Source organism: Heterocephalus glaber, unplaced genomic scaffold (genome assembly GCF_053883595.1).
Source record: "Heterocephalus glaber isolate CG9 unplaced genomic scaffold, H.glaber_assembly_v1.0 deba00000281, whole genome shotgun sequence".
NCBI classification, from domain to species: Eukaryota; Metazoa; Chordata; class Mammalia; order Rodentia; family Bathyergidae; genus Heterocephalus; species Heterocephalus glaber.
Window position 1 is genome coordinate 36,769,161 of NW_028258139.1, and position 72,089 is coordinate 36,841,249.

General features: G+C 34.2%; 1 protein-coding gene and 1 pseudogene across 1 annotated transcript; both read right to left on the reverse strand.

The window, feature by feature from the left end:
• Window positions 1-5,381: 5,381 nt before the first annotated feature.
• On the reverse strand, window positions 5,382-33,204 carry LOC147830282 (alpha-S2-casein-like). Its single transcript, XM_087185345.1, has 10 exons — window positions 33,110-33,204; window positions 31,625-31,651; window positions 31,013-31,036; window positions 26,472-26,603; window positions 25,953-25,979; window positions 21,251-21,277; window positions 20,289-20,312; window positions 20,158-20,202; window positions 19,104-19,232; window positions 5,382-5,543 (listed from the first exon to the last, which is right to left on the reverse strand). Exons 1-10 carry the CDS (start codon window positions 33,158-33,160, stop codon window positions 5,382-5,384), a joined length of 648 nt encoding a protein of 215 aa, XP_087041471.1. The 5' UTR covers window positions 33,161-33,204.
• A 29,880-nt stretch (window positions 33,205-63,084) lies between these two features.
• On the reverse strand, window positions 63,085-63,732 carry LOC101716397 (eukaryotic translation initiation factor 4E pseudogene; annotated as a pseudogene).
• Window positions 63,733-72,089: the final 8,357 nt, after the last annotated feature.

Below are 72,089 nucleotides of genomic sequence, written 5' to 3' on the forward strand. Positions count from 1 at the left end.
TTCCTTTCATTCCATGAAAAACTAACCAGAAGACCATGTTCTAAATGTAGTACTATTAAATATTGTTCCATTAGCAATTAGGATTTAACAAAACTTTATAACTGTGTGGTATTTATATATTGGTTCATTTCTTCATCTTCTTATTTCTTATCCACTTTCATTTATTTATCCTTTCATAATGCATTAATTTATACCAAAAAAATCCCAGCTGGGACCTTAACAATGCAATCATTAAAATGGATAAAATGGGTGATCATAAATTTATCATCAAGTATTTAGAGGTGCATACTAACTATATGTGACAGAGGTAATATTATCGGTCTCTTTTCCAATTCCTGACTAAATCAAATTAAAATTAGTCCCTTTTTGACTCAACAGGAAGGAAATAAACTCATCTCAAATTACAAATTTTATTATTAAAGGAAGTTTCTTGATGTTTTGATATCTACTTTCTTATGGCTACACAAAACAGCAATATTCTGGTTAAAGGTAGGCTAACAGAAAAATTACGTACATAAAAGATGTTCCCAAAAGATTATTTCACACTAAATGTGCTAAATGTTTATAAAAATTTTTTCCTCCATTCCTTAATTCTTTTATGTACTGTATTTTATTCTTTCTTCCTCTTATGCTCTGAAAAATATTTACTGATAACACAATCATTGTCATAATTCTGGTGATAAAGTGGTAGATAAGAAACAAACAATTTTGACTTTATGAAGCTTATATTTTTGTGGATATTAGATGGATACAACCATAAAGACAAATACATGAATAAGTAGAAACATGAGAAAGGAGGTAGTTATAATTGCTGTGGATAAAAGAGGCAAGTAAGAACAGAAAATAACTGTGCTGAGTTCAGAAGGCACTCATTTAGATAAAGTAATTAAAGAAGACTAGTCTAAATAGGAAACTTATGCAAGACCCCCAAATAGAAAAAGCATATCATTTATAAATCAAGGTAAAGGTTTCTAGGTAAAATCAAATACAACACCTTTGAAAATTGAAAGAAGGCACTGTGCCTGGAGCCTGAGCAAGATCGAGAGTGTGGAAGGAAGTGAAGTAGAAACATTGTAATTAGACAAGGAATGTCTAGCACCTATCGTGAGAAAAGAGCTGAAATGTGATTGAACAGCTTTTGGTTTAACATCTGGTGATGTGGTTTAACATCTATGATGCTTACTGGACACTGCACAGTGCATCTGGTTGCCAGGGGAGGCAGGCAGACCAGACAAGAGGTGACTCCATCATTGGTGAGAGAAACCAGAGTAGCTGGAGCTAAGCTCCAAGCAGAGGAAGAGGTCAGAAGTTTCAGGAGTTGGGGGCATATTTGGAAGATAACTCAAACTGGATTTCCTGATGACTGACTGATTGTATGCTAGGGTCAAAGATGAAACACAATGGAGTTCACATTTGAACTGTATTAAATTCTAGGTAGCACAATGTGTGGTTATAGACATTGCTTTGTGGCAAAATGAGCCTGGCCTACAAATGATGACTGTTTAATAAAAATCCATTACACTAAGGCCCTCACTAAAATAATACTAAAGCAGTTGTGTTATCAGACAAGACAAGGGTGAGTGAGTGGCATTTTGAGCTCTCCTATCATAGTTTCTTCCCCCCTCTTTCAGGCTACATCAGCATTTGCCTAAGTTATTAAAAGTACCCTAACTTTTAGTTAACTTTTTAGTTAACTTTAGTTAATTTTAGTTAGTAACCCTAATATGAGTTTATTTTCCCCTTTCAGTCTGCCCTCCACATTTCTATCAGTTACATATGCTGTACTGCTAGGACCATATACGATCACCTTGCTTTTCTGCTCATCACGTGATTGTTGATAATTCTCTAACACAATGCAACAAACTCTTAGAAATGAGTCTTTCGGTTTCTGTATATCAGATATTTAATAAGCAGTATATATTTAATCATCATACCCTGGCTACTTAAAATGAAAGCTTTTTTGTCTTAATAATATTTAAACTGGCAGTTGAAATAGTTTTTTTTTTTTTTACGATTTTCTGGATAATATTCCCTTGAATTCTAATGTCACCTCTAATGTGATGATAGGAGGTGTTGGACATATATTGCATGAAGGATATATCAAATCTGTGTCTGTAGTTTTCAATCATCAGATGAGATTTTATTCTGCATCTTTTTCTACCAGGTATTTGTAATTGAATGTTCCTCTATTTTGTCTCATTAGCTACTGATGTCATCTCTGGAGAAATTTGGCTGTCTTGGTTGACAGTTATAATTTTGCCATTTTTCTGTTTACTGAATATTTATAATAGTAAATTGGTAACAGTTTTAGGAGGGGACAAAGGAATGTGAGCTTGGAATTAAATATCTAAATTTCTTACTTATTTCCTGATTAAATGACTAAGATGGAATGAATACAATTGAGCTTTTAGGCCAGAGTCTTTCTTCCCAAGAAAATGTGTATTGTGGAGTGTGGTGGGATGTATGTAAGGGGTAGAAGGTGGGGACTCAGATACTTCAGTTGTCAACTGTTTGTTTCCTAAGATGGTGTCTGTCCACGTGGAGGAAGAATGGTGGCCGGGCACAGAGCATACAGAATGACTTGTGAGAATTTAACAAACAGTTCCTCTGCCAGACCACATTCAATCCTCCTAATCCCTATGGAAGTGTCTTCCTATAGTGATCACTATTATTTTACAATATTCTAGTCGTATTCAAACTTTCCAGCTGTCTCCAAGTAGCCTGAGTTCTTTACATGGGACATGAGTTCACAATTTCTGAGTTTCTGGGCACAGATGCCAATTTCTTATTTTCATGTAGTAAAAATATACTCAAAGCTTGTTTGAGAAGAAAGACTTGGTCTATTCCCTAATTTCTAAGTCTCATTATTTATATATCACTTACAGCAACAAATGCATGGTGCTCTTCTCCAGACTATTTTATTTCTTTACCTAAAAAAGAAAAATATCTTTTCATATGTGATAAAGTATACTGCATTACCTAGTATTGGGCCTATTTTGTCTCAATATCTATCTTTAAAAATTTATTTATTATTAGTGCATAAAGTTTAAGGGATGGTGGGTTTCATTTTGGCACATTTGTGCATGCATATGGTACACTTTCATAATGTCACTTTCACTACTCCCTTTACTTTTTGTCCCCCTCCCCTGAATCTCTTTATATCCCACATATGAGAGGAAAATGCAATATTTAACTTTCTGAGTGTTATGGCTTATATCTAGTTGTCCCTCTAAAGCCTCATGCACTCATAGATGGGGCTTTTCAGAGTTGGATGGGATTAGAGCGTGTGATACTGAGAGTAAGGATGTGTGGTACTAAATTAGACCACTGATTGGAATTAACATAGTTCTGGGTGGCACCACCCAAAAGGCTGAGAGCCTGGATGGTATAAAAGGGAAAGGTAAATTGGCTGCTTGCTGTTCACTGACTTCTACCTGCCACACCACGAACTGTTTCTCCTCTGTGAAGTCCCTCTGCCATGACACCCTACCTTGGAGCTAGTCAACTACGAACTGAAACCTCCGCGACCTGTGAGCTGAAATAAATCTTTTCTCATTTAACTTTGAGTGTTTGGTATTTGTCTCAGCAACAAGAAAAAGTAACTAAGACACTGAGTCTGGCTTATTTTGCTTACATGAAGATTTCTAGTTTCATCCAATTTCCTGCAAATGACATGGTTTCATTCTTCCTCATGGCTGAATAATGTTCCACTGTGTACACAAAACATCTTCTTTATCTGTCCATCTGCCAACAGGCACTTAGGCTATTTCCATAGTTTAGCTGTGAATTTTGTTGTAGTAAATATGAGTGTGTAGTATCTTAGTATGTTGAAGTTATTTTATTGCAGTTACTTTTACAAATATACTGAAAACAGGTATAGATAGATCAAATGGAGCTCCATTTTTGGCTTTTGAGGGGAACTGCCATAATGATCTGAATAATTTTTCTGGTCTAAAAACTTGTCTCATACTGATCTTTTCATAAATTATATTTAAAATACTTTGTACAAGATTAGCTTTGGGTCATTCAGTCCCATCACTCCCCCAATGAAGGTCCTCAGTGAGTTGCTTGGGTCTCAGCTTGAAGTTCAAGATGTTTAGCAGTGTTTTCAAGGCCCCTTCTCAACAGGACCTTTTTAATTCTTGCTTTCTCACAAGTCTTTTCTGCTCTCAAAGGGACCATGAGCCACTGTTACATAATGGAAGATAGAAAGTGGTTGTATGTGAGAAAGGCACCTTATGAGGATGTTAATGTATGGAGCAGTGGAGAGCAAGCCTGGTCTTTATCCTTCTCTGGAGCAGCTGCAAACAAATGGTGAACTTTATCCCTTGATGACCTTGAAAGAAGAAAAGTGCATGTCTTCTAGGAAACAACTACTAGAGGCATTCAAGCAGTGATGATTGTACTATATAACATTAACTGACTAATTTAAGGGGCTGAGTGGTTCTGTAATATTTAATACAATGATTGTTTAATAAAAGGTTTACATTAGGTCAAGGTGAGTAACAGAAACTATATTCTTGTCTGGAGCAACAATAATAAAATTGTACAACAAATAAGAAGAGAAAGAATTTTTCGAGAACTGAGCATCAGGTTATGAAGGACAGTGGTTACTGAGAGACAAGAAGCAACTGCTGGTCTCTGTCCCTCTTCAGGGGCCACACTCTGTTTTGTGTGCACTTTTAAAATCCTGCCTGATAAACCTTTTTACACCTTTTCCAAATGCGTTGTGGAAACTCTTTCTCTGTGATGGAAGTCAGAAGTCCTGCAGCTGGCCCATGGGAGAGGCAAAGTGCTCAACACTGTGGGCCAAGAAGTATGGCTCTTAGCAATAGGATTTTTCCTCCTATGCTTTTGCCTCCTCTTTTCTATTACCCAGGGAATATCACTCTAAAGATCCTGGGCATCTGAGCACTTAAACCAAGGCTGTCTCCATATCCCTGGATTCTTCCTGAAGCTGGAATTCCCTGTGTGTACCCAGTCCCAGGTTATTCCTCACTTACTTCACTGACTGCTCCTGATCCTCTTCCTTTGTGTTCTCTTTCCCTTCCTTTGAGTATTCCTGCAGCACCTGCTGCCCTATTTATTTCTACGTGCTATAGCTGAGCCTGCTGTAGCCCAATCTGCACCAATGAACTTTCTGCCCCAGTCCCCTGCAACTGAGCCTGAGAGAATTTAAGCTGCAGTAGCACACTATCCTGCAGCTGTGCCTGCTGACTTGAGTCTACTGCAGATGAATCTTTTGCAGCTGAGCCCCTGCCCCTGAGGCCCCCATATATACACTGCTGCATCCAAACTCACTGCTGCCTAACCTACTGCACCCAAATCTGCAGATACTGAAGGTGCTGCAGCTGAGCCAGATTCAGCCAAACCTGGTGCAGCTATGCAAGCTGCCCTGGAGCTTCTGCTGTCTCCTGCTGATCAGGTGAGTTGCGTGTCCCTTCTCGCTGTAGTGCATGGGATCTGTAGAACAGAAGATGCCGAAGCTTTTGCACAGCAGCTTGCATCACCTTAACATGCTGAGTGGCTTGATTGCGATGCAACTGACATACAGCAAAGGACAAGTACTGCAAGTATACATCTTGAGACCTTTGACATGAGTCTACACACACAAAGAGAATGATCAGAATAATGAATGCATCCAGCAAAGCCCCAGTTTTTTTATTTATGATCCTTTATAATCCCACCTTTCCCTTGTTCTCACCACTAATCTACTTGTATATCATATGCATTACCATACAGGACTCCGGAAAAATGATCAATGGGAAAATTTTGAACTTAGTCATTCAGGAAACCAACCTAAAGTTGGAAAAAATATTAATTTTAATTAAGGAGCTGGTCTGGCTGGAGAAGTAGCATCCCAGACATTTGACAAAGAAATCTTTGTCTGTTTTTTCTAGTGTTAGGCTTCCTGTACTTTGCACAGGGGCAGCACAAAGCAGCAACTCATTTTATTTTATTTTTTAAAGATAAAACAGAATTAAAGAAAAGGCTTAAAATATCCCAAAGCCCCTGAGCACCAGTCTACATTTATTGAGACCTATACTGCAAAGTCCCAATTATTTACTGGTGACTTTTGTAGTCAACACAAATGATGATGTAATGTTAATGTGTGGTGTAAGTGAGCAACCAAACACACAGTAGAATCTAGACATCTGGCTCCTGTGTCTGAGAGACTCTAAATAGACATGAATAAGAAATTTCTTTCTTTTGTATATCCTTTTATTGGTACATTTTAGGTATACAATATAATGACATTCATCATTGGAAATTTGCACCTTTACATACTCTCTTGGTTCTTATTTTTCCCCCTTCCTCTACCCTCTCTTCAACCCCTCCATCCCTCCCTATTTACAAAGACTTTGTTTCCTTTTTTTATTTTCTCATATTAATTCCATTCCCCTCTTTCCTTTCCCCTACCCCTCCCACTTCCCCCTCCCCTTTGCCCCTTTTCTTCCTATTTCACATTATCTATTATACCTTTTAGTCCTTATTTACACTTTCAGTTTCTCACACTAGAGAAACTATTTGGTATTTACACATGTGTGTCCTGTTTATTTCACTTAAAGAGTATCATCTCAATGTGCATCCATTTAGCAATAAATGTCTCTAATTTCTCTTTTTTGATGGCTGAGTAGTATTCCATTTTATAAAAAACCCACATTTTCTTGATCCAGTCTCCAGTTGATGGGCATTTGCGCTGTTTCCAAGTTTTAGCTATTACAAATTGTGCTGCTATGAACATGGGTGCACATATATCACTGTGGTATGATTCTATGAATAAGAAATTTCAATAGAGCACAGGAACACTGGAACTGATAGACACTGTAATCAATCCTTGTATATCCACTTTGTAAGAATGTACATGTAGGATAACAGGACTAAGGGGCTATAGTTACAAGAAACACGGAGTACAAGACAAATAAATAGATCTCCTTTGAAAGAAAATTCCAGTTTACCCTGAGCTTTGTCAGTTATAGTCATTCTGAATGTAGTTGAGACCTAAAGAAAATGTCTTTCAGTGGGGTCAAATTTTAAATATTGTATTTTTGGTTACAGACATATTTCTCATCCAGTGATGAGGTAAGATATATTTGTTTTTATTTAGATTTCAAGACACTGAAATCCATTTTACATTATTCATTTTTCTTTAAAATAACATTTTCTAACAAATAGTGTTAAATGATTCAGGATTATTGTGATTCTCCTTGAAAAAGGATTTTGATTCCCTATAAGTCTTTTCTCCTCCAGCACACTGTATTTCTGAACTCAGGTTTTTCCTTGCTGTTGATTCTTTTTTTGTAATTTTATTATTTTGCTTTTAAAAATTTCCTTTGAAGAGTCTGACACAACAACTTTCATGCCCATCAATATTTTTCTGTGCTGCATTTTTAATAAATAGTGTAGTAACTTTACCTTAGCATGACACCCTGTCAAAAATTATTTGATAGTTATAACATTGTTAGGATTTTTAAAATTTATTTTAATATTTACTAGTACATGTTTGCAGGTCATAGTGTTGGCATTCTTTGTGTGGAGTAGATACATGTACATAACACATCCCAATTCCTCTTTTGATCCCCTTCCCATTTGAGAAAGATCCTATTATCTAACTTTTGTTTTGTCTTTTATTTATAATTTGAGTTTCTCATATAAGAGAAGTATTGCTATGATTTGATTTTGAAAGTCTATTTACTTACCTCCCTTACAAAAGTGACATACAAGATGCAAGATCAAAGAAGGAGCTTCATTTTTATGGATGCTAAGAATATGAATATTATAAATGGATTATTTTGTAAAATATTCAATATATTTCTTAACAAAAGAATACATGATTTTAATAGTCTGACTAAGAAGACCCTGAACAGAAATTTGCTCCTGTTTTTTAACTACTGCCAGTATTAACAGGAATGACATGCAAATCAAAGTTAATTTTTTGTTAAAATACCCTTCAACAATTAATTGAATTATTAATAACCTGGCTTCAGTGGAGGTCAACTCATCTAGTTGCCCATGTACACATTTTGCAAATAATTTGTCATGGAGGACTTTCCATGAAGTACATTTTCCATGAAAGATGATTGCTTAAAGTATCCATTCTATGGATGTCTTTTTCAGATTTTGTTTTTATGGATCCAGTGGGAAATTGGTATCCCCCTACTTGGAAAGACTTCAGTCCTGAATTTTTTGACAGCATTCCTTGAGGTATGCATCTTTAGGTCTTTAGTGTCTAGAACTTTTCCTCTGTTTTGAGTTTAGAGGGACGTGTAGAGGGGAGTAGTTTGAAGTGTAGAGGGGAGGCCACCTGCTCAGGTGTGTGCCTGGTTGTGCTCCGTCTTCTCCAGAGGACACAAAACCAATCTCCAGGTGGGTGATTATTAAAGTTTACCAAGGTTTTATAGCTTCTCCTTTCTTCAAAAACATAAAATATTTCTATTCTTACAGAAAATATATGTGAGGACAAGTTAAATGGTGGCATTTAGAACCTCAAAATGTAAAAAAGATAAGTGCCTAAGAAATGTTTTTTAATAATATATTTCACTCAATTTATTGCTAAATTAATATTTAAGTGTTAAACATTGCTAAAGTATTTCATGGATTATTTTAAATTAGATGATGACTCTATATATGTTCCCGAAATTTTTTAATTGTCTATGGCCTGTATATTTTGGTTCACTCAGGATGCATTATTTTTATATTACATATATTCTAATAATATGATAACTTTGAGTTTTGTGGGTGAGGACTGTGAATACTTTTCTTCCTAATTCCAAAACCCATGGAAAGACTGTGTTTATGGAAGAAGTCCTGAAAGAGACATGTACCATCCATTTCTTGTTTTTTATTTTGGCTCAGCTGCTTCTCTGTTCAAGATAGTTTGGACCACAGGCTGAGTGTTTTATTGTTATGATGTTCTTTGATATTGTCTGCCAGATTTACAGGAAAAAAATCCATTAATAAGCCTCCCCCATGCAGTATTGAAGTGGGAATGGATATATATATTATTTATAAGATAATAAAAATATATATAATATATATTATATATATATATTAGACTTACACAATACCCTGTGGTACTAACCTCTCCAGACCAGAAGAGAATATAAAACACCATACAAGCTGAGATCAAAGGGAGAATCTTAAAAGTACAAGGAAGATCTTTATATGAACAAAGAACAAAGAATTATCTATTCCCAGGGTATTGAAGGCTGATCAGACCCTCAATCACCTGACTAAGGGTATGACAGAGGATAACAAAAGACAAGACAAGATCTTTACTGCATAAGGGGGGCCCAGGATGTTTAAAGCTCTTGCCAAGCTAAGACATTGTCTTCTGGACACTTCTGCCACTACTTATTGAACACACAGCTTATTGAGGGGGTGAGGGCCAGTGCAGGAAACAGTGGAGTGCAGAGGATTGATGTGATTAGGGTTCTATAAGCAGAGGAACAAAACATTCTAGCAGGAACAGATCATTGATTAGTGGGAAATTTGTTTTTTCCTGTAGATTAATTTTTGCTTCTATGAAGTTCTGTGTATGAGTCATGCTGCCCTAAGGTGCAATATTGTCTTGCCAACCGAGATGTCACAATGTCACGGATCATTAAGGCCACCACTGTGACTAATGGTGTGGGGAGTTGTTCCTTTCCCACACACCAACTGCTGGCTCTTCAGGCAAGCCATTGTGGGCTAATAGGCAAACTCAGACTTTAATATGAAAAGCCAATTCATGAATTTGTAGTCTCCATTACCAGGGTAGAAGGCAAGGGCTGGAGATCCTGGTCTTGATCTGGACAAAGTGCCTCACTCCCTTTCCTGCGGGGATATTTATAAGAAGTCCTTAATTCTATGTTTATTCTCCTGTTTTTAAAATAAGTCAGCATTAAACAGGAAAAATGTAAAAAGGTATCAATTTAGTTGTGAATTACTTCTCTTGTTTCAGAGAACTTTACAACTAGGGAAGTTAATCCCACACATGACAATAAAAGACTAATTTAGAAACTATTTTAACTTAATTCCTAAACACACCTTGCAAATTTTCATTACCTGACTGTATTTCCACATCATTTAGTGCAATAAAGGAACTTTATGTTTTATTTCACCTTATGTTAAGTGTGCAACTAAGTAGAATAATATTTTTTAACAACAATGAAATTTCTTTTCATATATATGATTTTGTTATGTGAATTACCTACTACAAATATTAAAAGCTGAAAGAACCCTTTCATCTGAGAGTTTATTATTGACAGTTTAATATCTCTCATGATAGGTAATATCAAATAAGAAATGATGACAAAATATAGTACTGGCTGGCAGTGTCAGATTCTCATATCAAAGTAGTGTGAAGTGATTTCATTTATACCCTCTTGGATTGTAACAGTGAGTATAGGGTTTGTCAGGAGGAGAGACCCTCATTTCCTGTCTGCATTTTTTATATTTTTTCTTGTGGACTACAGCAGCACAACTTTTCACACTAAAAGCCTTATACCAGAAAAAGTGTGCTTATGTCCAAGCATAAACATACTTACCTTACTATGTACTGAACTATAGCATATATGTGGCATGCAGTAAAATTATAAGAAATAAGGAATGGCAAGAAGTCTGAATACTGAAAAAGCAATAGTTAGAACCAGAGTCAGTTGTTATCACAGAGGTTGGAACTCTCAAAGAGCATATTTAAACAGCTTTGATGAACATATGAAAAATTCCTATGGTGAAGGTAGACAAGAGGAAAGATCATGGGGTAATTTGAGCAGAGATGAAAAATGTAAGAAAGAACCAAATGGAAATGCTAGAAGTCAAAAGTTTAGACTTAAAATGGCTCAGGATAGAATCAGACAGTCTAAAGATATGTCATAGAAATTACCAATTTGAAACACAAATTTAAAATAACAATTTATCATATGTGACATTGTAATCCTAGGAGAAAAAAAGAGACAATGGGGTAAATAAATATTTAAAGATATAACAGCCAAGAAATTTCCAAACTTAATGACAGAAACCAAAAACACAGATACAAAATGCTCAGAGAACACTAAGAAGGACTAATTCTACACACACACTCACACACACACACACACCACCTGTGATAGTTAATCATAATAAGTCAACTTCACTGGATTAAGAAACACTTGGGAGATTAGAAAAGCATACTGTGGGTGTATCTGGGTAGGTCTTGGAGGCATGGCCTTAGGTACTGTGTATAGTCCCTGGCATCTTCCTCTTTGGTAATGCTCCTGTGTTCTGCTTCCAAACCTCCATAACTAAACAGCTTTGATTATCAGGCCCTCACACCATGATGTTTCTGCCTTAGAGCCAGGTGACCATGGACTGAATCGCCTGAAACACTGAGCTGAATTAAACGTTACTCCTTTAAGTTGTATTGGGTCTTAGCAACAGAAAAGCTGTCTAACACACACGTATACACTGATGTATTATGAAAACTTCCTGGAAACGAAGACAAAGAGAAACTCTTGAAAATAGTAAATTAAAAAAGGCAAATTACCTACAGAAAAATAAAGATCATTATCACAGCAAATTTATTAAAGCCTACTCAAGCAAGAAGAATGATATCTTAACAGGGATGAAGGAAGAATACTGTCAACACATAATTTTATATCCAGGAAAAGTATCCTTCAAAAATGAAGGAGAAATATTTTCTGAAACAAAAACTGAGGAAATAAATTAGCAGGAAAAAATGATTTGACCTGCACTTTCAAACTTGATGTGGTTGACATTCATCTAACACTCTACTGAACAACAGTGGAAAGTACAGTCTTCTCAGGATCACACGAACCAAACCACAACATAGAACATATTTATCATCATAAGTCAAACCTAAACACATCTGAAATAATAAAATTATAAGAAGCATGATGTCAGCCTAATACAATTAATCTAGTATCATTGAGGAAAAACCTATAAAAATTAGTAAATATTTGGATTTTAAGCTTCATACTTTTAAATAATTTACAGGTCAAAGAGGCTATCTGAAGATAAATTAGTAAATATTCTTTTTATTGTCTCAACCCCACAGCATCCTATCAAGGCATTGTTTTTTAAAGTTTCTTAGGTGACCTGCTTTCCTTCCAAACTTTTTGATGAAGCTACACCCTTTATAAGTAATGTTGTGCAACTTGGCTGCAGTTAGATATACTCACTCTTAATGGTTAAGTATTCCATCTTGACAAATGCTTAGTCATGTGTCCATCCACCACCTCACTGTACATAAGAATTCTACCACCCCCAAATTTCCATGTTTGACCCCTCTATAATCAACTGTTTCCTTTGTCCTCAACCTCTAGCAACTAACTGGTAGTTTTTCATTTCCATAGTTTTGCATTTTCCCTTCCATTTTTCCTCGTATTCTTCTTCCCTTCCTGCGCCTTTTTCTTCCTTTCCTGCACCTTTTTCTTCCTTTCTGCTACTCTCCTCTTCTTTTTTCTACCTTTTCTTCTTCCTGCTCTTCCTTCATTTCTTCCTGTATACTTCCTTCCTCCCTCCCTCCCTCCCTTCCTTCCCTTAGTCATTTAGACTACTGTTACTGAGTTTTATTATAGGCCCTGAGTATATGAGAAATGTAATCCAGTGGAGAAGAAGAATCTAGGGTCAAAATTGTTATGAGTATTTGAAATGTAAAGTTCCAAGCCATTACCTTTTTGATAATGAGGAAATTGAAAACCTGCATTCAAGTTGGTTGACATCTTATTTCAGAATAGAATACTAAAGAAAAATAAAGGTTACTAAATTCATTATTTTGTGGTTGACAAGACAGAAAAGTCTGTGGATTATGTTTAACAGTTGGAAAAAATAACGGTTGATAAGCACATAAGTAACCTCTTTTGTTGAGTACAAATGGCTCAGAATGAATCCTGCTGTTTAGTAGTAATGGAAATAAGGTAATTTTCATTCACAAATGGTTGCTATGCACTTTAAAATGTCAAGGTATTTAATTTACGAGATAAATATTCCACAAAGATACACTTCTAAATATGTTGCCATAAATATAAAATATAAAGCCCCTGGCTGGGCTTTTATATGTTTTGTGTTTTAATATTTTCTAAATATCCTACAATTACAGGAAAAATCTTTAGCAATCTATTCATACCAATGAGATAATCTTTAATTTGACAGTCTTTGACAAATCCCTGATGCTTATTTATTGATAGCAAGAAAGAGCTAGACAAATGCTATATTCCAGTTAGTAACACCTATTTTTTAGTATTCCATTCTAAAATAAGGTGTTAACCACACTGAATGCAATTTTCACCATCTTCATTAACAAAAACGTAATGATCTGGAGTTTTATATTTCAAATGGTTTAATATAATTTTTCCCTAGATTCCTTTTATCCACTAGGTTCACTTCTCATATACTTCAGGGCCTATAATAAAACTTAATAAAATAATAAAATATTACTTACAAAAAAAAGGAATAACCTGAGAATTCTTCTGAGTGTTAGAAAATGTTTTGAGTAATGGGGTTTTAAGTGAAATAACGCTTATACTTACTTCTCATGTTACACTTCAAACTGAGAAACCAACCAATAATGAAAGGTTTTCAAGAGACAATATAGTATATGTGTCTAATTTTGGGAAGGGGGAAAGAGGCAGCAAGTTAGAGATAAATCTAGAGAATTAGGGACTGATTTTGATCAGCTGATTAAGTGTGTCAATTATAAGGATTAAATGGATGTAATCGTATAGAAACCGTGTAAAGTTAGAAAAGAAATGGCTTAGTCAGAGCCTTAGAGAGCACCAATGTTTGTGTAAAGAAGAGGAATCTATGAAAACTATCTTACAGAATTAGAAAAATTATAAGAATTAATTCTTCACACATTATAATCAAAAGGACCAAATAGAATAGCATACCTGGAAGAAACATTTTGTTTCTGCTTCAATTTCCTCAACTACAAGATATAATACTAATAGTTTTACTAGAAATCTACTGTAGTAGTAATTTTAATAATAGTAAGTTTGAGATAAATACATAAAATTACTTCATTTTGCTACTGGGTTAATTTTAAGTATTATAGTCATCATTGCTACTTTTGCCAAAAGGAAAATGACTAAAAATGACAGATTACAAAGGAAACATTTAAAAAAGACATTAGAGGAGGTTCCATACCCTTTGGATCTTGGAGAGAGCTACAGTTATTTTCAGATTCAGGTCAAGTTATTGATGTGTTACACCAGGAGCTTTGTTTGGGCAATGTGTGTGGTAAGCCTACTTCATGATTCGGCTGCTTAGGTGGAGTGGCAGTGGAAAGCAAATCAGAATTTAACATGGTTAAGTGTTTTGCAGGTTGGGTTGGGTTTGTTATAGAGGGGCAGAGGAATTACATGAACTATCAAAGTGACACAACAAGTGCTCAGGAATTAGGGTTTCTATGAAGAGAAAGGAAAGTTCTCTTAGCTTCTGCCTGTTCCATTTTTTCAAAATATGTCACATGTCACCTTCTGAAAAACTCTTTAGAGTCCAGCCTATATAGGAAAGGAAGTGACACTAAGAGGAAATAAATAGAAGGGAATACATTAGAAGGAGTAAAGACTGAAGTGTTTTGTGGAGTCAGAGATAAAACCATCGAACATAGTCTTTTTATCCCTCTAATATCTTCCCATCACAACCAAATGCTTAACACAAATTCCTAAGTTCAAATAACCTTTATCTTTATTCATGCCTCCTTGCTCTTATTTTCTGTAACTTTTCCTGTCTCTTTGTCTTTATGCTTAATCCTTATATTTTCCTTTATAACCCATATGTGCGCTGAACTATCTGCTTATTCTTCATTTGGTGACACTATTCATGGGAAAGATCAGAGCTCACAAGGCCTATGTTCTCAGTGCCCGACTCCCTACTTCAAAGTGGCAATGTGGAGCAAGAAAGAAGGATTAAGGCCTGTGGGGAAGGTGTGGGATTAATGCTGCGGCAAACTGAAAGTATGAATAAATGAGAGACATGGTGGAAAACTGGCTGAATGGTACCAGGAGCCCTACTGTTACTGGAGAGTTTAACTTGTTGTGTTCAATTTTATTAACTATGACAAGTAAACTTGAGGTTCCCTGCCCCAACATGTACAAAATTATTTTTCTAGTAGCTAAGTGTTATGGTTAAATGTGAAATATTCCCCCAAAGTTTCATGAGTGGAAGGTGATTGGGTCCTGGGGCATCACATGCATCAGTGGATCCATCCATTAATGAATTCAGTAGCTGAATATCCTGTTAAGAGATGGGGCCTGGTTGGAGGTGGGTCATACAAGAAGTGACCTGGAAGAGTGTATTCCTGTCCCTGGCTCCTCCCTTCTCTCTCTGCATCTTGGCTGCCATGGGATAAGCAGTCTTTCTCCACCATAGGTTTCTGCCTTGGGCCCAGCCAACTTTGGATAGAACCCACTGGAAACTATGAGCCAAATAAACCTCTCCTCCTCTAGGTTGGGGTGTCAGGTATTATATCCCAATGATGGAAAAGTGACCAATATACCAAGATGATGAAAGTTAATTGTGAAAAGATTTTATATTAGCATCAGTAGCCTCATAGGTAAATGTAAGGTTTGCAAATGACAACCACACACGCTAAAGAATGCACTTAAAATTTTATTTTGTGAGGAAAAGTAATGTGGTTTTATGGAAAAAGAAAAAGTGGTGAAAACATATTAAATAGTCAACAACCCAGCTCATAAGCAGCAATATGGACTTAACATATTTGACATGGACTAACAAAAAGACTGCATGGAATTTCTGAAGGTATCCTACGGTTTTCTTTGGTTCAATATTTCTGTCTTGTCAATAAGTCTCTCCAAATATGCTGGTAGCAGGAAGTAAAATGGCAGAAAAAAGAAACTCCAGAAGATAGATTGTCCAGTTAAACCTAAAAAAGCATAAGGCAATAGTGAGTTTATGTTTCAGAAGATAACATTTGCTTGTATGCAGGATACACATACTTATCCAGCCAAGTCTGCCATAGTGTTTTTATTTATAATTACTATTAGTTAATATTTTCTGATGCCTAAAATGTTTTATGGCACCTAAGATTTTAGTAGTTCTTTGTGGTTCTTCTTGGTAGACTCAATGAAATCTATGAAGTAAAAAGGGAAATTGTTTTATGGTACGGTAAATTTGAACAAATTAATAATGGTTAATAGCTTATTCAGTCTACCATATAAAAATAATATTTCTATGCATTTAATAAATGACAGGTCCATTTTCAATCTTGAAAGAGTATTTTAACTATTCTTATTTTCCAAATAGCTTAATAGGGATACAAAATATTACTGCTCCATGTATTTTAAGACTTTTGAACAAATTAGAATCTAGGTTTTAGTAAAATAATTTTATAATGCAAAATGACTTGGCGAGGGATGGGGGATTCAGCTCAGTGGTTTCACCGCCTGCTGCGCAAGCACAAGGACCTGAGTTCGATCCCCGGTACCAAAAAAAAAAAAAAAATGACAGCAATGATATTTCAATAAATCATTTTAAAGAGAATTCTTCAAAATTAGTTGTATACTTTTGGGGTTTTTCTGTTTCTTTTGTATTTTTTTCTGTCAGTTCAATACCTTTTGCCTTATTTTTTTCTCTATACATCACTCAACCTTCTGCTAATGTAATCTCCTACCTCTATATGAGCTTTTAACACAAGATAGTGCCCGTTCTGTGTGATTATCTAAACAGGGCTTACAGGGTGCGTTTGGTATATTTATTCCTCATCCGTAAGTTACTCACATCCTGGGGCACATCATAAGCTTTAAAACAATGTAGTATAAATTATAGATAATGAGAGCAAAGGGAATATTGTTATTTATATAAAATACAACTATATTTTCAGCTTTTAGTCATAATTGTTATGTTATTATTTTTCTCACTTGAGAATAGGTCATCTGATCCTTCTCCATCATTAAGAGGGCCAGAGTGACAGCACAAAGCAAATAAGTTTGTAACAATTTGTCCAAATTGAAAAACAAAATCAAAAGCAAAAAAACAAAGCCTCTCCAACACCCCCAGGCTGGCCTTTGGGTATGGTTTGCATAAATAGTGGAGCGCTTGACCCTAGTGTGGAAACCTGTATTCAGGTTTTGGATCTTCCACTTACTGAATTATTTTGAATAATTTATTTAATCCCAATTGGGCCCCAGCTTCCTTATCTCAAATTAGTTGATAATATTAGCTTTGTCATAGGTTTTGTGAGCATTAAATTAGTTAATATAGGCAAAGGGCTAGTGCCTGGTAAATTATAAGCCTTCAATAAGTCATCGTTATTGCTGTTTTTGTGTGGGCTTGTGTGTGTGTGTGTGTGTGTGTGTGTGTGTGTGTGTGTGTGCTAGGGCTCAAACTCAGGGCTATGTACATGCTAGGCACATATTTTACTACTGAACTAGAACCACGATGTTTTTTTGAAAGCTCCTCTGTCCTTTTTAAAATGTATATTTAAGACAAATGTGTATTTTTAGAAATAACAAAGAAAATAAATTGAGTGACACAGCTTTAGGCTAGGAAGGAGCCTGCATCTGCAAGGGGAGTGCAGGAAAAAGAGGTGACTTGCTAAGAGCAGCATTTATGTGCTCCCAGTTCACCCATCTGTTCCAGTGTCAGAGAAGGGACAGGAAGGGAAGCAGGAGATTTATTTTGAAGTGCTTTAGATTGTATATGACATACTTCATGTTGTATACCTGGTGTGTCCACCAGTGGCTTCTGGGGCTACCTGGGCTGTATTTTGTGAAGAAGAATTATCTTGGGACTCATATAAGGTATATAATGAAGATAATGTATATACGTAGCAAGACTCTCTTTTAAAAATATTTTACTATAACATTAAAGAAAAAGAGGGCAAGCAGCCTGTAGTCCACAGGTGGACAGGCCTGGTACATATCTTCCTGCAAGTGAAAATGACTGCAAAATGACGGGACAGCTTATTGTGAAGATTTTACCTAAGACTATTCCTCTAGAGCTATGGCTTCTGGCTAAATGGATCATTAGCTACAGAGAAGCTCTCTTTCAATTATTTAAAAAATATTTATAAATCACACGTGCATTCATACTTCACTGGTAGCTTGCCTTTTGTTCGAAAAGGTATGATCAAAATGTAAAATAGTTCATGAGCTAAAATGAAGTTGGAAATATAATGCTTAACATTAGATTTAAGGTTGGATCCTTCACATAAAAATCCCGTTTCAATTATTGCTTACATTTTAGGCACAGAGGCGTACTTACCAAAACAAAGCAGAAACAGTTGATCCAAGAATCAAACTAATATCTCTTTAAAGGAAAAGAAATAACACGTTTCATTTAAAAATATTTATGATAAAGAATGCACAGAAATGTTTATTTTTTCCACGGGAATAGTTAGGACATTCTTTTGTCATCTCGTGTAGTGACAACAGGGACTAAATTCTTATCATCCCTATAATATGAATATATTCTTAAATACTACATGGATATCTAAAATTAAATTGTAAAATTATTCTGGGAAATGATCACTTGTCTAAAATGAAAAGTATATTTATATCAAGTCTTCTGGTTTTAACTCCCATGTGGTCGATATTAAGTTGTCAGTTCTCTGGGTTCAATCTCCTGATCTTTTCTCATTCACTTCTCATGTTTGAGAAAACTCTTTCTGAAGTCATACATTTTTTTTAATAAAACAGAAAAGAATTGTAAATACAGCTTGTTCCAGGAACTTTTATAATTTCCTTTACTTGTTTTTTTTTTTTCCTTTGGGTGCTGGGGATCGAGCTCGGATCCTTCTGCTTGCGCAGCAGGTGGTGAAACCACTGAGCTAAATCCCCAGCCCTAATTTCCTTTACTTTTATAAAATGGAAATAATATTCTCTATTTTGATCTATCTTTAAGAATTGTTATAGGAAAGAACTGAAATGTTGTAAGTGGATATTTAAATTTTAATGCAGTGTAAATGCAATTTATAATTTTTATTTTCATTATAGCTATATTTGCACTATGATTTATAATTTAATTTTCAGCATAGAAATTTTTATTTATTTTTATTTCAGTTTCTACTTGATAACTTGTTGAAATTTTCTTTCATTTTTTTAGCTTTTACTACAAAATATAATTAATTTTTAAATTAAAAATAAAAAGAGAGGACTCACCAGAGGGACATTAACTTGGTCAGCATTTGGTTTAATGTAATTCCATGGGATTATAACTTTCAGATTCTGATCAACATTTTCTGGATACTGGGGCCGGAAGACCTTCTGATAATATTCATGAATTTTGTTCTACAAAAAAAGTAATTATCTCTATATTCTGTGTGCCAGGATAGACTTCGGTATAATCAAGTGAAGTGAAACTTCATTTGGGTAAACTTTTTTTATTTTTTTTGGTACCGGGTATCGAACTCGGGTCTTTGCGCTTACAAGGCAGGCAGCGGAACCACTGAGCTAAATCCCCGGCCCTATTTGGGTAAATTTTAAATGATACCAAATGGGTCTAACCAAAAAGGAAGATTATTCATATAGAATTAAGTCTACATCTACATTTACCAAATGAACTGTAGCACTGAAAGAATCATTATGTTAATTCAGACTCTAAGACCAAAATGCTTAAGTGAAACAAACAAAAAAGAAAAAAAGGGAAATGATAAAATAGCGCTAAGAAAATTTATTGATTTACTAAGATGAATGTCTGTGATTTTTTTCTATGTCTAGTAGAATCAGACAGAATGTGGGTTTAGTAGACTCTGTGACCTTGAGCCATCTCTCTCAGTGTTATTTACCTTGCAGAAGTAAATGAATTAATATATAGACAGCTTTTGCCGAGTTCCTGTCACAATTTCTGATTAAAAATACTCCTCTCCTCCAGGTTCTGTTTTGAACCATCCAAATGGATTGGGTCATAGGTTATTGTAGGGATTCAAATTAGAATTAAACAGTGGCATCCTCCTTTGGGATAAATTTCCATTTTTATGAAGTGGAAAATTAATGTATTTTAGAATTACCAGAGAATAACTGTTGGGCAAACATTTGCCTGTGATATAATTGGTACTGTGGTTAAATAATTCTGTAATAGTTTTCACAGGCATAAGAAAGACTTCTATGGAAATTAGAATTTACTTAAAATAGTTCTTTTTGTCATAAAGATAGCAAATTGGCAATGTTCAAGTACAGTTAAATTGTGTTATGAATATTTGTAATGAAAGCTTACCAGGATGTTTTGGAAAATCTTTTGTACTTCATTCATCTTAGTTTTCTGCAAATAACCAAAAATATTATAAGGTGCAAAAGAAAATGTTCTGGAAATATATTAGTTAATTTCAATGAATGAAAATGACTCACCTCAGTAAATATTTCAGTGGATTCCTTAGGGAAAGAAAATGAAAATCAGCTTTATAGTCCACCAGTAATTTGTTTATAGGACTAGAATGTTAGGACTAATATTTCAAGGTCCTGCCATTGTTACTAAAAAACAAAGCCCTACTTCATAGTAACTTAATATGAATTAAATGAGTGTAAATATTCATCGCCAGAGAAAGTGGTTTATTACCATAATGGCACTTGATTGATTATATTTTATTTCACATTTTTCATTTATCTACACTGTTCATATAATGTCATACTCCATAAACTATGGGGGGGGGAGGGAGGGAGAGAGAGCGAGTGCTAATTGCTGAGGAGTTTGGCAAAGTGTGTATGTCCTTTCTTGGGAAACCACTGTGCTTCTTCAGTGGCTCTTATTCACAGAGATGGAGAGCAAAGCTGAGTGGAAGGCCTTGGGCTGTGCCTTAGGCTGCAAGCCCCAGGTCCCATCCACCCACACCCACAGCAACCATCCCCAGGACACTCCCACATTGTGCTGGCAAGCCTGGCCCTCTATGCAGCAGGTGCCTCTTAAAGCTGTGATTTATGCAACTCACAACCAGTCCAATATTCAGGGTGATCACCACAGAGAGAAAGTCTTGGATAAAACTGTGGCAAAGGCAGTCGAACTGGTCCTGATTTAGCTTTGGTTTGTTTTAAAAATGCACATTACCAGGGCACCAAAATTTGGTTGTGCATCATCTAAGGGGACAGAACAGAGCAACTACTCTTGGCTGTGCAGATGATTCATTTCAGTCCTCTTGAGTTTGAGTTTGGGCGTATTTCTCACAAGGGTTTCCTTCATTTCTGTGTTATATTTTGCTCTGGCACTGCTAAAAATTAGCAACATCTAATTTACTTATAATTACCCAACAGAAAAATAGCAATATTTCTCAGTGAATTGGGTGGTTACTTTATATGATTTTAAAAGTGTCATTTACCTCTCTGGATGAACTACTAGAAGATTCCTTGAGAAAATAATAATAATAAAATAACAACAACAATAAAGCCTAGGGATAATGGTAATTGAGTCTTTAGCAGCATGCTTTTAATAGATGTGGAATTAAAGATCTTTCTCATATTACAAGGAACTAGTATGGTGAGTGAGAAAGACTAACTACAATTAAATTCTTAGCTTAAAAAGCAGTAAAAATTTGATTTTGTAAAAAAAGAAAGCACCACGTAGGTGCCACAGAAGGATATTGCTTACATGACAGGTCTTAACCTAAAGAATTCAGGTGAGTTGAGAAAATCACAGGTAAAAGAGAGAAATTGTATTTTTAAGTAACTCAAAATATTAATACCAAATTATCCTGATTTGCTCATTACACATTTTATGGACAGATTAAAATGTCACCTTATAGTCGATAACTATGTATAATTATGTGTCAAGTAAAAATAAAATATTTTAAAAGTTGATATTCTATACTGTTAGGAGAAGGATATTTAAAAAGTATGAATAATTTAATGTTAGAATTTAGAAAATGAATCAAATATAGCTCCACAAAGAAATAATACTTTACATATCACTAGTTTTCTTTAGGAGATCCTTAAATAATAAAAGAATTATATACATTATTTTTACTCTGTAGGTTACATATCATTTCCTCTTGGATAAACAGAGGAACATCCTTCATTTATAAAGAAAATAAAGGAAATATAAATCCATTTGTGTTGCTTCTTCTAATCACTTCTATATCCCCAAGGTATGAAAGTAGATAAGGAACATAGTATTTGTTAAATTTACCTTTTTAAAAATGAGTAATAAATGAGTGAATGAGTTCAAAAAATTGTTAGCAAATAATTTAAATTGATACATTTTAATAATTTAAAAATTATATGTTTATTTTTAAAAAGCTATATAATCAAATTATGAGTTGAGTGAAATAAATAATATTTCTATGATTAAATGTAATTAATTTTCAAATGGAGCAATTTCAAGAAAATATTAAGTAAAAATTACAGTTTAGGTAGATAAAAGGGAAAAATCACATTGTAAGGTTAGAAATTTAGAAGAATGAAAACAAAGGAAAAAGTAACTAGTTCAGGGCCTTCTCTAGCAGAGTGACCTGAATTCTGAGAAGCTGCCCTTTCAAGCAAAGAGAGCACAAGCATGGATGCTGGGCTCTCTCTTCCCTGCCATTTCTATGTGAAATCCCTGCCTGGTGGAGGGCATGGGGCCCAGATGCTGTGGTGACCACAGGCAAAATTTCTTCTTCGACCTGACCTCCTCCTTGCTGTTAATCTCTCTTTCACCATCTGTGCCATCAATCCGTTCTTTCAGAAGTAAGAAGATCTTTTTCTCTTTGCACCTCTAACAAATTCAGAAAACCATCCAAGGTGGAAAACCACACTCTGCACATGTTGTGAGGTTAGAAAGCACATTTTTCACATGTCGGTAAACCTCCTAGTTTGTTCTTCTTGATGAAGTGAGCTTGGGCTACTCACTGCCATATTGAGACCTGCTGGAGCAGAGGTCGTCCTAATAATAGCCATTCAGAGTTTCTAGAACTGCTCTGAAATCTAAGTATTGTTGCAGAAGTGCCATCCAAACTCAGTGAAAAGCTGCCATGAATTCTCATGTATTAAAGGTTGGAAAAAAATGAGTCCACCCTCTAGGACAATTTAGAAATATATATCAAAATTAGAAACAAGTATTTCCAAACCCAAAATAATCCAAATAGCTTTCAGTAACAAGGAGCTAGAAAAATAAACTGTAGAATGTACTCAACACTGTGAAAGGAGGGATTATACCTGCAGGTATCAATATCAACAAGTGTGCTAGAAACTTTTTAGTGGAAATAGCCATGAAGACTGCATAAAGTTTTATCGACTTATAATTTGCAAAACCAAAAAAAACTACATAGGCTGAGAAAGAGAGAAAATATTTTGAAACTTAAAGTACATTTTAAAAAAACAGAAATGAAGTATATTTGTTACTTGTTACTTAGGAGATCTTAAACAGAAAATTAAGCCCTTCGGATATCTCTGGTGTTACATAATTTTGTTGTATTTAGAGCCCGCAGTGAACCAAGAGAATTTAATATTTTGTAAAAGTGATTCATTACTTTAGAGATATAATCTGCATTTACTGTACTACTGATTATGTTAATGGCTAAACCACATGTTGTAAAGGGAAGTAAATACATGCAACACTAAGCAATATGTTGTGTTTGAGACCATACAAATATATGAAAATGTTATGAAGATCTAAAATCCAGGAGTATTCATTGAGATACTATTATTATTTAGAGCTTACTTATGTATTACATATACTCATTTGTGCTATCAAAGTTTGTTACAAGACATGTACATATTGTAACCTCAGTAATTCCACAATAATTTCACTTTTAGGAATTTATCCTATTGACATACTCAGATATTATTTATGAAATAAAATACATACAAGGATATTCATCTGAGATTACTTGTAATTGGAAAAAATGGAAAGAGCATTTATCAATATGAAAGTAAATAAATGGAAGTGTATAGCATGGAATTTTGTTTGTTTATTTTTTGTTTGTTTTGAGCTAAGGTGTCACTAAGTAATTCAGGTTGGCTAGAACTCACTAAGTAGTCCAGGCTAGCCTTGAACTCGCTGTAATCCTCCTGCCTCAGCTTCTCAAGTGCTGGGAGTACAGGTATCTGCCACCATGCCACACTCTAGTGTGAAATTAACTAAGAAATTTTTTAAAAATGAAAGAATAAAAACCACTGAATGATTAGGTTTCTCTTATGGGAACTGACCAATTAAGTTTGATTAATTGATTCATGTAAGATTAAAACTTCTTTAATTGAGTATTTATCAAATTATTACAAAGTTGTTTTCATTATTACTGAGTACCCTATCTGAAAGTTTCAGTGGTCATCAGTAAGGGGAAACCCAGTTTAAAAGAAAAAATATATTATAAGAAAAATATATGCATATATTTGTATATATACTCATATGCATATCACCCTTGTCTACATTTAAAAGGGTAAAATAGGTTAGTTCTTTCTGATAGCAAGGATATGTGACATAGAAGTGGTTTTAAATTTTTATGTGTCCTTATATCCTTGATAGACTCAGATTAATTCAATAATCCTTTACAGAAAAATACAGATATGCACAAAATGGTGAAATTCCCTTACCTAGCAAACAGTTAATTGATTTCAAATTAAAATGCACCGTATCCTTTAGAAATGACAAGCTAGAGGGAAACAGCAACTAGCTTTCCCACATCAGTGGGGCACCTGGGTGAGGGGCGCAGGGTGATCTGAGGCTCCCAGTGCCTTATGGAACTCTGAGACTCCGTGGGCCAGGGAGCACTGTCAGGGTGCCCTCACAGGGGGCACATTTATGCTAGATTAACCGTGTCGTATTTTTATACAGAATATTTTTGATTTATTCAAACACTGACGTAATAATGCGTGTTAGCATGACAAACCTAAGTTAAAATAATAAATTTTTAAAATATAAAGAAGGTTCTTTTTCAAATATGGTTTGATATTTATACTGGTTCCAAGTCTACTTTACTTGTGGTTTTGCTCAAAAGCAGTGCAATTCAATTGCTGCACCTCTTAAGTTTTGGAGGGAGGGTCCTCCTAGGATTGTACTGAGCAGTTTTGTTCTTGGAAAATAATTTTTAAAAAACTGTGTCCTGATTCAAAAGGATATAGTGCCAGTCTACCATTCTAGAAAAGTAGCCAGAAATGGACCAGTGGCATCCTTTCAGTAACACCTGAGTTTGACAAGGTGGGCACAAATGCTACATAGTTATGTTTCCTTGGGGCGCTTTCCACCTCCATCCACAGTATATGAATTAATAAAACATCACCCTTTTCATAGCTAAAAACATAAAATGATACTTAATTGGTTAAAAATGCAAATAGATTTAAGATATATCTCATTAATGACACAAAAATAGGTAAAAAAATTTTATCTGTCTGGTATACTTAACCACATCCTTTTTCTGCTTATATTGCTACAACATAAATAACATTGTTACATGTAAAAATGTAGTATTAAAGTAACTTACATATAATTAATACAATAATTTTCCTTCCCGAGAGAAGCTGATAGATTTTTTTAAGCATAGAAAAGCACATTCTTATTTATTTATAAAATCATTTTATTTTTCTTTTTGCTTTGGGTCTGTAATCATTCTCAGAGACCAAATAAGTAGGAATACAACTGTGCTATTTTTGGGGTAGCATTAAAATGGCTTCAGTTATCTGTGATATGCACAGTTATTTAGTGATATGCGCTAAAGGCATTTGGGTAATAGCACTTTGTGAGGGTTTGGACCAACCAGAGTGCTTATTTAGGGAGACACCCTGGGCTTCTCTCATTCTGCTACAAGGTTTCAGAGGTACACTGTCCCTCAGGGTGATGACAAGGTTAAGGGAGGCTTTAGAAGGGAAATAGTGTCAAAATGTTTGGTGGTGTCTATTATCACAAATCTACCTGAATTCTGGAATGTGTACAACTTTGGTCTGCCCTCCTCCGATTTTCCTACACTCCTGTAGTTCAGCCCTCTCAGATTCTTAAATTTAGAGTCATTGCTTAAGGAAATGAGAATAAATCCTGTCTAGTACACTACATAAGATCTCGCCTGTTACAAGGGCATTCATAAAATATTACTTTATAGAAAATTGCTTTACCTTAAGGTTGGAGATCTGTTCTCTGTCCTGTATGAAGAGAAAAAAAAATGTAACTTTAGGTTGTGATTTAAAGGCCAAGAATGGTTGTAATTATTCCTCATGTAAGAAAACATTCCTTAAGACAAAATCATTTCATGAAACGAGATGGAAATATTACTTCGAGCTTGGAAATTACTTCCTTACATTTTCTTACATTGCACTGTAATTTTTTTGTTCTTGTTAAATGAAGATAATAGTTCTTTCTACCTTCCCCTATGCTAAATAATATTTTGAGGAACCAAGTAAAATGATATATGAACAATCATTTAGGACACACATATAACATGTAAATGAAATTATTTTTATGTCACTATTGCTGCTACTGTTATGGTATTTGGATTATATTGTTTGAAATTTCATTTCCAGACTACAAGATTTTATTCACAACTATTCCACTAGTTAGGTTAAAATTTGGGGCACTTGCCTCTACATTTTATGTATTTCTATGTGTTTCCGACCCTCGCAAAATGCAAAACTCACCAGAGTGGGAGCAGCAATGGGGTAGGGTCTTGTCTGAATCTGATTCCATGGCTTCATAACAATCGAACGTTGGTAAAGAGGCTGGAGATACTGCAGGAAGTTCAACTTCTGATAAAATGAGTCCTTTTTGTCCTAGAGAGAATTATCAATATTTATTACAATACTTTATTTTCCATATGCTAAAATTAATTTTGGCAGAACTAAAATGAATTGGACTTTAGAAAATTGATATATGGTAGAAAATGTACCCAGTACAAGAATAGTTTAGATACATATATTTATTGTAACCATGTTTATATTTATAGGCAATTACAGAGATAAAGGTATTAATTATCTAGGGTTCTACAGAGAAAAAAATCTCTTTTAAGCAAAAGTGTGTATAAGAAAGGAAAAAATATTGCATTATGAGGTATGTCCTTTCTGTGAGCTAATTTCAAGAATTTGTCATTTCTTTTTTTTTTTCATTAAGTTTATTGGTACATTTTACGTATAAAATGCAGTTACATTCATCATTGGGATCTTGTACCTTTACACGATGTATCTTGGTTCTTATTTTCTTCCCCATTCCCCTGTCCTCCCTTCACCCCCTCCACCCTTCCCTATTTACAGAGACTTTGTTTTCTTTTTTTCCTTTTCTCATATTTTTTCTTTTCCCTCCTTTCCTTTCCCCTACCTTTCCCACTTCCCCAACTCCTTTGGACCATTTCTTTCTCTGTGTTAGAAATTTGTGTGGTCCTTGAAATAAAAGGGAACTGAACTTTAATAACTGCTACCATGGGCACTCGAATCCATGACTCTGATTAAACTTCTTTTTCACTGTAAACATAGTGTATCATGAAGGATTACATCTGTTAAAATATACAGTATGCAGCATTTTGCAATTACCATAGTATTCTAATAAGTCCCAGAGCTTTTGATCTATCTTCATTAAGATTTTTTTAGAGATTAAATATGAAACCAAAATGGTAACTTGTCCCAGAAGACTTTTCACTTTATAGAGAGTGAAAATAAATGGATTTGTAGAAACTCAATGAAACTTTAGAATTGCCTCGGGACACCTGTTTCAGGGAACCATAATTAAAGGTGATATAAAATGAGAATGTGACTGCAAGCATTGTCTCAAAATATAGGACTCTTAAAAGAGGATTTACTTAAAAGAATGTCTTATTTGGAGTGTCCTATTTTTAAGTAGTAAAATATTTCTGACACAAAAGTTTTGGAATTAGTGTCTTGTACCTTTTCCCTGCACACAATAAAATTCTCTAGATCACAGTATGGGTTACACAAATGCCTATGTCTTAGAAATCTTTTTGTTTTAGATATCTATTTATGATGTTATTGTGAAGTTTAATGAGTAATATGTGGTATTACTGCTGTGGTATCTAACTTTACTTTCAAATCAGTGGAATAATAGCTCAATATTTGTTCTTATGATTTATAGCTACATTTATTTGACAGTATATTAGTCGGAAAGGATAAAAATGAAAATAGAAAAATGTATTAGTTCCTATAAGTTTTGGGGGGTAAATACCAAATAGGGATGAGGGAATTGCAGAAACATTTAAAAGAAACAGCTGCAACCTGATGGTTTACTTTGAGAAAACGTACAAGAAAATTACCAGTTGTTTTAGGTAGTCCTTTTCTTCCACAGTGAACTTAATGTTGTGGTAAGAAAAGAAAATACTTGCTATAAAAACCCACAAAACACTACCATAGGATTAAATATTACACTGTTTGAAAGAAAATTACTTACCTCTGTGGAAATGTCAGCAAATTCCTTAGGAAAGAAGAATTAACATTACTTGTATGATTTAGTCTTGGATTCATACTAGTGTACTAGAGACAATCCAATATTTAGGGCCTAGTCCATTACTACTGAGAAATTACATTATTTATTAGAAATTTAATAAATTAAAACATTCATAATCAGAGCTGTCATTTTATATCAAAATAATATCAAACGACTAAAATATATTTTGCTTCAAAGTTTTCACTAATTCTGCATAATTTATATAATATCCAGTGCCTACAGAAAGAAGGAATCAACACAAAATGTTACACCACATGGACCTGGTGAGGTGTGTGGCACAGTCCACACGTATTTTCTAGAGGGTGCATGTGTTACTTCTAAGTGACTGGCACTCCTTTTGACCCTAGTCCTTGCGTCTTAGAGAGAAAGTATGTTTCTGGGCACTGAGAAGGAAGACTTCAGGGTGCACCTAGAGACAGGAGGCTGGGAGCTCCCACCATGCTCTGTCCTGCCCTGACGCCTTCGCCCCTCAAGCGGACTGCCTGAACGTCTCAACTATCGTAGCTGTTTCTTGTGCTGATGACCTACACAGTTCCAAAGCTTATTCATCACCCATCCCCTTACACGCGAGGTCTTCAGATTTTAAGATGCTTCAGAGCACCTAGATGCTGCTAATAGAGGGCTGTTCTTTGAGCACCAGCACTCTGTGTGACAGGGACTGGTTTCTCAGGATCAACTCCCTGGAAGACAAGGACAAACTTTTTGACTTGGTGCTGGCTTGACAAAATACAATTTCATCTAGAGTCAGATATCTATTATACTCTTTGTCAAAGAAACTGAACAGGAAACCAAGGTACACTGTGTCAGCGTCAGTCTTCCCACAGTGCATTAAGTTTGGGTAACAACCCAATGTGCAATGTAATTGCTAGAAATCTGCTCCTAATGGATGAACTTGATTTTTCATGTGAAAAGAAAGTATTTCTTACCTTGCTAGATGAGCTCCTAGACAATACCTTGAGAATTAATAATTAATAATTAAAACCTGGTGACCACTTGAAACCCTCATTACTTCTTTAAAGTTTGTTTTAAATAGGTCTCATTATCTATATGCTCATTAATATAAATTAAAAGGATTGAAATAAAAGAATAAAATCAGATTTCTCCAGCGTACTTAGTGATCAACTTTGGTAAACAAGTAAAAGAGATAAAAATCATTTTATTTTTGAATGGATGTGTATCAAGAAAGTATGGGCCAATTTAGGTAGATAATATTCAAATGAGAAGGGAGGAACTGTCATTTTTAAAACATTTCTAAAAATTTATATATTAATTGGTACATTTTAGGTATACAATACATTTACATTTATCTTTAGGTGTTTGTACCTGAACATGATGTATCTTAGTTTTTATTTTTTTCCCCATTACCTATGCGCTGTTCACCCCCACCACCTTTCCCTATTTACATAGACTTTGTTTCCATTTTTTTTTTCTTTCTCATAATTTTTCCTTTCCTTTCTTCCTTTTCCCTTCCCCTCCCACCACCCCTCTACCTTTGGACCTTTCAAAAGAAACAGACTGACAGAATGGATTTAAAACAAGTTTAATCACTTTCCTGTTTACTAAAAGAAGAAATTTACAGATTTTTCCCAGATGCCATTAATACTGCAATTTTACACATTGAAAGTCTAAAACAAATTTTATTCAAGCAAAAGTTTCTTACCATTTCAGGTGTGTTCTTTGTAGTTTCCTTAAATAAAAAGGAAAAGTAATTAGATCTATTTTCTCTATAGCATTGTTTATAAAATATTTTTTCTTGAATGCAAGGGAAAATCCCTCCTCCTAATGTAAAGCATGAAAACAGAATTATTTTCAGTTTTTGAGTTATACTGAACTATATTAAAATAGTCAACTAATGTATTTTTGGTAACAAATTATGCTTCTATTAAAAACATATTGATTTAAATTTAGATGAGCCAGTTTTAAGAGGAACAATGCACCTTTACCTAAACAGGAAAATAACAAGAGAAAGAGCAGAGCATGTAGATCTGGGCTTATAAGAGTGAATACTAATTCTCAATGACAAACTGTCTAGTTCTCATGGAAAATCACAATAAAATATGTTAATTGAGTCTTGCAAAAATGCTTTCTTCAATTGAATTATTTACAGATTAAAGTAAGAAAATTAATTTTGGTCTCATTCTTTATAATAGTCATAGTTTCCAAATTTGAAAGACAAAGTATATTTCACAAATCCATATTAATTTCAATTTTGTTCAAAGCAAGACAATATTTTCCCTTTATGCTGTCCTGTGTCACACATACCTTGCAGAAGGGGGTGCAAATGATCTTCTAAAAAGAAAAAAAAGAATGATATATTATTTAATGAATTACAGTATAATATATTTTGACCTAAAGTGGTAGCAAAGAAAACACAATTTTGTGAACAAGGAATAAAGAATTAGGAAAAAAAGTGAAGCTGAGGGACCATTTAGAATAAATTCTTTCAAATACTTTCTGTTTTAATAACATATCTTTTCTTCATATTCCTTTATATTGGTCTATAGCATTTTCATAAAACAATGAAAACATAAATATTTTCACAATTATAGTTAAATTACTCATTTGTTTGAGTGAGAAATTTCATGGAAACAGGTATTTGTCAATGATTAAAAGACTGAAATAATTAAATTTTCCCTACCCTTCTTAAATTTCTACAAAATAAAGACTTGCTTTAATATTTTGATTAAATAAAAAAGTTAAAATATATTTAATTTAAGAAATTAGGACTTACTTCCTGGGAGATGTTGACAGATTCCTTAGAAAAGTTAAAAATAAATATTAATTATTTACCTAATTGTAGTTATACTACCTGTAAAGCTTTGATCTCCACCCATCATCCAGTGGGTAGATAACATATTTGTCTGAATTGTAGAACAATTCAATTGATTGAAGTTTCACTCTATGTGATTAACATATAATACTGATAAATGCATTCTGAGCTGTACTTTGCTTTATAAACAAGAGAAATAAATTTTTTTTCAAGTATCAAATGCAAAAAAGAAAAGATTTTCTATTTCCTCCCCTCTGCATAATTTCTAATTTCCTCCTTTTTTTTCTTTCTGACTTTTTCCTTTGTCTTTTTTAAGAGCTGAAAAACAACAAAGTCCTTGAGTGACTCTGAAGGTCTCTCTGGGTATCTTTGTGCACCCAGACTCAGGAAGGCATTTGGAAATCAGCATTTAATATATATCCAGGGTAGCATGGGTCTTTGCTCCAGAAATGTAGAGTGGCACATGTGTGCACACGCATGCGTACACACACACACACCCCACACTTCTTAGTTTAGGGTGTATCATGTGTTTACCAAATTAAAGGATTTTGTGTTTATAGTAGAATATCTTACCTCACTGGAGGACTGTTGCTCCATCTTCTATACAAAAAACAAAATTACACATTTCACTTTTGTGGTTAATTTAGAATGGGAAGCTATCACGGTGCCTGTGTCTGTTTATTTTCTGGTAAGGAAACTTACACAGGTTTCTGGGATTCTTTAGTTGAATCAAGTTGCTTTATAGCATTCTTTTGCTTTTCTACAATATTAATGTGCAAATAATATTCAAATAAATTCTTGCTATAGCTTAATATAATTCTTGGTTTTAGGAAGTGGTTCAGGTCTTTGTATTTTAGTATTAATCCTGTCACAGTTTGGAATATTAGATATGCATAGATATAACAAAGAATTTTAAGATGATTTAATACTGTGATGCTATTTTTGTCTCATCTAGCTGACACTGTTTGTATTAAAAAAATTCTAAAAACTAAAATTCTAGGGTGGCGCTTCTATCAGTAGCAAAAAAGATGAAAATTAAGTTCATTTTTTGGTATAAATAATTGTAAAACTCATCTCTGTACCTCTGTTCTGTACTAGATTGTAGCAAAATCTAATTTGTTATCTATGATCTAGCACTTGCTAGAAACCACTCTAAGATAAAACTGTTCTAGTTAAGGAAACATTGAGAGCCATTGCTGATTAGAGAGAAAGGCAGAAAGAGTGGTGAAGATGTAAAGACTGAACAGTGAGGCCTGAGTGTGAGAATGGTCCCTGAGACATTGTTGGTATTTTTCTGTATACCTGAAGAAATTACAAACACTTGTCAAGACTTACATGTGGTATAACACACGTAACAGACTCATGTGTGAGTCACAGAGGAAGCAGAGAACTGTGGTCACCCTAGTGAAAATGTACTGGGAGAAGTGAGACCCTGGGAGGGGAAAGGAATGAATGGTGTGCACTACTGGGAAAAGGGAAGAATCTCTTGAGTTTTCAAAAAATCTTCACATGCATATTGAGTTCAGTATTTTATGACACAGACTTCATGACTATCCTCACCTAAAGAAAATGATGCTTTGAGAAGTTGCAGAACTGTTTTGCATTATATTATTTGGTAAGTAATGTAAAAGTTACCCTTGTTACCTGTCTAATCATCTCAGATTCTGGATTACCATAATTAGGAAGAGTGGTGTGTCATTTGTTTTAGAAATAGTTTTGAAATCTACATTTTTATCTATGGCTTTCCTGTGCTGTCAGACAAATATTCTAGGGTTGTGAAACTAGTCCTCTGGTAAATTCAAGCAGATAGATATAGAAGCCTGTGCCTTATAATCTATAACTAAACAGTCCCTGACCCTACAAGGAGAATTCTCCATAAAAAAACATGTCTGCCTTCATATCTTGTTTAAAGCAGGGCTAACGTTTTCTTTGATTTTAGGTTTACATGGCCACACCCTTCATCTCTGTTTCTTGTTGCCCATTCCTGCCATCCTCTGCACAGTAAATTTTCTGCTCTATACTTAGATAATAGAATTTCATAAATGGCCCATTACTTACGTTCTTTGCAAGAGCAATAGACAAAATACAGGCAAAGATTAAGAACTTCATGGTTACTGAGACCTGTGGGATAGGTAAGAAACAAGTCAGTAATATTTTGCACTCCTTAAAAATTCTGTCTGTTAATTATGTATGCATTCATTTTTATCTCAAAAAACAGGGAAAAGAAACTGAGGATTGACAGAAACAGATTCATTTGAGAAACACATGAATATAAATATGACAGATTCTTTTCTTTTTGGTAACAGGGATCAAACTCGGGAACTTGAGCTTGCAAGGCAGGCAGCAGAACTACTGAGCTAAATCCCCAGCCCCATGACAGATTCTTTTTAAGGAGAAACTTTATTAACAATATAATGTAAAAACTTGGTCTCTGAAACGTGAAAAGTCCTTTTAATCCTACTAAATTAGTAAAATTACTGGCTATGTGTATAATTAGCTTGTTTATTAACTTATTCACGCGGCAAGTAACTATTACAGACCTGATGTTACAATAATGCACCTAACAGGTACAATTTTCAGGCCATTAATCTCAACTTTTCTCCAGTGTTGAGGTGAACACTGATCAGAAATGCAAAGTATAAAAGGAGCTCATTTGTAAGTCAATTTTCTGGTGAGCCATCCAAAATCTTATGGCTCTGTCACTGGACTGGAGAATAGTAATGGTGGAAATGATTTGGGGTTGGGCATCAGCATCCCTGTTTGTCACAGTGTGGCCTAGAACTGGCCACTGAAATGTGAGCAAGGCACTGAGCATTGCTGCCCCTTACGTCGTGCATCAGGTTAATGAGACGTCCTATAATTTCTAAATGCTTTCAAGAGAGGTCAGTCTTCAGTACTACAACTGCATACAGATACACACAGGTTTCTGATCTAATTTCAACCTTTCCCCTGGGTAAACAGAAAATTGAAATAAAGTTATTCTAATGCATTTTGGGTATGTAATATTATCTTCTGGTTTATATCCTACAAATAATTATTTTTAAAGGTTAAGATTTTTTCTTAAACAATAATAAATATGCCAGTGACCTATAATTATACAAATCTAAAGTGCGTATATATAACAAAATTATATTCTCTCTTAAAAATGATTTGCATTACCAAAATTTATTGTTAATCTTTTAAGATTTATTATTAAACTACTAAAGTGTTTCAGTATGTGTTTCTATTCGTAGAACAAAATGTTATTTATTTTCCCTTCATATTTGAAATTAGTATATATGGCTGTTTGAGTTAATTTTTGTGGACATTTGATGTTCCATAAAAGAAAGTAATTAGAATATAGACAAATGGTGAGAGTTAAAGAAATGCTTTTAGTATGTTGTGAACAAGAAGCATACACAGGTGTAATTACTAAGTATTGTTCTTTTTTTTTTGGTACCGGGGATTGAACTCGGGTCCTTCTGCTTGCAAGGCAGGCGGTGGAACCACTGAGCTAAATCCCCGGCCCTAAGTATCTGTTCTATCTCAGACATTGTGCTAGGTATTTTATAAATATTACATCTAGTCTCCAGAAAAGCTATGTTAGACAAATGTTTTGGCTATCAGAAAAAAGGTATCCTAGGAAATCACTCAAGTAAGAATGGTTGGATTTCCACAAACTTCTTTGTGTTGACCTTGCCTTGAGAATATCTTATGGTATTTTGTCATAAGATAAAGCAGTATAATAAACAGTGCTCAGTTTCTGTATGCTAATTCCACCAAGCAATACCAAAAGAAGATAAATCATTAGCTTGTTTTAAGTTGCTATGAAACAATTTCTCAAAGCAATTTGGGATGATATTTGTTTCTTTTTTTCCTTTTCTTATTTTTTATTTATTTTTATTTTTTAGTTCTTTTAGCAAAACCTTTATTGATACATTTTAAACATACAAAATGATAACACTTATCATAGGGAATTTTCATTGGTACATGATATATCCTGCTTCTTCTTTTTTCCCCATTCCCCCTCTCCTCAAGCCCCCACTCCCTGTATGCAAAAGCTTTGTTTCTATTTTTCCTTCTATTTTTCCTTTTCTTTCTTTAAATTTTTTTGTAGAATATTATTAGGTATAACGATAGTGTTTGGCATACACAATAACAAAGGAAATGAAAAAATTACCTTGTTTCCTGAATGGAAGGCAAAAAGTTCACGCTGACCTGGGAAGAATTATCACAGTACCATTTAAACCTTGATACTCCATTATATAGTAATTCTGTGGTTTAAATTATGTAAAAAGGATTTGAATTCTAAGAAGTCATGATGATTAGAAATTCTCTGTCCACCTGTTCTTGTACAACTTATTCCAAGGAGTACTTCCCTTCAGGTTGATTTATAACATGATAACATGGAATGAGGATGTTATAATGCATAATACTTATCTGTGTTCCATGTTTGTGTAGCTTACTTCTGCCATGCATTAGGTATATGATCCAAGATGAGTTTGAATTTTTCCGAGAGGCAATTTCTTCTAGTTTATGGTCCCTGGAATGACTATCTACAATGAAATTTTTTATATATATATATTTTTGGTACTGGGGATCGAACTCAGGTCCTTCCGCTTGCGAGGCAGGCAGCAGAACCACTGAGCTAAATCCCCTGCCCAAATTTTTGATATTTTAATTAGAATTTTATGTATATATTAAATAATATGTTCTCTACCTATTGTTTACATTTTTTCAATAGTAAATATAGGTTTAACCATATGCAACTACATGTGAAATAAAGGGAAACTCAGTTCTACTCGATAATAGTAACTGTCACACATTTACTTTCTTCTTTCAGATGTTCCTATATTCACAAAATGGTAATAGTCATATTTAATTCAATGTATAACATTTAATGGTTAACAATACCTTAGATATAGTGAATTGGTATTAATGGTACTTACTTTTGCAGGTGTCACAAGATAAAATGGGTGTCATGGTATTGCCTGTATAGAATATTTGCATATAACCATATGGGGTGTACTCTGGGATCTAGCTTTTCTCACATGGCAGCATGATTTTGAGATTTATTCATGATGTTGGAACCATTTCTGTGTCACCTCTTGCTTGATTCAACAGTTTGGAATCTGTCTTCTATTGAAGGACACCCTGGATGTGTCTAGCTTGAGATTTTGTGAGTAAAAATGCTATAATGTTACAGTTTGTGTAAGGAATTTTGAAGACATTCTTTGTTTCTTAGAAAAGACAGAGGTAGTACTGTGTTGTACAACAGATACACAATTAGTATTTTAAAAACTTGCATGAAAGTTCCCTTCAGTAACATTCCGGATCACTTGCCCTTCCCACCTACAATGTATGAGAGCCCCATTACTTCCCATCGTAGTCAGCACTTAGGGTTTTTCTTTTTATTTTGTTTAACTGTATATCCTTTTATTGGTACATTTTAGGTATACAATGTAATGACATTCAACATTGGAAATTTGCACATTTACATACTCTTTGTTCTTATTTTTTCTCCTTCCCCTGCCCTCCCTTCAACACCTCCATCCCTCCCTATTTACAAAGACTTTGTTACCTTTTTTTCATTTTTTCATGTTAATTCCATTCCCTTCTTTCTTTTTCCCTACCCCTTCCGCTTTGGCCCTTTTCTTCCTATTTCAAATTATCTATTTCACCTTTTAGTCCTTATTTACACTTTCAGTTTCTCACACTAGAGAAACTATTCAGTATTGACACTTGTGTGTACTATTTATTTCGCTTAAGAGTATTGCCTCAATGTGCATCCATTTAGGTATGAATGTCTCTAATTTCTCATTTTTGATGGCTAAGTAGACTCCATTTTATTAAAAAAACCACATTTTCTTTCTCCAGTCTCCATTTGATGGGCAATTGGGCTGCTTCTAACTTTCAGCTATTACAAATTGTGTTGCTATGAACACAGATACACATATATCACTGTGGTTTGATTCTTTTAATTCTTTGGGGAAGATACCCAGCAAGGGAATAGCGGGGTCAAATGGGACTTTCAGTCCTAGTTCTTTCAGATATGTCCATACTGATTTCCACAGTGGTTCCACCAGTCAACACTCCCACCAACAGTGGAGCGGGTTCCTCTTTCCCCACAGCCCCACCAGCATTTGTTATCGGTTGATTTCATGATAGCAGCCATTCTTTCTGGAGTGTGGTGGAATCTCAGTGTTGTTTTCATTTGCATCTCTCAAATGACCAGTGATGTTGAACATTTTTTCATATGTTTATTTGTTATTTGTACCTCTTTGAGAAATGTCTGTTCATTTCAGATACCCATTTTTGGATTGGGTCTTTAAATTTAGGAGGTCTGATTTTTGCAAGTTCTTTATAGATTCTAGAGAACAGATCTTTGTCTGAGGAACAGCAGGTGAAGATTTTTTCTCACATTGTGGGTTGTCTCTTCACACTGCTGGTGGTTTCTCTTGCTGTACAGAAGCTTTTTAATAAGAAGAAATCCCACTTGTTGATTGTTTGTGCTAGTTCACGGGCAACTGAGGTTTGGTTCATAAAATTTTTCTTACATCGATGTCTTCAAGAGTTCTACCTAACCTCTCTTCCAGCCAGTTCAGTGTTTTTGTTTTAATATTTACATCTTTAATATATTTCAATTTTAATTTAGTGCATGGTGAGAGATATAGGTCTAGTTTTAGTTTTTGGCAAGTTGAAACCCAATTTTTCCAGCACCATTTATTAAAGAGGCTATCTTTCCTTCAGTGGGGGTGTTTGGTTCCTTGGTCAAAGATGATGTGGCTGAGTGTGTCTGGAGTCTTTGATTTCTTTTGTTAGGTTGATTCCTAGGTATTTTAGTTTTTTGGGTGCTATTGTGAAAGGAATTTTTTGCCCTGTTTCTCTCTCAGTGAGTCTGTTGTTCATGTACAGGAAAGCTATTGATTTTTTGTGTGTTGACCTTGTATCCAGCTAATTTACTGAATTTGGTTATTAAGTCTAGAAGACTTTTGGTGGATTTCTTGGGGTCTTCTATATAGAGTATCACATCATCTGCAAAGAATGATAATTTGAATTCTTCATTTCCTATTTTTATTCCTTTTATTTCTTTCTCTTGTCTAATTGCTGTGGCTAATTATAAGTTTTTTATAGATTCTAAAGAGCAGACATGGTCTGAGGAAACTATACTGAACAGGAAACTATACTTCAAAACTATATTGAACAAGAGTGGTGATAGTGGACATCCTTGTCTTGTTCCTGGTTTTAGTGCAAAGGATTTCAGTTTTTGACCATTTAGTATGATATTGGCTGTTCATTTTTCACAGATGGCTTTTATCAGATTGAGGTAGAGACTGTCTCTTCAAATTTGTTGTAGGGTTTTTATCATAAATTCATGTTGGATTTTGTCAAATGTTTTTTCTGCATCTATTTAGATGAGATGATCACATGTTTTTTGTCCTTGGCTCTATTGATATAGTGTATTACATTTATTGATTTGCATATGTTGAACCATCCCTGCATCCCTGGGATGAATCCCACTTGGTCGGGGTGCATGATCTTCTGCATTCTATTTGCCAGTATCTTATTAAGGATTTTTGCATCTATGTTCATTAGTGATATTAGCCTGTATTTCTCTTTTTTGGTAGGGTCTTTCTCTGCTTTTGGGATCAAGGTGATGCTTGCTTCCAGGAATGAATTTGGGGGTATTGCTTCCCTTTCAATTTCATTGAAGAGTTTAAACAGTAGCGGCAGCAGTTCCTCTCTAAATGTCTTGTAGAATTCAGTGGTGAGGCCATCAGGACCCGGGCTTTTCTTAGTTGGTAAGTTTTTAATTACATTTTCAATTTCATTGGTTGATATTGGGTTGTTCAGAATTTTTAGGTCTTCTTCGTTCATCTTTGGTAATTCCTATGTATCTAAGAATCTGTCCATTTCTTCTGTGTTTTCCATCTTATTGGCATATAGGTTCTCGAAGTAGATATTGATGATCCTCTGGATTTCTGCTGGGTCCATTGTAATTTCACCTTTTCATTCCTAATTGCATGGATTTGGCCCTTTTCTTTCCTTTTTCTGATAAGGTTGGCTAAGGGTTTATCAATTTTGTTTATACTTTCGAAGAATCAACTCTTAGCTTCATTGATTTTTTGTATAGTTCTCTTAGTCTCCATTGCATTGAATTCTGCCCTGATCTTTATCATTTCCTCCTTTCTATGGGCTTTGGGCTTGTCCTGTTCTTCTTTTTCTAGAAGCTTGAGGTTCAGCATCAGTTTGTTTAATTGGGCTCGGTCTGTTTTCCTAATATGAGTATTCATTGCTATGAATTTCTCTAGTAAGACTGCTTTTTTTTTGTTGATGTTAAATTCTCTTATTGGTACATTTTAGGTATACAACACAATTACATTTCTCATTGGGAATTGTACCTTTACATAATGCATCTTGCTTCTTATTTTTTCCCCATTCCTAGCCCTCCCTTTACCCCCTCCACCCTTCCCTATTTACAAAGACTTTATTTCCATTTTTTCCATTTCTCATCATTTTTCCTTTCCCTTCTTTTCTTTCCCCTGCCCTTCCCACTACCCCTACCCCTTTGGATCTTTTCTTCCTATTTTGCATTATCTATTGATTATTCATTCTAATCATTGGTACATTTTAGGTATACAATATAATGACATTCATCACTGGAAATTTGCACCTTTACATAATCTCTCTTGGTTCTTATTTTTCACCCTTGCCCAGCCCTCCCTTCAACTCCTCCATTCCTCCCTATTTACAAAGATTTTGTTTCTATTTTTCCATTTTCTCATATTAATCCCATTCCCTTCTATCCTTTCCCCATCCCTCCCACTTCCTTTCCCTTTGCCCCTTTTCTTCCTATTTCATATTACCTATTATACATTTTAGTCCTTATTTACACTTTCAGTTTCTCACACCAGAGAAACTATTTGGTATTTAGACATGTGTGTCTTATTTATTTCAATTTTTTTCCCATTACCTTTATTGGTACATTTTAGGTATAAAATACAGTTACATTCATCACTGGGATCTTGTACCATTACATGAGTCTCTTGGTGATTATTTTTTTTCCCCTTCCCCTGCCCTCCTTTCACCCCCGCCACCCTTCGCTATTTGCAAAGACCTTGTTTCCATTTTTTTCCTCTTCTCATATTTTTTCCTTTCCCTTTTTTCCCTTCCCCTACCCCTCCCAATTTCCCTGCTCTTTTAGACCTTTTCTTCCTGTTACACAATATCAGTTATACATTTTTGAAATTACAATATTAAGATCTAGGAGACATTACCACAGATTTTACAGAATTTCAAAGGATATAGTAAGCATATTACAAAAATCTTTTTGGAAATAAATTTGACAACTTCTAAGAAGTAACTTAGAAGACAAATTAATGAAACTAACTCTGGAGGAAATATAAAATTTGAACAGCACCTATTAAAGAAAGTATATTCCTAGCTTGAAAACCTACCTATATGACAACAACAGGCTCATAACATATTAATGGATAAAGTATATCAAAAATTTAAAGCAGAAAAAAGAAGGAATACTTCTCCTCTCATTTTAGGAAATCAACATTGTGCTAATCCTAAAACTGGTTCTGTTCTACTTCTAGTCTCCTGATAGCTTTTACCATGAACAGATGTAGAATTTAGTCCAATACTCTTTCTCCAACTACTGACAGGATCATATGGCTTTCTCCTTTCCTCTGTTAAAATGATGACTTTTGGGGGTGGATCTTCCAATGCTGAACCAACACTGCCATCCCTACAATAATACCACTTTCTACATACTGCCCGATCTGACTTCCAATAGTTTGTTTTGTTAAACAAATTTCTATCTATGTTCATACTTTTTTCTATTATCTATTTATTTCACTTAAGAGTATCACCTCAATGTGCATCCACTTAGCTATAAATGTCTCTAATTTCTCATTTTTTATGGCTGAGTAGTACTCCATTTTATAAAAAAAACCCCACATTTTCTTTATCCAGTCTCCAGTTGATGGGCATTTGGGCTGTTTCCAAGTTTTAGCTATCACAAACTGTGCTGCTATGAACATGGGTGCACATAAATCACTGTGGTATGATTCTTTTAATTCTTTGGGGGGAAGATCCCCAGCAGTGGAATAGCAGGGTCAAATGGGACTTCCAGTCCTAGTTCTTTGAGGTATCTCCATACTGATTTCCACAGTGGTTGCACCAGTCTACACTCCCACCAGCAGTGGAGCAGGGTTCCTCTTTCCCCACAGCCCCACCAGCATTTGTTATTGGTTGATTTCATGAGAGCAGCCATTCTTTCTGGAGTGAGGTGGAATCTCAGCATTGTTTTCATTTGCATCTCTCGAATGACCAGTGATGGTGAACATTTTTTCATGTATATATTTGCTATTTCTACTTCTTTGTGTGAGAAATGTCTGTTCATTTCAGATGCCCATTTTCAGATTGGGTCTTTAAATTTGAGAGGTCTGATCTTTTTAAGTTCTTTATAGATTTGAGATAGTGGACTTTTGTCTGAGGAAAAGAAGGGGAAGATTTTTTTCCCACATTGTGGGTTGTCTCTTCACACTGCTGGTGGTTTCTCTTGCTGTACAGAAGCTTTTTAATAAGAAGAGATCCCACTTGTTGATTGTTTGTGCTAGTTCACGGGCAACTGAGGTTTTGTTCATAAAATCTTTTCCTATACCGATGTCTTCAAGAGTTCTACCTAACATTTGTTCCAACTGGTTGAAAGTTTCTATTTTAATATTTAGATTTTTAATCCATTTTGATATTAGTTTAGTGCATGGTGAGAGATATAGGTCTAGTTTTAATCTTTGGCAAGTTGAAACCCAATTTTTCCAGCACCATTTATTAAAGAGGCTATCTTTCCTCCAGTGAGGGTGTTTGGCTCCTTTGTTGAAGAAGAGATGGCTGAGTGTGTCTGGCGTTGTTTCTGCAACTTCTAATCTGTTCCACTGGTCCTCAAGTCTGTTTCTTTGCCAGTACCATGCTGTTTTTATCACAGTAGCTTTGTAGTATAGTTGCAGGTTGGGGACTGTGATACTCCCTTCCATGTCTCTGTTACCTAGAATTGCTTTTGCTATTCTGGGTCTCTTCTTGTTTCAAATGAATTTTTGGCTTGTTTTCCAAGGTCAATGAAGTATCCTGCTGGAATTTCAATTGGAATTGCATTGAATCCAGATAGCAGGTTTGGAAATATGGCCATTTTCACTATATTAATCCTTCCTACCCAGGAGCAGGGGATGTCTTTCCATTTTCTGATAGCATCTTCAATCTCTCTTTTCATAGTGCTATAGTTTTCAGAGAAGAGATCTTTGATTTCTTTCATTAGATTGATTCCTAGGTATTTCAGTTTTTTGGATGCTATTGTGAAAGGAATTATTTGCCCTATTTCTCTCTCAGTGAGTCTGTCGTTCGTGTAGAGGAAAGCTATTGATTTTTGTGTGTTGACCTTGTAACCAGCTACTTGACTGAATTTGGTCATTCAGTCCAGAAGATTTTTGGTGGAGTTCTTGGGGTCTTCTATGTAGAGTATCACATCATCTGCAAATAATGACAATTTGACTTCTCCATTTCCTATATTTATTCATTTATTTATTTCTTTTGTCTAATTGCCATGGCCAATGTTTCCAAAACTATGTTGAACAGGAGTGGTGATAGTGGACATCCTTTTCTTGTTCCTGATTTTAGTGTGAAGGGTTTCAGTTTTTGATCATTTAGCATGATATTGGCTGTTCGTTTTTTATAGATGGCTTTTATCCGATTGACGTAGAGATCATTTCAATTTTTTGTAGGGTTTTTATCATAAGTGTGTGCTGGATTTTGTCAAATGCTTTTTCTGCATCTATTGAGATGATCATATGTGTTTTTGTCCTTGGTTAAATTTTTAAAAATTCTTTTATTGGTACATTTTAGGTATATGATACGTTTACATTTATCATTGAGTGCTTTTACCTGTACATGATGTATCTTAGTTCTTATTTTTTCCCCCATTACCTGTGCGCCCTTCATCCAGTCCACCCTTCCCTGTTACATAGATTTTGTTTCCATTTCTTTTTCTTTTCTCATAATTTTTCCTTTCCCTTCTTCCCTTTCCCCTTCCCCTCCCACCATCACTACACCTTTGGACCTTTTCCTAGTTCAAATTATCAATTATTCATTTTAGTCATTTTTATCCTTATTTACACTTTCAGTTTCTCACACTAAAGAAACTACTTGGTATTTACACATGTGTCCTATTGATTTCACCTAAGAATATGGCCTCAATATGCATTCATTTAGCTATAAATGTCTCTAGTTCCTCATTCTTTATTGCTGAGTAGTACTCCATTTTATAAAAAAACCCATATCTTCTTTATGCAGTTTCCAGATGTCCTTGGATCTGTTGATATAGTATATTACACTTATTGATTTGTGTATGATGAATCATCCCTGCATCCCTGGGATGAATTCCACTTGGTCAGGGTGTATGATCTTCTGCATTCTATTTGCCAGTATCTTATTAAGGATTTTTGCATCTATGTTCATTAGTAAGATTGGCCTATAGTTCTCTTTTTTGGTTGGGTCTTTCTCTGCTTTGGGGATCAAGGTGATGCTTGCTTCCAGGAATGAATTTGGGAGTATTGCTTCCCTTTCAATTTCATTGAAGAGTTTAAACAGCAGTGGCAGTAATTCCTCTCTAAATGTCTTGTAGAATTCAGCAGTGAAGCCATCAGGACCTGGACTTTTCTTAGTTGGTAAATTTTTAATTGAGTTTTCAATTTCATTGATAGATATTGGTCATTTAGAATTTTTACGTGTTCTTCGTGCAACTTTGGTAATTCATACATATCTAGGAATCTGTCCATTTCTTCTGTGTTTTCCATCTTATTGGCATATAGGTTCTTGGGGTAAATATTGCTGATCCTCTGGATTTCTGCTGGGTCCATTGTAATTTCATCCTTTTCATTCCTAATTGCATGGATTTGGGCCTTTTCTTTCCTTTTCCTGATAAGGTTGGCTAAGGGTTTGTCAATTTTGTTTATTCTTTTGAAGAACCAACTCTTGGCTTCATTGATTTTTTGTATCATTCTCTTAGTCTCCATTGTATTGATTTCTGCTCTGATCTTTACAATTTACTCCCTTGTATGAGCTCTGGGGATGTCCTGCTCTTCATTTTCTAGAAGATTGAGGCTCAGCATCAGGTTTTTTATTTGGGCTCAGTCTGTTTTCCTAATATGAGTATCCACTGCTATGAATTTCCCTCTTAAGACTGCTTTGATTGTGTCCCATAGATTCTGATATGTTTTATTGTCATTGTCATTTAATTGTACGAACTCTCTTATTTTTTTCTTTAATTTCTTTTGTGACGCATTGGTTATTTAGAAGTGTGTTGTTCAATTTCCGTGTGTTTATGAAATTCTTGGATTTCTTTTGCTATTCAGCTCCAATTTCATCTAACTATGGTCTGATAATATACAGGGGATAACTTCAATTCCTTTGCACTTACTTAAACATATCCTATGAGTGAGTATGTGGTCTATTTTGGAGAACAACCCATGTGCAGCTGATAAGAATGTGTATTCTGATTTTGTGGGGTGGAGCACTCTGTAAACATCTGTTAAGTTCATTTGTTCAAGAGTTTGATTGAGTTCTAGTATCTCATTGTTTACTTTTGTCTAGTTGATCTATTTGTGACAGTGGTGCATTGAGGTCCCCCATTGGTATTGTATTAGTGCTTATTTGATTTTTCATGTCTGTTCATATTTGTTTTATATAGTTGGGTGCAGTAGTGTTTTTTGTGCATATATGTTTACGATTGTCATCTCTTCCTCTTGGATTGTTCCCTTTACAGGGATCTAGTGTCCTTCTTTCTGTCTCTTAATCAGTGTTGGTTTGAAATACACTTGATCTGCAAAGAGGATAGCTACTTCTACTTCCTGTCACATGGAGTATTTTTTCCCCCTTTAACTTTCAGTCTATGAATTTCTTTTTGAATTAAGTGTGTTTCTTGTATGCAGGGTATTGTTAGATCTTGCTTCTTGACCCATTCTGTCATTCTATTTCTTTTGATTCATGAATTTAGACCATTAACATTGATGGTTATAGTTGATATGTATTGACTTATCGTTTTCACGACTTTTTCTTTTTATTGGAATCTCCCCCTTTCTGTTTAATTTCTTGCCCTGCATGATGTATTCATTCTGCAGGGTTTCCTGGGGTTGTGATCCTCCTTGTCTTTTCCTAGGACATTGTTTAAAATTTTTTGTAGTGCTGGTTTGATGTTCATGAAGTTCCTAAAGTGCTCTTTGTCATGAAAGTATCTTATTTCTCCACCAATTTTGAAAGTTAGTTTTGGAGGGTAACATTAATTTGGGTTGGAGGTTGTTTTCCTTTAGTCCTTGAAATACATCACTCCAAGCTCTTCTTACCTTGAGAAGTCTGCTGTGATTCTGTTGGACTTTCCTTTGTATGTGATTTGTTTCTTTTCTTTAACTGCTTGAAGAATTTTGTTCTTCTGTCGGATTTCTGGAATCTTAACTATTATATGTCTATGTGTAGATTTTTTTTTTTTTGATCAAGGCTAGCTGGAGTCCCATATGCCTCATTTATCTGTATGTCAAGTTCTTTTCTCCTGTGTGGGAAGTTTTCTGCCATCACTTCTGTGAACCATTTTTTTGTGTGTCATCTTCACTCTCTCCTGTTTCTCCATTGACTCCAGTCACTCTCATGTTATTCTTCTTTTCATTGTCTAGCAGCTGCTGAATTGATTTCTTGTGGTCCCTTACAACTTTACAGAAATTTTTCTTTTTCTGGTCACTAATTGCAATCTTATCTTCTATATCTGAAATTCTGTCCTCACATTGGCTCATTCTGTTGCATAAGCTTTCAATGGAGTTTTTAATCTCCTGGAAATCTGTTTGTATCTGTTTTATGGATTCCATTTGTTTCCTATGTTGGGATTCCGTCATGTTCCTTAACTCCTCTATTTATTTTTATCTGTGTCCTCTCTAGATTTATTAATTATGTCTTGCCCTATGGGCTCAATCTCTGCTGTTATCTGAGAAATTATGTTTTATTTCATTTTTTCAGATCCTCTTTTGTTGCCAATTCGGGGAGTCTAGGTGGTTGAATATCAGATTGTTACATCTCGTTTCCCTTTGTGGTTGCTTTACATGATGTTGAAATCTGTTTTTGATACGTGCTTATAAGTATTCTCATTTCAACGGGGAGGGGGGTGTGCTGCTGGCACCCGCATGGCTCACCTCCTCAGCACTTGGGCAGGTGGCTCTGTTCCTTGGTGCTGGCATGGTGGCATGGCACATGAAAGGCTTAACTCCTCAGCGCTGGGGGTGTGGGGGGGTCTCTGCTCCTCGACACTCGGGTGACAACAGCATTTATGACACATTGTTTATTTTATCCTAAATTCTTTGGGTATTTGAGGCAACCAATTTTTATTAGTGAATTGACTTTTTCCAAAGGAAAAATAAACTTCTCATATCTTTATAACTAGAAGTCCATTTGAAAATTGGAGGGAGGCAGCTAGCTAAAATGAGGCTGTCATCCTCCCATAGAAATTTGGGTACTGTCTTCTCTGATGATCTCATTTCAAAGCAAGGCTTCCCAGATCCTCGACACAACTATTCTTTATTTGTAAAGGTAGCAAGAGGGCTCCTTTGTTTTTAAAAAACTGGATCCACGGATTTAGCTCAGTGATTCTGCTGCCTGCCTCGCAAGCAGAAGGTCCTGAGTTCAATTCCCATCCCTGGTACAACAAAACAAAACAAAAAACATAAAAAGACCGTGAGTGTTGCTTTCTGCTAATGTGCAAAAATTAGCACGTGCAGGGCCCCGGGTTCCACCCCTAATAACAACAACAACAAAAATGACATGCTTCAAAGAAACAGAAAAAGAGGATTAATAGTTTCCTAAAGCAAATGATCTAAGAGAAAAGGAGGGGAAGGTGATTTTTCTCACCATGTCAAAAGACAATTACATTTAGCTCAGTGGTTCCGCCGCCTGCCTCGCAAGCACAAGGACCCAAGTTTGATCCCTGGTACAAAAAAAAAAAAAACCAATTAAGGTTTTTAATCTTAGTTTGCCCTACTCTGTGCTGTCTTGACCTCTATGGAGTAAAGGCATAGTCTTTTCCTCTTAAATCTGGCTCCTGTCCATCATTCCCTGCAGCTGTCAAGTGGAGAATGGAAGAGGAAGCTGCTTTTTTTCTGTTTATTGGATAATTTTGCTGTGAATACACAACAGGAAGGACAATAACAGTGAGATAGTGAATGAGCTCTTTATGACAGTTCTAGTTTTACAAGAATTGATGGTGAAAGCTTAGATTCTTAAATATGATAAGGAGTTAAGCATACAAGTATTTTGTAAAGTTTTCCTCTTTTCCCAGTGAAAGCATTTAGGGCTTGATGGCAAATATGTTTCTAAATTATGTGAAACCTGACTTAGGCAGACTCCATACCATGGCTTTATTATTGTTTATGTTATTAGCTCCATGTTCATACCCTGACTGTTCTTGTGTATTTGCTAAGAGAAGAACTTCACTAACTCCAAAGTATTGGAGTGAATATTTAATCTGGCTCCCACATATAATCATTGAGTCATTTTAGCTTATTCTCAATGAAAACCTGTATATTTCCAAAGGCTTACTTCTATGAAACTTCTCTCCCTAGGGCATTTTTGTTAGTGTCTTGGGGAGAATTGTATTTTAAATAACTAGCCTTAATTTTGGTAATTTAATTCAGTTTCATCTGTTTGCTATATCAACTAGTAAGAATAATTTTCTTACTAATTTTGATAGGACATATCAAAAGTATAACACGTAAAAGTTTTCTATGATGCAAATAGATGAATGAAAAGAAATTTAGAAAGAAATTATATTTTAATAAATACATTTAATATAAAATAAATATTTAATATAAATAAATATTTTATATTATATTTTATAATGAATAATATTGAAATAAATATTTTAATAAATTATATTTCTTATTTCACTGTATATTGATTAATGTGATAAATTTAACTTACTTACTTCATGTAATAAAGAAAACATTGTGTAGAAATCTTTGGCCCTGGAAGTGTTACTAAGAGCCTGTAAGTCCTATTGCATATAGATGATACTTTTAATAGAACAAAAATGTCCAAGGCATTTTAAGCTGCTTCATTTATATATTTCTGGTTAAAATAATGAAATTCAGAGAGAAAAAATAGCTAATCTCAAAGTGGTGTTGTAAGTTTACATCTGAAAGATGCCAGAACACAAAACTGTCTTGTCTTTTCCTTGTATAGTATAAATACATGAAATCTATATGTACTTTAGTCTTTCACAGAATAGATTCAGTACAAGGACAAATGCCAATTCTGAAAAAGGGTATTAAGAGAGTATCTTTAGACAATATTTATTATATATTTAAACTGTTTACTTAAGGGAATATGTAAAGGTTGTGCTTCTCCAAAATCGTTTATGTTGCAATAAAGAATAACAATTTTAAAAGTAGTGTGTGGTGGGCTTATAATCCATTTTCTTTATGTGTAGAAATGAAAATACCTTTTATATAACATCAGTAATTACTCTTTTTTTGCTACTGGGATCGAACTCAGGACCTTGCACTTGCGAGGCAGGTGGTGGAACCACTGAACTAAATCCCTGGCCCAGGAATCACTTTTATCATGTGGTTGAGACTGAAAGTATAAGTAACTCACTTTCATAATCAAACATAGAATTGATGAGCAATTTGTAAAGGCTACTTCTATTTAAATATTTATTATGTAAAACCAAAGCAAAAATTTTGTATATTTATATCAAATATCTGAACATTGTGGCCCATGGTTACCTTGTTCCTGAGAGGCAGAAGAAGATTATCATTATAAAGAATAGTTAATAAAGAAGTTAAGGATGGAATGTCTTCCACTCATAGGAGAAAACTTCTTCAGAGAAGAGTGCCTTTGCATTTAATTATTACCATTATTTTTATATGACTCCCCCAATACCAGATGCAATGAACCCCAGTGGTGCAAGGCTCATTAATTTTCACAGAGGTGTAAGAAAGATCCAAATAAGTAATGTAATAGTTCTGAAAAAAGCACAAAACAAAACCCCCAAATCCCTCAAAACCCTAGGCTTGGTTCAGAAAATTCTTTCTTTGAGCTCTGTGATTTTTGGTTTTCAGAACAATCTGTTAACCTCCTATATCCTCCTATCTCTGTATCTTTCACATATGGATACATACTTTTAAAAACAAATTTTACTTGACGCCACTTCTAGATAAGATATATTCTATAATCTTTGGAAAGTTTTGTAATGAAGTGAGGAAAGTGTTTGTATGAGAATATAATTTTAAAGTCATTGTATAGGTAAATAAATGCAATTCAGAGCAGATGAAATATTAGAGAGTATTGAAAAACTCAATACAAATTAAATATTCAAATTTTCTCATGAATTTACAGACTTAGCAACCACCAGACCAAGGATAAAGGCAGAGGTTAGAAATCTTGTGTTCGTGTCCTGATAAAGAAGATAATGATAGATCAGTAACTCACTACTGCGTTCCTCAAGTCATCACTGGTCATCCTTTGAGTGGAATTACCATACTATCTACTAGAGATTCAAAGAAAACTAACATAATTTCCTTGGAATCAGAGGTTTCAAATGCAATAGATTTGATCTAAGAGAATAAATCCTAAAAGTGCCCTGATAAAAATCTTTATAAAATGTTATAAAAAGCTAATCTTACACAGCCTGAGAAAAAGAAGATTGTAGGAAAGGAATATAGTAAATAATGTTATGTATTACATTTCAGAACCACTAAGAGAGTAAATTTTAAATATTCTCACCACAAAAAATTGTACTGAAGTGATGGATATGTTAATCAGCTTGACTCAATTAGTACATGTTGTATTCATAAATCACAGAATCACTTTGTACTCCATAAATATATACAAATATGTGTCAGTTGCAATAAAAACTTTTTTTAATAAAGAATTGAGCTGGGTCACAGCATCAATACAGAGAGGTATGGAGTAGAGAGAGAGAGAAGCTACTGGGTACAAGCAAAGCCACAAAAATGAGAAAGGGCGGAGACTCAGCCTGCCTGAGGGGTGGGATACCAATGGAAAAGTATCCAGAGATGAGGGCAAAGGGGTCAACAGGGGAGATTCTTTAGCACTTTCTATTGGACTCTAAAGACTTAAAATCTTGTTACAGAGGCCAAGAGAAATCCTAAAGGAGTTTGAGACAACATGCAGAATATAAAGAAAAAGATACTTGCTGAAAGATCACCTCAACCATGAGGTAGACAAGATTTTAGGAAAATAAAAGCATGAAAGACTCATCATTTAGAAAAGGAGGCTGGGAATGGATTCTTAGGGGGTTATGTGAGTTTGAACACTGACAGTGGGTGAATATTGATGAGAAACAGGTGAAGGGAATATTAGAGGGAAGAGAGACAGTATATTGATTAGCTGATTAAATTACAGAAGGATATTTGCATACACTGTGAAAATTATATAATATAATGTAATACTTCAAATATGTTGGTTTTATTTATTTGTTTTTTGAGTCAGGATCTCACTATGTAGTTCAGGTGAACTTGAACTCACTGGGTAGCCCAAACTGGCCTCCAGCTCTCTGTGACCCTCCTGCCTCAGCCCCCTGAGTGCTAGGATTACAGACATGCACCACCACACCCAGACACAGTTCAAAATATTTTAGTTAAGGAAATTTGTATAATCTTCCACTCCTTGACTTATTTTCTTATTTCGATTATACACCAATATACATGTACTGCCTTTCTCTAAGTTACAGTTCTTTCCAAACTAAAATGCTTTATAATGGGACTGAATCACAGGAATAAGATTGTCATTTTGTCCCATAAATTAAAAAGTGAAAAGAAACTTGTAAGTGGATTTATTCTGGTATTTTTAATCGATAAAGACAGCATATTACTGAAGGATTTTATACTTGGAAATTAGAACATATTATTTTGTTAAAAATTTCTAAATTTTTTTTCATTAAGTTTATTGGTACATTTTAAGTATACAATACAGTTACATTCATCATTGGGAACTTGTACCTTTACATGATGTATCTTGGTTCTTATTTTTTCCCCATTCCCCTGCCCTCCCTTCAAACTCTCCACCCCTCCCTATTTACACAGACTTTGTTTCCATTTCAAAAATGTCTATTTCTTAACACATAAAGAAGCACGTGTAATAATATATTCATTAAAGAGCACAATAATAGTTAAAAGTCAAATATTTCATATACTGTAGGGAACAGGGATCTCTGCAGTAAGTCCTAGTCTCCTGCGAGCCATGGCAGCCCAAGGCGAATTACAGGAAAGGTAGAAAAATGAGACTGAGAAGAAGCTGAGCTTTGGATCTGATCAGTGCTGCTCTGGGCGGCAAAGAAGAAAGCCCCCAGCTTACCGCACCTTTTTATTCAGTACATCCGGAGAAACAAATGACTTGCAGAGAGTTCAGTAGCTCCACGTAAACAAGAGGTAACAATCCAAGAACAATGAGGAACTGAGTAGATGTTTGTTCCTCCCAGGATGTTTTCAGCTCCCAGGATGTTTCTTGTCCTGGAGAATCACAGCATCACCGGATCATTGAGGTCTCAGTTGTGACAGGAGGCCAAAAGGGAATTATGTCTCGGAATTCCATAGCTAGGCTGTAGGCAGGAGAATTAGGCTAACCAAATGATTTTACCCTAAAATTATGTATCATTGCTCCTGACAATATACAATTCAGAAGTTTAATAAAATGAGTAAAAAACTTCAAAAAAATTAATTTCATTTTTACATAGTAATAACTATTCAGAGTAAAGGAAATTCGTTTTAACTCAGAAAAGTGATAAAAAAGAGAAGAAATATTTTAGATGTGGAAATAGAATATTTTGAAAATTTTATCAAAATTTGAAATAACAAACTTGCAAGAAGTATGTTTCTGATACCAGAGATTGTACATGTGTGTATATATACCAAATACACATAAAGTTTGAATTTCATTTTACTACTAAAATGTGAATAAGAAAATTATTTAGCAGATATGAGGTTATGTTATAAACAGGGTTTTTGTTGTGCTACAGCAATATCAGAATTGATTCATCCTTTTTTTCCTGTATAATAATTGTTATTGTTGATTGAATAATGCATAGATGCTGAAAAAAACTTTGTTTCTGTATATTCTTTAGTTTTTCAAATGGTTTCTTTACAAGTAATATTATTACAGATGCATATTTTTCTGAGTCATAGTTTATTCTGACAGTGACAGTCAGCAAACATTTGAAAACAGATGCCATATACTGTACATGAATTTAATTTTTGGTGAGATAGGGACTCAAGTTTTACTCTGTCTGAAGACCTAAGAGATAACATGCTTCTCAAGTCTGTCAACCTATTGAAATTCATAGAAAACATTTTCTTGATGCAATAAATAATGTCAGTTGTGAGAAGAAAATATGGTAGTTTAATATAGTCTGATTGGATACTGGGAAATAAAATTAAAAGTTTATTGCAGTAGAATATTGTGAACCAAATAAGCTCATTTATGAACAAACCCTTCAATGCTTTATGTCAGTATATCAGTCTCAGTGCATATGAAGAGGAAAGGAGGAGAACACTGAATAAGGTAAGTGTAGAAATGAATTAAAATGTCACATGCATTTATGAGAACATTGCTTTGTATTTCTAAAATCTCACGTCCTTGTACCAAGAGGTAAACCTAAAATTTTGTTAATTCTGTCATTTTCTCATATCTGGGGATAAATATGAAAATAGAATTAGATTTGCTACTTATTTTAGATAGGTTTTATTGAAATTATTACTTATACTGTGCTAGTACATTTTCTATCAATTCTTTATAATAATAAAATGAATATACCGCCAGTCAAAATCTAATGGCTTCATAATGTGAAAATTTGTCTTCTAGGAAATTTATGTTCTAGACTCACAGAAGTTGCCAGTCCTTTTTGGCACCAGGGACCAGTTCCTGGAACACAGCATTTGCAGGGATGGGAGGTTGGAGGAATGGTTGCAGGGTGATTCAACTACATGACATTTGGGGGGAACTTTATTGTTATTACATTGCACACTTAATTTTGTTTCTATTATTGTTATATTAAATGCTCAAATGGAGATTACAGCCTAGAGTCCTTGAAGGAGCAATTCACAGTTGGGTTTGTGCTCCTAGGATAATCTAATGCAGTGCGGTGACAGGAGGCAGTGCTGGAGCAGTGATGCTGATCATAGTGAGAGGGTGTGAATACTTGTGAAGCTTCTCTTGCCCACTGCTCTCCTCCTGCTGTGGTTCCTGACAGACCAGGGACTGGTCTATGGTTTGGGGTTCAAGAACCCTTGTTTTAAGTCTAGAACTATATTGTATCCCATTTAGCAAGCTTAACTCTAACACACACCCAATTAAAATCCCTTGTTTTGTGTTTTAGAGGACATAATACCCTTCAGATAATGGAAAAGTAACTATTTTCACTGCTTCTCTAGGAAAATGTATATCATAACTGAATGGAGTACAACAGAATATTAGAATATTTTCATTGATTTTATTTTGGTTACAGATGCTAAACCCAATAGTATGATATGTGTAAGTTTGAGTTTAAAATTAAAGCTGAAGTCTGTTTTTGTATCTTGTATTTTAAAGGAAACATCTGTAAAGGATATTGAAAAATCCCTAAGGGGAGAGAAGAAATGCATATTTGGGGGAAGGTTACTAAATGATTCCATTTACTAATTTTGGAGAGAGATTTCTAAGCATTTTGTCTGTGGAAGCTCTTCTCCAATGTATGTAATTAAACTATAGCCTTCATAATTAAGGCAGTAATTTAAAAAAAATGTTCTTGCTTTAGTCATTTTGATGGATGATAGCATGTTTAGTGAAAGATCATTTTATTTCCATTTCCTGCCTTCTACTTTATTTTTCTTTCTGTTTTTATTCACTTTTTGAAACAAGAGTTATTAAATCTTATTCAAGGCACAGGACTTAGTGTATATGGGTTATGTGACTCTTTGGATAGAATGCAATATATAAACAAAGAGATTAAAAGGCAATTGGAAATTGAAGGCCCAAAGCAACAACTATTCTCATGAAAGAAGGTGAATTTTAAAGATAACTATGGCTATTTTAGTTTATAACACTAAAATAGAGGTTTCATTTATTCCTTCTCTTTAATTTAATAATACAGGAAGTGTGAGGATGTTTACTATCCTGAAACAAGAAAAGACAATAAACGCAAAAGTATTATTTTTATGTTGTTTATAATCTCATATTCTGTGAACAGATTAATGGAAAAAGTGTCTCATTATTTTGCAATAAAGGGGGAAAAAAGACACCTATCCCTACAATGGCCCAGTTCTATATCATGGAAAAGTTTTAAAAAGCATTTTATTTAGAAGACAAATTACTTAACAAAGCGCTATTATACTTTTATAAGGATGTGCCACATGATGCAATACTTGCCAAGATTTTATGGAAACTTTTGCTGTTTTAATGTATTTACTACAGTTAGTGGGAAAAAATCTTTTGCTGCCAACCTACATTAACAAGAAAAGTTTTGAGTCTGGAGAGTCCTAGAACCCAGTCTATATCCTGGAAACCTATTTCCTCATCTGCAAGTGCATCCATGGTAGACAACTTCTTCCTCTTTCATTTTATCATAATAAAAATATAGGCCTGTAAATCTCCACTGAAACATGAGTTAATATTCTGTGGAAAAAGGATTCAAGTGAAAAGTTATTCAATGTGATTATATTTTAATTTGGAAAATATGAAAGTAGAAACATGAAAGAAATCAATGGGTGCATTAATCCAAAATGGGATGTAGAAATTTAGGATTATATCCTATGATTTGGACACCATCAGACCATAGGTGAGGTTAATTCTTAAACTGAGATGAGAAAAAACAATATATATAGGCAGAAAAGAAGAAAGCAGAGGTGAGAACTCTACAGAACATCTATATTATGAGAATAAAAAAAGAATGTAACATATGTGAAGGAGTATTCAAGTGAAGAGAATTACAAGGTGGATTGCTGAGGTCTAGAATTTAAGGGGCCAAATGAATAGTCCCTTGGGGTTGAGCAACCTCTTATGCTTCCACTGCATGGATATTCATGATGGTGACATTTAACTGAGACAATGTATATGAATCACACTGCACACATTATGGAGAACTCAGACAGGTGGGCTAATGTTGTACATGCAGGTATTTTCATTTTCTCTACTACAGAGGGAGGATGGTGTTTTTCTGATAATTAATGGAAGGAAGATTTTGAAAGCCTTGAGGAGCACCATGAAGCTATTAGGCATTTTGAGGAAAGAGAGAGAGGAGTGAGGAAAGAGGAGTGAAGAGAGGAGAGGAGAGGAGGGAGGGAGTGAGCAAGGGAGAGAGAAAGAGAGAAAGAGAGAGAGAGCGAGAGAGAGTGAGAGAGAGACGGTAGTAAACTTTCACTTTAATAAAGAAGTGTTTGTAAGCAATTTTAAATGTCCAGTGAAGATAAATAAGTATAAACTTACAGAGGAGACAATGTAATGACTGGAAGTTTATATTCCTTTAGAATTTAAAGGCCTGGGTAAAATAGTAGTAGAAGTAAATTGTAGGGATGTTCAGGGCTATGGTTTTTCTAGGTCACATGATCCAAGCTAGAGAGAGAGCCTGAACTATTAAGGAAATATAAAACATGATTGGTGATGAAGTCCAGAAAGAGGTCAAGGGGTATTAGAGACAACTCAATGCAATCAGAAGACCCTCAGAGAACTGAAGGATTCTTTGAAGTGAAACAAATAGTCCCATAGCTGTTATTATTTTCATCTTTCCAAAATAAATGCCATATAGTGACTTTCACCTGAAAATAACTTTTTTTATTAATGTATAACTTTATTGTCAGTCACTAAACACACACATATACAAAAATTAAAATTATTCAAAGAAAATGCAAGGGAAAAATTATAATAATATTCAAATATAATAGAACTCAACCAAAGCAAAACTGAAAAGTACTTAAACATTTTTCCATATAATTTAAAAAAAAATCTCAAGCATTAACAAGACATCAGAAGATGTGATTCATTTTAGAAAGATTTTCAAAACTAATATTGAACAAATAAGAAATCTGGAGAAAAAATTCTAATTAGCTAGTATACTCTACATAGGTCAAATTTTTCGATTTAAATTTCAATACAGTCCTGTGATACGTGATGGAAATATAATCTGAGAAATACATTATTAGGCAATTTCATCCATGTGTATCGCAAAGTACCACATAGAGCACCTATGTGTGATCATGAACAGCTTATAGCTATGTGTGATCATGAACAGCCAGGGCATACCAAGGAAGGGCATGCTGGTGAAATTGGATGATTTCAATCTAGGAAGTAATAAAATTATGAATAATCACTCCACTTTTAATCTCTTCCAGAGTTCAACAGTGAGTTGGATGGAAGCAAATGAATTATAATTTTAGCTATTTATATAAATTCTAAATTATTCCAAGTAGATTCCAACTAGAGATTTCACTCATAAATTTCACTGTAAGCATTTTATATCACAAAGTTAACTGTAAAATTGAAAAAATCCTCATGTTAATTCAGGTGCTCGTAGAAAAATGTCTACAAGAAAAAAGCAAATTTATATGTAAGAAGGCAAGGGAAGAATTTTTTAAACAACCAAGAGAAGTATCTTTATTTACCATTTATTTTTTCATGTGGAGAGATCCGGTATAATTTCTGATGATTTTATTCTCCAAATAGAATTCAGTTTCTTGATCATTCTGAGCATCACTTTTATGCCAGAATTATATTGAGGCTATATAGAGAACATTCTGAATTGTTTTCATCACATGTACAATGTATGCTTCCCATGACGAGTTTTCTTAAGCCTGCTTCATAACATCGTTGTCGATTGCTGTAGGGCCTAGAAATAGAATTAAATAAACCACGTTCCACAGCATAATTTCCACTTCATATGAATAGAAAGTTATTTTTTAATTGCTAAGGAATAAGGGTTAAGTGGATCCATGGCTATGATACATGATTGATACAGCAGTGGTATGCTACCAGAGTGTTTTTGACAAATGTAAGAAGGTCTTTATAGAAATTAGAATTTATTAACACTAGGTAGGTTTTAAGATGAGAGTACCTTGATACTTTAATACTATACATTTTAAAGAAACTAACGCTTCTATTTTAAAAATTTAGAAAAATTTCTATGTACAGGATGATAACAATAATATTTAATACTAGTTAGTGCTTTTATTACATCCTCAGCATTTTATTATACAGTTCTGTGTAATGATTATTAGAGAAATCTTCAGAGTCAATAGGATGTTTCTTTGTTCATTTTTCAATTGAAGATCATGTAGCTAATAGGAATTAATTACTTAAAAGTATCACAGACATAAAAAGTGGTGAAGCTGGAGTTGGAATATAAATTACCTACCTACAAAGCCTGTGTCCTTTCCTTGAAGCACATCTGTCTTTAGGTCACAATAATATAGGTTATAAGATTGGCTATGGCTTGAAAATAATCACCTAGACATTTTAATTTTGCCAAGTGTTGTCATGTCATGTAGTCAAAAAGATGTTGAAATGCAGTTGAGTTGTGCTATAAGGACACCTCATTCAGAGCATGTGAAATAAAGATATACATCTTTTTGAGATATGTAGCTGTTTCAGAATCAATCAGAAAGTTCCTTAAAATAATTTTGTTTAAAAATAGACCATATTTAATTTCAAAGACAAGTTCATACCATAATAAAAATAATAATAAAATATGATCTCCTTGGAACTTGGTTTTAAAATATTTCTTTGGAATTGAATATATGATAATTTGGGAAGAAATAATTTTATGGTTATACACATATGTGTTCTGTGACAAATAGATTTGAATATTTATTATTAATTTTTCTGTTATCAATTTTTCTGTCATATTTTGGTATAACTGATAAAATTGATAGGTACTAATTTGCTGAAAACTTATAACATCAGAAAAATGAGATTTCTAAATAGTTTCTCTGCTTTTCTGAGTTGAGTGTCATTTACCGTACTAGACAAGGTGATAGATATGTTCTTGTGAAAGTAACAAAAAAATTAACATTTTTTAAAAAAAGCAGTATAAAACTTAGAAAAGATATAATGGACATAATTAGGTATAAACAGAAATGGTTTAGAGAATTAAGGATAATTAAGAGAAAAATAAGGAGCCAAATAAAATTTTTTTCTTTATGCAACTGAAATAATCTTTTTGATTTAAATCAAAAATGCCTGTATGTAAATAAAATCTCTTACCTAATCAGCAATCTATTTAAAGATTTTTCTTAAGAAAAATTGAAAAGATAAACACATTTCCTCATTATATTGATTATACCAAATTTATTCTTACACACAGATAAAAATCCAACTTTCATAAAGAGAAGAATAATTAATTTTTATTGTTTGAATTGTATCTGAATTTGCCCAAATAAGAAACACATTCACTAGTTTACAGGAATACAATTCTAACACAGAGTGGGATTTTGCTTCTTTTATTCATTTTTTATTGTAAAGATCTTGAATAATGTAAATGATATTGTACTTGCTAAGTATATGCTTTTAAATAAGTGAATTTGCAAGTTTAAGTTAGCATGTTAACTCTTTAATTCACACTGTATTTATGGCAATTATATTAAATAGGTATTTGTGTATAAAATTATTTGCTTTTATCTGGAGTTTGGCTAGTTCTTTTATAAAATTAACATTAGTGTAAATTTCAGGAAAAATATTTGGAAAACATTTGCTTATTAAGGCAGCTATAATGACAATAAATTTAAACATCCTGGGAATTTATAAGAACTGAAATCACTAAATAACAAGATCTTCATTTCTCATGAGAAATAAGGAATTCAATTAATCATTTGATTCCTACCTATAGTCATACTCTGTAAATAACACAAATTAATCCAATATGAAATGTAAAAAGATGAATTTAACATTTTATTTAATTGTAATAGTTATGTCTCACCTCCTGGGAGATGCTGGTAGATTTCTTAGAAAAAGAAATGAATTTTAATTACATATTTATTCAAATATTGCTTTCCACGATGATATTTCTCACTTTTTCAGAAGTGAAATAGAAGGGAAAAAACCAAGGAAAATCATTAGGTGACATTCTGCATGCCTTTAGTATGTTCTGTAACATTAGTAGCGAGATTTTTAGAAATTAGCATTAAATATATGAATTTGAGTCCAAGGAAACATACAGTGGATTTCTCTTTCTCATTTTACAAAATTGAGGACAGATAGAATGGCTCCCAAAATAATATTGCCATTATCTAGTGAAAGAAAGTATTGAGAACTTTTGCTAGGATGTGGCAGTATACCAATTTAATCTTGCTAACTTCAATATTGTGGTTTATGTCTGCTGCCATATATCAATTTTATTATTGTTTCATTTTTAATTTTCATTTTTTTCTAAGTTTACACATGAAATAAGAAAAAAGTGGAATAAAAACAGCCTGGTACAGATTTTGCTGGATGCCAAGATTTAATTTTCATGGGAAAGTACCTTACCTCACGGGGGGGGGGCCTCTTTTCTTTACATAAAAAACCCCAAAATGTAAATTTATGGAGAAATCAAACAGCCAAATAGAACATGTGTCCCATTTTATGGATAACTTATTTGTATTGGTGCTTTCTTGACAAAATCTCATGATTTTCTATAATAGCAATGCAAAAATGATTTTGTACTTGAAAAGTTTATTGTTTTAATTTAACATATTTCTTATACATATATTTCTTATATTTCATGGGTCAGATGTTTTATTGAAAATACTAAAATTGTCACATTTAAAATGTAGAATATTATATGTGGAAATGTGTTAGAGTACTGCAATGTTTCAATAGAATATATTCATCAGGTAAGGAAATTTGAACTTGTATTTGTAATTTACTTTTAGCTATGCAAAAGTATTTTATAGAAGAATGTGAATGAAGCCAAATGCAGAGGAAAGGGATGAGGAGGAGAGGTTAAGACTTAGAGTCTGAGAAGAATGTTCTATGTGAAAATTGATCACTGAAATAGCCTTCTTCTCTTTATATCTATATTGCAAATCTGACCCTTAACTTTACCACTGAATTGGTTTTAAAATCAAAGGAACTCCAAAATCTGTCGTGGCTTATGCCTAAATTTAGAGATAAATGGGGTAGCCTGCTCTGAGGACCATAAGTATGCCTTGTGAGGCATAAATTTCAATGTCTGGGTTGGGATTGGATAAGTTTATTAAAGATTATATACTATTTATATATCACATGCATATTGACATTTTTATTCACAGTAAAATTACTGAGACTTTTTCACATACATAATTTAATGAAACCCCCATGATGTTGACATTGCTTTATATCATTTCTTTGTTTTAACGGAAAGAACCCATCTAAATCCTTTAGTACATGTTACCTTACATAGGTAAGGACTAATTATTTTGTGAGAAGAATATTATCAGATCCTAACATAAGAAAATGTCACTTATAGGCTAGTCCAGGCATTCGCTTATTTTTCTCATGAATTCTTCGCTCATGTTTAATGAAATGCTACTCCAGACTACTGAAGAAGTGTGGAACGCCACATGGGTTTGAAGGCTGACTGGAATCTACAAGTGTTAACTATGGACTTTGCACTGCTATGGAATTTGCCAGGCAAAGGAAAGGTTCCCAGCAATGCAAACTTCTATGGAATGAAATGTGTGTGTTATGGCCACGTCTAGATGTTCCTCAAAGCCTCATGCAAATGAGGTGGGGCTTTTTCAGGGGTGACTGGATCTGGAGTGTGTGATGCTGGGATTAATTCATGGTGCAATCCTGGGCTCCGGGGTGGTAGGATAAAGGGTTTGAGTGCTATCCTCTCTAAGTAGTCTGGATAAGATAAACCAGGAAGAAAGATGCTGTTAAAGTCCCTTGTTGCTTTTGTTACTGTGTGGTTACCATGAACTGTTTCTTCTCTGGGATGCCCTTCTGCTTGGAGCCAGCTGATTATGGATTGAAACCTCTACAAACTGTGAGCTAAATAAACCCTTTCCCCTTTAACTTTGGGTGTAGGGTATTTTGTCTCAGCAAAGAGAGAGAAGTAACTAACACACTGCGCATTGCAGGCATGACCTCTCTGGCACTGCAGTGAACATAATTATAAAGCCTGAAGGTCAGTTGGCTGATTGCTCAGCCTGTTTATGGCAAGATCACTGCTTTATTTGCTTGTGATTGTGGCTGAAAGCTGAGATCCACTAGTGAATGCACAGCATTTGCTTCCCAACTCTGCCACCTTCTGGACATAGTGAAATGTCAAAACTTTTCTATTTCAGATAAAATAGATTTCAATATTTAAGATATTTCTTAGATAGAATTCAAACATTAAAATTTATTTTCTCTAATGATGGTTATGGTGAATTTGACTTCTAAAGGGCTTCTAGGAAGATCATTCACATCCAAGAAATAGGGTGCACAGGAAAGGGAGGTCAAATGTCCAAGGTCACATCATCTATTTTGGTAGGTTTGGGACTCATTTCCCAGATTCCAATTCCAAATATCAAATTATAACTAAGCATCTGTTTTCTATGTTTAGTTTTCTGATCTGCCACTTATTCTTCGTGTTTGAAACAGTTCCTAAGCCTAGCAGGTATATGAAACTGAGTGGCAATATTGACTAGAACTTTGTCAAGTTGCTTCAGTTTTTAAAATGAAGACAGTATTTTCTACCTCTGCCCATTTCCAAGACTTGAGTTCAGAATCAAGCTCAATGATATAAAAGTGATGGTTTAGATAGTCAGGTTCAATTTAACCAATAAACTTGAAGTGTGCCTCACTTTCTACAGTCAAAATTATTGAGGAATTTTCCCTTTAGATAACTTATTTTGTTTTTTAAATTGCATACATATACTACCTATTAAATTTATTAAAAATTATAGTAAACATAATAAACTAGTGCTCCAAATGTATGCTGTTCAGGTGGAAGACACTACAAGACAAGACACAATAGAGACTGCCTTGCAATAAAATGTACAAATTCCTTCTACAGAGTTGGAAATAAAAGGACAAATCTAGGTGTCTAAAAGACAATTCACAGTAGATATTTTATTTACAGTTTTTTACACTGTCTTAATATGAATGGGACTGCTTTTCTACTTGGGCCATGTTTAACCAAAGCAAAATAACCTAAGTAATACAAAGTATTAAAATACACCATAGAGATACAAAAACAGACATACTAATTCTAGTTAGGAATATAATTATGATGTTATATTTTTTTATAATCCATAATCGTGTTTAGGAAATCACATAAACACAGATCACTGATTTGAATGAAATGCATAAATTTGTAGCAAAGCTTTGTAGTTATAAAAAAATTACCAAAGAATGCACAAAATTCATGTTTATGCCCCCCTTGTGTCATATTCCTGGATCCTTTACCAGTGTTACATGAGGAAAAAAACAAAAGCAAAACAAATGAAAAACTGAAATCAGAACCACTAATGTTATCAAGCAGGAAAACAAATAAATTAAAATCTAGCAGCCTTCAGCAAGAGTACAGCAAAAATAATGCTGTCAAAAGAAACAAAGAAAATTTCTAGAAAACTGTATGCATCTGTATGCATCATACTCTTTCAAACCAGTAAAATATGCTCCTGCATACAATGGAATGTAATGATTTTCTTCCTGTTAAGGTATAGAAATACAAGCTCTTTTTTGAATATTGTAAATGGATAAAGTGTGTTTGTAATGGTAATTCTACTAAGCTATTACAGAGTGGACCAGGAACACATGTATGGATTCTAGGGATGCTGTGTACTATAATTCTTTGATTAGAATGGTGGATACTCTAGCAAAAATTAAAAAACAAAACAAAACAAAACCCACAGAAGTAACAGAAGTACAAGACAAAGGCGAATGAGACTTCTCATATCTTAGTAACATTTAAATGGAATCAAATTTAAATGCAGTCCACTCTACTTTTGAAGAGGCTTTGGTTCAGCTCCCAAATCTCGATTGCTTGACACAGACTCCTATGAGAATACTCAGAAGAAGGTGTCTTCTTAAACAACAAACCTATTTTTAGTGGTAGAGCCACTCAGTAGCTGTGTCAGCATAGGACTGATAACCAGTCACTATCTTTGGAGAAAGTTCTAACCTTTCCTTGTATACTCTCCCTATATGTTGAACAGCCTCTCTGTTCTCACATTCAGTAGTCCATATTGCTATCTTATTACCTTTAGCTCTAACATTAATAACAGCTCCACACACATCATCACTGTAGTGATCAAATGATTCTCCAATAAGGCACAGCAGTGTCTCCAGCCAAAAGCGATAGAGGTCACTTTGTCTCTGCTTGTTTGTTTAATGTGATTAGCCATCGTCCTCCACATTTATTTTTCTCATCTTCCCACATTGGCTCAATACAATCCTTAAAAAGTGAGTAGTCACAACCAGGCTTTAAATTACTAGACAACTGGATATGGTTGTAGAGAGCCCAAAAGTCTTCAACAGTATCAAACTTAGAGATCAGTCAAAGGTTTGCTTGCCAAGTTTTACTTTTATCATTTTTAAAAAACCAGAGTGCCCATCTGTTCTGAAGAGGATGTTTAATATAGTGTTCTGGGTTAGGAACCTCCTGGTTAGATTCTGTTTTCTCCTCTTCTGCAGGTGGGGGATGTAGGGGTGGTTTCTGGTTCCACAGTGGCCATTTTAGATCAGTCTGATTGCACAACCACTCCTGAAGCGGGGTGAGAGGAAAAACTAGCTTATTTTGTTTTAGAAAAGAAAGTAAAAGCAAAGAATTTCGAGTTCACTGGAATGGGAATAATACTGGTAGGCATTTTTCTTAACAGGATTCCATGAATTCAAAACTTCCTGTTGTTGATGATAAACCCAATAAAGTTGAGGAAAGTAAAACTCCTGAAAATCTGTTTTATTTTGTTCTTGAAGGAAAGAAATGTACAGATATTTATGTGAACATTGCATATTCTCCATGGAGGAGAGCAATTCTAAGCAAAACCAAATAAATTAAAATCTTACTTAGATAGTATTTAAATTATACCAAACTGGTTAAGAAAAAAACACTTGTAACAAAATTTAGTATAAAAGTTAAGAAAGTTAATTTCAGAATTGAAAAATAATCATGTGGTTAATTTAAGAATCTAGGTGAAGAGAAAATTTTACTGCATGTAAAATGAAAAAGAATGTGTAACAGAGGAAGTGGACAATCATCAAGAAAAGTGTTTAACTTTGCTGTAGTATTTTCCATGTCTGGCTGAAGAAGGCTGGTAGCTGGAGTCAAGGCCAATTCAGTTTATTTCCCATGGGCTGGCTGCTTGACATCTCAGACCATCACTTACCTGAAGACATATGTGAATTAACAAATGCAGAATGGGCTGTATGGCATTGTCACACATGTCCGGCTGAATAAGTATTCTGACATGTTACTACTATGACAAGACCATGAATTGCTGTATTAATTAAAGATTAAATCACTTAAAATGAGATTTTTCACTCTCAGAGATCTTCCAGTTCATAGAGATGATAGGTAAATAGATGGGTAGGGTATCGGTGTTCCTTAGAATTGCCTGGGAATAAGTCCTAGGTGCACATGCTCACATGATGGTAACAGAAGTAGTACAAGAGAAGAGTGATATTAGAAGCATTTGGGTAAAGTATAAGGAAAACTATAGGGCAATTAGTTTATTTTAAAAAATATTTTAGAGATCTTTTCTGAACTGCTTGATATGAAGCTTTTTCTGTTCTGAAAGCTTTTTAATGAATTTTCCTATATGCAAAAATTTAATCATATTTACTATCGTTTCTGACTTTTTTTGCTTTCGATTACATAAGTTACATATGTCCTGTAAATCATTCTCATAAGATCCTACAGAAGAAGGATTACTAACTTCATTTCCAGTTAAGGAAATCGTAGCTTGTGGAGGTCTAGGCCTGACTTGACCGGAAGTGGGGATGGAGTCATCTGACTTCAGAGTCTGTGCTGCCCTGCACTGCACACTTATAGTCTCCCGGGAGGCAGCTATTCACCTTGTGTGGTTTAGAACGCCAGCATTTACCTGGCAGCCTTTGACCTGAGTTCCTCAATTGATGTTGCTACTTCAAAGAGAAGCTGAGTGACTGTGTTTACTTGCTATTGTAGTAATATTTGAAATAAATTATTTGAATTTAAAAATATTTTTGGTTTGAACTCTTCTAAATTTAATTGGATTATTAATTTTTCTTAAAAAGAAACTCCATATTTATTTATTAAGGTAATAGTTACATACCACAGAAAGAATAGGAAAAAAATTTTTTTTCCTGAAGTGAGAATTGAACCAGGGCCTTTGTACTGAGCTCCATTCCCAGCCCTTATCTATTTTGTATTTTGAGACAGGATCTCGCTAGCTCAGTAAATTGCCAAGTCTAGGTTTGAACTTGAGATCTTCCTGACTCAGTCTCTCACAGTGCTGGGGTTACAGGTATCCACCACCATGCCTGGCTAGGAAAAAGTAACTTTAATCATAAATTTGGTGTAGGGCCAGGGATGTATCTCAGTGGCACCTTGTCTGCCTGGCAAGCACAGGGTCCTGAGTTCAATTCCCATTACTGCAAAAATAAATAAATAAATACATTTGGTTTTAATATAATATTTTATTGAGAAGTGATGTGATCTTTAGGAAGAGAGTTATAAAATGTATTCTTTAATCTAGAGCAACATATATGAAACACCTACCAGGTGTTTCAGGCATATTTTCTGTTCCTCAGACTGCTGATTTTCCTACTAAAAACAGTGCATTTCATAGGAAATACAAATTAAAAATTTTACTAGTGACATCAAATTAATTAATTGAATTATAGTTTCTGACTTCATTGACTTCCTTAGCAATTCCTAAAGGAACAAAATGAGATGACATAGCAATAGGTATTTCTAGATAATTTTAATCAAAAGTTAGAGGGAGTTAATTAAATATTTAGAGTTCCATTGAATAACAGTAAGAGATTAAGTGATTTATTAAGAATTAAATGAATTAAAACATTTATTAGAAAACCTACTATAATAATAGCATGAGAAAATATGTTTTATTTTGAATACCTATTAATTTTACATTATTCAGACAGTTTCTTATGTGAAAGGAGTATAGGCAAATGACAAAAAAAACAAAATAGATGTGGTAAAGTATGCAGTAAACTAAACTTCCTACAGTCTTTGCTGAGGTGACAGGCATGGTCTGAGGCTACAGGATAAAAGTGTCATTTCCTGGTTTCTAAATGTAGAGTATTGTCTTTTTTTTGTCCTATAACTCTCATTTTTGCTTTCAATAAAATGCACTAATACATCATTAAAATTAGGGAATGAGTAGCTCTACTCACATAGTATTTAATTCAGGATTAAAAGGTTAGCAAATAGATTTACCCAAATCTAGTGATTCACTGGATTTGCTGAAGTTTATTCCAATTATTGCTGAATAATAAATATGAAATCCTGAATTAGAAGAATATGACATGGTAAGAAAAATGAGAGAATAATCCCTATATCAATTTAAGGTAGAGAGTCAAGTGCACCAGAAATCTGAAAGAATTTTTCAGATCAGGAAGTGACATAGTATTTAGGAAGAGAAGCACATATACCTTTCTATTAATTTCTCTCTTGAAATCAATGCTGAACTAAGAAGCAATTTTTCAGCAAGGAAAGAGTAAGTGAAAGTCACTGGCTGTGGCACTCATACCAGATAAATCTGAAGCATTAACTACTGCAGAAGCCCGGGGCTGTCACAGGCCCAAACACAATTTCATGAGTACCAGGATATAATACTGCTGCATTTTTCTAAGAAAAAGCCCACCAGTATTGATCACTCTTGCCCAGTCTCTTGCTGACTGGAACCATATTGAGACCACAACCCTCCAGTAGTAAATGGAGGAGTCAGGCATCTGAATCCAGAAGCTCCAAAGTCCTTACCTTGTTAAGCAGCCACTGTACTCTACATCCCTGCCCAGGGACCATGGATATATTGGGGTGGCCTACCCTGAGCCATTTGGCCAGCAAAGGCACTGAGAAAACAATGGGACCACATTATAAGTGCTCTGATACCAAAGTGGTGACCCCTCCCATTCCCACCCCTTCCCACACACAGGCAGACAGGCTTCCAAACTATGTCTTTAATCAGCGAGGCCCCTGCTTTGGAATGCCAGTCCAAAATACCCTAAGTTAGGGTACCCTGGAATCAGTCTACTGAATTTCCTGAGTAGGTGACTCCACCAAAGCCTTCAGATCACAATTGTGCAATCTTGGTCTCCATGCTGTGTCTAGGATTACAATTCAGCCTGCCTATTCTTAAAAGCAATTTCCACTGAGCCCTGAGATGCAATCTAGCCATCATGCCATGTACCTCGGTTCTCAGAAAGTGTCTGGAATGCATTTCCTGAGCAGATAGGTCATTGTGACCTTGTGAAGTTAACGATGACATCACTGGACATTAACATGTGCCCATGCAAGGTCCTGAGGTACAGCATGGTTCCTCTGTAACCCTAAAACAACTGAGAGGTGGCCCACCTTGATGTAGTGTGCTATACCTGGTACTCACCAACCAGTGACATATGTGGGGACCTCACACCCAGTACTGGTTGTACAGTGTCCAGAGCTGACACTGGATTGTGCCTTAGCTGAAGGAACTACATCTCAGCTATCAGGAAAATTTTACAGAACCTGTAGTCTAGTTCTGAGACCCACAACAATGCCAATGTTGATTATAAATAAAGAAGCAATAAAGATATTTAGGAAAAAACTCACATTGAACCAAATCCAATACAGTAGATTGAGCCAACACCCTAAGACACATCAGCAACTGAAAATCTTATGATGCAATAGACACCTTACAAAATTGTTAGGAGCACCAGACCCACCCAGGGCAGAGAGACCAACATTAAGACAACTGTACGACAATGAAGAAACATTAACTCTAGCAACAAGTCCCAATAAAAGGAAGAGGAAATAAATTAACCCAAAGAAGGGACAAGAGAGCTTAAAAACAGGTATATAAATTATCAAAAAATATTTAAAACTAGTAAAGGGTAGGTCTTCCCTATCTATGACTACCACAGATTAAATCTCCAATTTCAAAGGGTCAGATTGGCTCAATTGAAGAGTCAGCACTATGAAAGATAAACCAAAATCAACAAATATTTAGCTATATAAAGAAATAAAGGGGTAAATTTAAGTAAATGATATGATATGAAAAAATATCAATTACAATTAATACCTCAGAAATATAAAAATAATTGTGTACTATTAAAAATTATGTCAAAATTGGGAATCCTTAAAAATGATTAAATGCTTGAAAATAAATGTTATAATATTTGAAGATAAGAACATGAAATGAACATCTAGAGTAAGTAATATGACTCAATTAGTATTAAAAAATTTCCCAAGAATAACACAGGCCTTCATATCTTTATTCGTGTGTGTGACCATATCTTCACATAGGACTTGATTCTTTTCTAGCTCTCTCCAGTTATGGAAAGGCAGAAAACCCTTCAAACTCATTCTGAGACCAGCATTACCCTGATGGCAAAAACCAGAGAAAAACACAACTGAAGAGGAACAATACCCTCATGAACATAGATGATAATTTCATCAAATTCACCGGAATTTGATCTAATAGGATCTAATAGTACACAAAGAAGAATAGTACACATTGATCAACTAGAATCTATCCCAGTATGTCAGAATATTTTCATATACATAAATAGTTCATCATAAAATATCACATGAAGAAAAAAAGGATAAAACCCATATGATTATTTCAATAGGTGCCTAAAAATGATACAATAAAATTCAAATACCTTTCATGATTTGAAAAAAATCCTCAAAAAATTGGATATTGGAAAAACACACATCAATACAATGCAGGTTATATGTATAACAAACATGGCCTGCAGCAAACTGAATAGCTGAAAATATGTTTCCCATGAGATCAGGATCAAGATGAGTAAGTCAATTATAATAATTCAAATGTAGCATAGTGATGAAAGTCTGTTGGACTCTTCCATTATTGTTGAAAATCTTTTCAAAATATTGGAGAAAAAGACAAGACAAAAGACAAAGAAGGGACAAAAGGAGGAAATCAGTGTATATCCCTTTGCAGAATGCACATATCATATTGGTAAAAATTTAAAGTTCATCAGAAAATATTAGAAGTGACAAATTTAGTATGCCTTTAGCACACAAATTCAAACATCAGTAGTTGTTTAGGCACCAATACTGAAGTTGGTATGAAGGAGATTAAGAAATCTTACCCCTCACTCTACTTCTAGAAAAGCAGAAAAAACAAGTAAAGAAACAAACACAAACACATGAATGAATTTAAGCAAAGGAATGAACGACTTATGTAATAAAAATTACAGAGACACATGAAAGAAATTAAAGAGGACATAAAGAAGTGGAAAGACACCCATCATCATGAATTGGAAAAATCTGTATTGTTAAAATGCCTGTGCTACTCCAAGCTCTCTACAAATGTCATTCAGTTCCTATCCAAATATCAATGGCATTCTTTACAGAACCTGGAAATAATCCCAAAATTCATATAGAATCACACAAAAACCCAAAAAGTTCAATTCAATCTTGAGCAAAAATATAAAGCTGGAGGCATTGCAACAGCTGAGTTCAAAACATGCTAAGACAAACAATTACAGCATGTTACTGGCATAAGAATTAGTACTAAACCAATGGAAAAAACCCAGAACAACCATTAATAAACACATATATCCATAGCAAAGCCATTTTCTTCAAAAGCAGAAGGAACTTTACAGGAGAAACTCTGAGAAATGGTTCCTGAAAAATTTGATATAAATATGTCATTCAAAGAAACTAAACCCCTATCTCTAACTATATACAAAAATCAACCCAAAATGTAAAGAGTTGAAAAGAAGACTGAACACTAAGAAAGAAGTATAAAACTGTTAGGGTAAAATCTTAAGGACATTGTTCTGGAAAACATTTTTGAAAAAGAATGGCAACCAAAGCAAAATTGACAAACTGCATTACATAAAAAGGAACATCAAGAAAATTAACACCTAACAACATTTGCAGCCAATGAAATAATTAATAGAGTGAAGAGGGGACCTTACAGAATTGGAAAAAATATTTGAAACCATTAATTTGATGTGAGATTCATTCCTGGAATAAATACAAAATGCATACCTTAGCTAAAGGTAAACAATCTGATTGAAGAATGGGATAATGACCTGAGTATACATTTCTCAGAAGAGAATATACAAATGATGAAGTAGTCTATAAACATGTTCAACATTTTAAGCACCATGAAAAACCAAATAACAATGCTATGTTGTGTCATCCTGGTTAGGTTAAATATTTTCAAAACCATAAAAGCAACAAGTTGTTAAAAGTAGACTCTTCAATATTGTACTTGGGTGGACATGTAAGTTTGCACAATCATGATAGAAAAAAGTATGTATGTTCCTCAAAACACTAGAAGTAGAACTCCCATATAGTTAAGCCACAGTTCAAGGCAACACTTCCAAAGTATTGAAATCAGTATATCTAAGAATTATATCTGGTTCCATGTTTTTCAGCAATATTTTCAGTAGCGAAGAACTGTATCAACTTTGGAGTTCATGAATGGATGAACGGATGGGGAATATGTGGTATACGTACATAATGGAGTATTTTGCAGGCATAAATTGAGAATGAAAATCTGTCATTTGTAGCAACATGGACAGAACTAAAAGACATTCTGTTAACTGAAATAAGGGAGGAACCAAGCAATAATTACTGTATGTTCTTACTTGTATGTGGAAACCTAAGTGTTGATCTTAAACAAGTAGAGAAAGAATAGTGCTTGCTAGAAGCGGGAGAAGGTGCAGTGGGGGTAAAGATGGAGAGACCATAGTTAAGTTTGCAGTGGTGCTCTTGGAGGAGTGGAACAAATTCTTATGTTTCATAGCATAGCACACTGCAATAACTGTGTTTGATAGAAATTAAAACATTGCATCAAAATATCTGTTAGAGATAAGATTGAATGTTTTGTATACCAAGAAATGATAAATATTTGAGGTTAAGTATATTAACCTGCCGTGAGCATTACACACAGTAAACAAGTATTAATGATTCATATTTAATTAACTATATAATTACTATATGTGAATTAAATGAAAAGTGAATATGTTAAATATTATATTAGTCTCAGAATATATAAATAAAAATGTTAAGTAAATGAATTTTCTTAGTCAATATATAGTATAATGAAAAACTTTATAATCCTTAAGACTACACACTGACCACATTTTATATGAAATTAAATGGTCCTATTCTCCATAAGGCATATTTTATACTTAATTGAATAAGAACCTCACCTATTCCATAGATCAGAGTAATTATTAATCAAATGAAACTTAGCTCTGTCCTGGGGAATGGAGGTTTCTTCAGGGTGGCATTGTGAGTTTGTCTCTAAATTCTTGCACAAAATACTTGGATCTTTTAATGATGGATCAGAAACTAATAAAAATCAATGCTGATATTAGTCATTAGTGACATGCATACATTTCAGAGAGGTATTATTTTCTATATAACAGATATTCACTAGGAAACTATTTGCACCAGTATTTTTTACTAAGTTTATTGATACATTATAGGTATACAATACAGTTACATTCATCATTGGGAACTTGTACCTTTACATGATGTATCTTGGTTCTTATTTTTTCCCCATTCCCCTGCCCTCCTTTCAACCCCTCCATCTCTCCCTATTTACAGAGATTTTTGTTTCCATATTTTCCTTTTCTCACATTTTTTCCTTTCCCTTCTTTCCTTTCCCCTTCCCCTACCCTTTAGACCTTTTCTCCCTATTTTGTATTATCAATTATACAATTTTATCCTTATGTACACATAGTTTCTCACACGAGAGAAACTATTCAGTATTTACATATGTGTGTCCTATTTATTTGACATAAGTGTATGGCCTCAATGTGATTCCATTTAGCTATAAATGTCTCTAGTTTCTCATTCTTTATGGCTGAGTAGTACTCCATTTAATAAAAATCCCCACAT

Bases quoted from the DNA above. Each gene is read 5' to 3' on its own strand.
- LOC147830282 (XM_087185345.1), bottom strand. From the start codon at position 33,160: ATGAAGTTCTTAATCTTTGCCTGTATTTTGTCTATTGCTCTTGCAAAG. The intron at 31,037-31,624 runs GTAAGATATTCT...AACTTTTCTAAG, and splicing joins AGCAACAGTCCTCCAGTGAG to GAATCTGTCAACATCTCCCA. The intron at 25,980-26,471 runs GTGAGTTTTGCA...CTCTTCATACAG, and splicing joins CCATTGCTGCTCCCACTCTG to GACAGAGAACAGATCTCCAA.